Source organism: Myxine glutinosa, chromosome 1 (assembly GCF_964187855.1).
Source record: "Myxine glutinosa chromosome 1, kmMyxGlut1.1, whole genome shotgun sequence".
Lineage (NCBI taxonomy): Eukaryota > Metazoa > Chordata > Myxini > Myxiniformes > Myxinidae > Myxine > Myxine glutinosa.
The window spans coordinates 347845920-347918008 of NC_136261.1; the positions used below are offsets into that span (position 1 = coordinate 347845920).

A 72089-nucleotide genomic window follows, 5' to 3' on the forward strand; every position below is an offset into this window, starting at 1 on the left:
CTCCCGCACGGGACGTCGGGCTCGACCTCGACGGCCACCGATGCCACAGCAATCTGGTTCCCGCGTAGCAGCGGGTCGAAGCTGCGTGTCACAGGGGGGCTGGACTACGGTGGTCTCAATGATGCGGTTGGTTCAGCTGCGGTGGACTCAAAGCTGCGGTTGGTTCAGCTGCGGTGGACTCAAAGCTGCGGTTGGTTCAGCTGCGGTGGACGGCTCACTCATCTCTCTTCTGAGGTGGGGGCGTCGCGTGACGGGTTATATAGCGCCACACCCTGGAACGTTCGCGAAACTGCCCGATCGTTCTCTCTCCGCCCTCTCAAGCCAAACCCCTCATCCTTGGTTGGTTGATCGGGGCTGGTTCACTCCTCCCTCTGATGACGAGGTGGAGACACGCCTTTCTTCTCCGAGCTGACCGCGTGTTCAATGGAGGGCGAATGCAGTTGGCAATCCGAATGGCGATGGTGATGCCAATAACCCCATCCAAAGTTACTGGCATTTTGAAGATGCCATGGGGGCGTCGGAGGGATCCTATCTTATTTCAATTCGGTGCAATGCAGAGTCAACTAGTGGGAAACACAGCCTTAAACTAATACACATAATAAGGAGATAACTATTTAGAAGGGTATATGGTGGCCTACGTGCTTGTTCATGGACTAGGTACGGTGCACTCATTTCAATTAACAGCCAATTAAAGGGGAAATGTACAAAGGAAATTTTAATATATATCTTGCTGCGGTTTTGAGATTGGCACATTGAAGGCATTAAAGGTTAAAGGTTTGCCACCCATAGTTAGTCACACGAGCAACATATAGGCCCATTTGTAGTATAGTTATGTCTTTGTATGTGTAAGAATAGGCCATTTCCGCTCTTAGTACCTGCGTTGTGTAAAGACGTGTGGCGGACACGAAAGCCCACTGGTGTGGTGACATCATTCCGCGCACCAAGTGGGCGGCGGCCACGCCCCAGGGGTAGGCGTGGCCTCAGGATATACACTGGGCGCACAGCCCGGAGCGCGCCAGTGCTACAGCGACCTCTTTTCAATAAAGACACTTTTGTTTAACCGCGTTGTCCGCTCCCTCCTTGGTAGCAAGTCGCGTGCGTAGCACCGCACTTCATTGGTGACTCCGACGTTTTGGTCAGCCGTCACTGACCACCCGAACCCGCCACAGCCATGGCAACCAACGCGGTAGCGATAAAGCTCCCCGAGTTTTGGGAAGCTCAGGCGGAGATCTGGTTCCTGCAGGCCGAAGCCCAGTTCAGACTTCGACGCATCACGGCGGACGAGACACGCTACTGCCACGTGGTTGCCTCCCTCGGGGCCGGCGCGGCCACCCACGTCATGTCGGTCCTGACAAACCCACCGGCCCATGACAGGTACGGGGCGATCAAGCATCTCCTCCTCGCCACGTTCGGCCTCACCGTGGACGCACGGGCCGATCGCCTCTTGGACCTCCCCAAGCTCGGTGACACGCGACCGTCGGTCCGAATGGACCATATGCTGTCGCTCATGGGCGACGAAACCCCGAACGCTCTATTCCGGGCGTTATTTCGACGCCAGCTGCCGGCACGAGTCCGCCTCGCATTGGCCGGTTCCGCGACAACGGAAGCCCGTGCGTTCGTGGCCGAGGCCGACAAGTACTACACGGCTTTGGACACGCGGGTGAGTTTCGGTGCGGCCGTAGCGGCTCCCGAGCCCGAACCTCCTGCGGGTGCCCACCCCTGCTCCGAGGAGCGCCTCGTAGCGGCCGCCACGCCCCGCCCACCACCACCGAGGAAACCGCGGCCTCCGGCTTCGCCGCAAACCTGGTGCCATTTCCATGCTAGGTTCGGCCACGAGGCTCGGCAATGTCGCCCGCCGTGCTCATTCGGCAGGTCGGGAAACGCCCGGGCCGGCCCTCGGTAGTGGCACTGAGCGCCGGCCGATTAAATAGCCTCCTATACATAACGGACATCTTATCCGGGCGCCGTTACCTGTGCGACACGGGAGCGCAGGTGAGTGTCGTTCCCGCCGGTACGTCCGATTAGCAGTCCGCGGGCCGGGGCCCCACGCTACTTGCTGCCAACGGTACGCCCATTCGCACGTACGGAAAACGCTGCCTTTCTCTGCGGTTCGGAAGGCAGGTTTTCCGATGGTCGTTCGTCACTGCCGACGTGCCTATGGCACTGCTCGGCGCGGACTTCCTCTGTGCCAATGGCCTGTTGGTCGACGTCAAGCACAGAAGGCTTGTCCAGGCTGAGACGTTCAGCTCGCCCACGTACGCGCTGCCCACCTCATTGAGCAGCTCACTGAGCGGCTCATCGAGCGGCTCGCCGAGTGGCTTGCTGAGCAGTTCCGTTCTGGCCAGGTTCATCTGCACGCTTCTGGCAGCGAACGAATTCACCCGCCTCCTCGTGGGTTTCCCGGCCCTCACGAGGCCCACCTTCTCAGCGGGGACCGTCAAGCACGGGGTGGAACATCACATCCCCACCGCCGGGCCACCGGTCTACGCCCGGGCATGCCGCCTCGAGCCGACGAAGCTCGCCGTAGCTAAAGCGGAGTTTGCTACGCTGGAGCGGCTCGGGTTCGTGCGGCGCTCCGAGAGCGCGTGGGCGTCGCCGCTCCACATCGTGCCCAAGCCCGGCGGGGGATGGCGACCGTGTGGGGACTACCGCCGTCTCAACGACGCCACCACCCCCGACCGCTACCCCGTCCCCCATATTCAGGACTTTTCCGCCCGCTTGGCGAATATGTCCTTCTTTTTGAAGGTGGATTTCGAAGGTGGATTCGAAGGAAGGAAGGATTCGAAGGTGGAAGGAAGGAAGGGTGAAGCCCGAAGGAAGGTGGAATAAATACATACATACGCGGTTACCACCAGGTCCCTGTCAGGGCGGAGGACATCCCGAAGACGGCTGTCATCACGCCGTTCGAACTTTTCGAATTTCTTCGGATGCCCTTCGGTTTGAAGAATGCGGCTCAGGCGTTGCAGCGCCTCATGGACAGCGTCTTGCGCGACTTGGATTTTGTGTACGTATACCTGGACGACATCCTCGTCGCAAGCGCGTCCCGCGAAGACCACCGACACCATCTCCGCACGCTCTTCGAATGCCTGGGCCAGCATGGCCTCATCGTGAACCCCGCCAAGTGCCGGTTCGGTGTCGCCGAAATCGACTTTTTGGGGCACCGCGTCACCAGGCACGGGGCCGTCCCCCTACCGGCCAAGGTGGAGGCGGTGAAAGGGTTTCCGCACCCCCGCACGATCAGGGGGCTCAAGGAGTTCATGGGCATGGTAAACTTTTACCACCGTTTCCTGCCCCGCATCGCCCAGCTCCTGCGCCACTTGCACGAGGCCCTCCGGGGGAAGCCGGGCAAAGGTGACGTCACCTGGACCGAGCAGATGGACGCGGCGTTTGTGGGCGCGAAGCTCGCCTTGGCTAACGCCACCATGCTCGCGCACCCGGCGCCCGATGCACCGATCGCCCTCACCACCGACGCCTCGGACTACGCGGTGGGCGCGGTGCACGAGCAATGGGTGCATGGAGCTTGGCAACCGCTGGCGTTCTTCAGCCGGCAGCTTCGCCCGCCCGAACGCCGGTACAGTACCTTCGACCGCGAGTTGCTCGGGCTCCACCTGGCGGTCAGGCACTTCCGCCATCTGCTCGAGGGCCGTGCGTTCACGGCCTTCGTCGACCACAAGCCACTGGTGTTCGCGATGGGCAAGGTCGCCGAGCCCTGGTCAGCCCAGCAGCAGCGTCACCTCTCGGCCGTGTCCGAATACATGACAGACATCCGGCACGTCGCGGGGAAGGACAACCCGGTGGCGGATTGCCTTTCCCGGTCCGTTGCCCACGCGGTCCACCTCGGCATCGACTATGCCCGGATGGCCGTGGACCAGGCCGCCGACCCCGATGTCCAGGCCTTGCGGACCGCCATTATGGGCCTCCGCGTCACCGAGGTGCCGTTCAACGGCGCGGGCATGGCCCTCTGGTGCAACGTCTCCCTCGGGCGGCCTCGCCCCATCGTGCCCGCGGGCTGGCAGCGCCGGATTTTCGACTCCATCCACGGCCTGTCCCACCCGGGCACGAGGGCCTCCCAGAGGTTGATCGCCGACAAGTTTGTCTGGCATGGCCTCCGGAAGGCCGTCCGCGGCTGGGCCAGGACGTGCCTCGCGTGCCAGCGCGCGAAGGTGCACCGACACACCCGGGCCCCATTGGCCCCGTTTGCGGTGCCGGAACGTCGGTTTGACCACGTTCACGTGGACCTGGTGGGACCTCTGCCCCACTCACGGGGTTTCACCCACGTCCTGACCATGATGGACCGCACCACCCGGTGGCCGGAGGCCGTGCCTTTGGCGTCAACGACGGCGGCGGACGTCACGCAGGCGTTCATCACCACCTGGGTCGCCCGGTTCGGCGCCCCCTCGGACATCTCGTCCGACCGCGGCCCCCAGTTCACCTCGGAGCTCTGGGGGGCGGTCGCGCAGTGGCTCGGGGTCCAGCTGCAAAGCACCACGGCCTACCACCCCCAGGCTAACGGCCTGTGCAAGCGGTTCCACCGCTCGTTGAAGGCCGCGCTCCGGGCCACCCTCCGTGACGGCGGCTGGGTCGACAGGCTCCCCTGGGTCCTGCTGGGCCTCCGGACGGCGCCCAAGGAGGACCTACGCGCATCCGCGGCGGAGTTGGTCTTTGGACAACCGCTGCGGGTGCCGGGCGAGTTCCTCCGCGACCCCACGGCACCTTGGTCCGCGGCGCAGGAGCGCTCCGCGCTGCAGGAGACCGCCAGGAGGTTCGCCCCGGTACCGATGGCGCACCACGGGCACCCACCCACGCACGTCGCCCCGGAGCTTCGCACCGCGGAGTATGTCTTCGTCCGGCACAACGCCCACCGGACACCACTGCGGCCCCCGTACGACGGGCCTTTCCACGTGCTGGAGACCGGGGTGAAATTCTTCACCTTGGACATCGGCGGTACTCCCGACCGCGTCTCGGTGGATCGACTCAAGCCGGCCCACCTCGACGTGGACCACCCACCGCCGGTGGCTTGGCCCCCGCGTCGGGGCCGCCCCCCGGCGGGCGGACCCCGGCACCACCCAGCACCACCGGCACGCCGCCCCCCGGTCCGGCATCCATCCCGAGTATAGCCGGGGGCATCCCAGCTGGCATCCCTGCACCCCGGACGCCACCGGTCGCCAGAGGGCGCTTCGGCCGGGTCATCCGTTTGCCCCGCAAACTGGCCCTCCAGGTGCGCGGGAATTCTGGGGGGTTGCGTGTGGCGGACACGAAAGCCCACTGGCGTGGTGACATCATTCCGCGCACCAAGTGGGCGGCAGCCACGCCGGAGGGGTAGGCGTGGCCTCAGGATATACACTGGGCGTGCAGCCCGGAGCGTGCCAGTGCTACAGTGACCTCTTTTCAATAAAGACAATTTTGTTTAACCGCATTGTCCGCTCCCTCCTTGGTAGCAAGTCGCGCGCGTAGCACCGCGCTTCAGGAGAGTAGGCCCCATTTATTTTGCGTCCACCCTCCAATTCTACCTCTATGGGCGTAATATGGGATGGGCGCAATTCTACCTCTATGGGCGTAATTGATCCCGCTCCCCATTCGGCTGACCACTAGTCGAGTAACACGAGGTAGGCCTGAAAAGGAGGGGCGCGGGGTAGGGGTGAGTGGCGTGGGGGAGACGGTAAGAGCCACCAGCCAATCAGAGCTCTAGCGGCATGGCATGAGAGGGCATGGTGAGGCGCGTCTGGTGAGTTCCAGAAGGTTCGCGGGGCGTGCCTATATAAGCCGCTGCGAAAAGCCCTCAAGAGGACTTGTTGGGAGAGGACTTGCACGGTGGTGGCGAAAGGATTAGGACTCGCAAGTGGAGAGCGTTGCAAAGGACTTGTTGGGAGAGGACTTTATGCGAGGACTAGTGCGGGAGCACTTGATTGAGAAGGACTTGCAGAGGATAAGCGCGTTGTTTGAGAACTTGCAGAGGATACGTGCGTTGTTTGAGGACTTGCGCAGAGAGAGAGAGAAGAAGAGGTGTTGAACTGTACAAAGTACGCGGGTGCAGCCAGACGCGCCGGTAACGCATATTGCGCTTTCCAGCTGCGTGAGTAAGCGCGGCCATAGCCGCAAGTGAATAACTGCCAGCCGCGTCAAAGTCCGCTCCCTACCAATTCACCCCGTGATAACCCGCTCCGTTCAGACGACACGCAGAGAGCTCCTGCCTTCACCTACTTCCATCTCCAAGGGACGTGCCGGGGACCAGAGAGAGAGCTGCACAGAAGCCATCCCTGGATGTGCCGGTGAACATCAACCTGCCCACCAGCAATCCCAGTGTGAGTGTGTGTGTGAGACGGGCCCGTTTGTCCTGGTTATTATGAAGTAAGACTGTATAAGGCTGCTCTGTGTCCCCTTTTCTTCTACCATTGTATAGTGTAAATAAATTCTTTTCTTCCTTCCAATTCCATCGTCTTGTAGCGGTTACCGCTGGATGCACACAATCGCCTTGCACCGGCCAGAACACGGCCAGACGCGCCTCTCCCGGGCATGCCCGGACTCACTGTTCCCGGGCACGCCCGAACCTCCCGGGCACGCCCGGTCTCGTCTTTCCCGGGCATGCCCGCTCTCGCCTTTCCAGGGCTCGCCCAGAGCGTCCGGGCATGCCCGCTATCGCCTTTTCAGGGCTCGCCCAGAGCGTCCGGGCATGCCCGCTATCGCCTTTCCAGGGCTCGCCCAGAGCGTCCGGGCATGCCCGCTATCGCCTTTCCAGGGCTCGCCCAGAGCGCCCGGGCACGCCCAGCCTCGACTTGCCAGGCCGCAGCCAAACACGCCCGGGCAGGTCCAGACTCGCCTTTCCAAGGCTCGCCCTTGACACCCGGGCATGCCCGGTATAGCTTTTGCCGGGCAAACTTCCCGACATAAATGTGTATATATATTGCTGCCCGATAAAGGGGCATGTCAGAATACCTGAGTTGTTTTGTTTCAATAAAGCAACTCGGACGAATTCCGTCTTTGGTCGCGTCAATTCTTTCGACTCGCGTTGGAGCGCAGTTCCTTCATTGGTGACCTACCGACATGGATACGGCAGTGACGCTTAAACTGCCTACCTTCTGGGAGGCTCACGCGGCTGTTTGGTTCGCTCAGGCGGACTCTCAGTTCGCCCTGCGAGGCATCACCGTGGACGACACCCGCTTCCACCATGTTGTGGCGGCGCTCGGTTCCGCCACCGCGGCCCGCGCCTTGAGCCTCCTCGAGCACCCGCCGGCTGCTGACAAATACGACGCGCTGAAGACACTCCTCCTCGACGCTTTCGCCCTCTCACCGGCAGCACGCGCACGGCGCCTGCTCGCTCTGCCCGAGCTCGGCGACACGCGCCCGTCAGAGCGCATGGACTATATGCTCTCGTTGCTCGGTGAGCACTCTCTGGATTTTCTGTTCTGCGAGCTGTTCCTTCGCCAGCTGCCTCACCCGGTACGCCTTGCCCTGGCTGGCACGTTGATCACGGATTCCCGCGCCCTCGCCAGGGAAGCCGATAAGATCTCCTCGGCGGTTCAGCACATCGGCGCGGTTACCTGGAGCCCGCCGCCGTCCGAGGCGACGCCCACGACGCCCGAGCGCCCTGCGCGGTTGGAGGCCGAACTGCCGGTGCAACTGGCGGCCGCCACGCCGCACTGCCCGCTTCCGACACGACGGCCGGGGCCTCCACCTGACCGGGCGTGGTGTTATTACCACGCCAGGTTCGGACACAAGGCTCGGACGTGCCGGCCCCCGTGCACTTTCGGCAGGTCGGGAAACGGCCGGGCCAGCGTTCATTCCCAGCCATGAGCGCCGGCCACTCGGGCAACTTGCTGTTTATTCGGGACAAAGCGTCTGGGCGGCGTTTCCTGTGTGACACCGGCGCCCAACTGAGCGTCATACCCGCCTCCGAGCAGGACAGGCGGGACGCCGTTTGCGGCCCCTCTTTGGTCGCTGCTAATGGCTCGGCCATACGCACTTTCGGCCCACGCGTCGTCACCCTCTGCTTCGGCAGCCAGCGTTTTCAATGGACTTTTATGACCGCCTGCGTCCCCATGGCTTTGCTGGGCACTGACTTCCTCTGCGCGCACGGGCTGCTGGTCGACGTCAAACGTCGTCGCCTTGTCAACGCCGAGACCTTCAGCTCCCTGGCGTGCACGATGAGCAGCTCCGCGCCGACCGAACTGGCGTGCGCCCTCCCGGCAGCGAACGAGTTCGCTCGCCTGCTCGCGGAATTCCCGGCCCTCACGCGGCCGACGTTTTCGGCCGTCGCGGTGAGGCACGGGATTGAGCACCACATACCCACTACGGGCCCGCCGGTCTACGCCAGGGCCCGCCGCCTCGACCCGGCCAAGCTCGCCATGGCGAAGGCCGAGTTCGACGCGTTGGAGCACCTCGGCATCGTGCGGCGCTCCGATAGCGCGTGGGCCTCGCCACTGCACATCGTGCCAAAGCCGGGGGGTGGATGGCGCCCGTGTGGCGACTACCGCCGTCTCAACGACGCTACCACCCCCGACAGGTACCCGATCCCGCATATTCAGGACTTTTCCGCCCGTTTGGCGGGACGGGTCATCTTTTCGAAAATTGACCTGATACGGGGCTACCACCAGGTACCTGTCCGGGCGGCCGACGTCCCGAAGACGGCCGTCATCACACCGTTCGGCCTGTTCGAATTTTTGCGGATGCCGTTTGGCCTCAAGAACGCGGCCCAGGCGTTCCAGCGCTTGATGGACGGCGTGCTGCGCGACCTGCCGTTTCTTTTCGTCTATCTGGACGATATCCTCGTCGCCAGCACGTCCCGCGCCGAGCACCTCCTCCACCTCCGAACACTGTTTGGTCGCCTCAGCGAGCACGGCTTAATTGTCAACCCGGTCAAATGCCACTTCGGCACGACGACCGTTGACTTTTTGGTCCACCGCATCACCAAGACCGGGGCCGTGCCGCTGCCGACCAAGGTCGAGGCGATCACCACGTTCCCGCATCCCCGTTCCATCAAGGCCCTCCAAGAGTTCCTCGGCATGGTGAATTTTTATCACCGATTCGTGCCCCGCGCTGCTCAGCTCATGCGGCCCCTTTACGAGGCCCTCCGGGGCAAGCCGGCCAAGCATGACATTGTTTGGTCCGCGGCCATGGACGCGGCCTTCGCCAGCACCAAACGGGCCCTCGCCGACGCAACGCTGCTGGCTCACCCGGTGCTCAACGCGCCCATTGCCCTCACTACGGACGCCTCCAACTACGCGGTGGGCGCCGTCCATGAGCAATGGGTGGACGGGGTTTGGCAGCCACTCGCTTTTTTCAGCCGGCAACTCCGGCCGAACGAGTTAAACTACAGCACGTTCGACCGCGAGCTGCTCGGGCTATTCCTGGCCGTTCGCCATTTCCGACACCTCCTGGAGGGCCGCCCGTTCACGGCTTTCGTTGACCACAAGCCGTTGGTCTACGCAATGGTTAAGGTCACGGAGCCGTGGTCGGCCCGCCAGCAGTGCCACCTCTCCGCCGTGTCGGAGTTCACCACGGACATCCGGCACGTCGCCGGCAAAGACAACGCCGTGGCCGACTGTCTTTCTCGGGCCAGCGCGAACGCGGTCCACCTCGGCGTGGACTTCGCGCTCATGGCGGCCGACCAGACCACCGACGCCTCGGTGCAGGCACTCCGTGCGGCGGACACGGGCCTCCGCCTGGCTGACATTCCCTTCGCGGGCACCGTCCTGCTCTGCGACGTCTCCCAGGGCCAGCCTCACCCCATCGTGCCCGTTTACTGGCAGCGCCGCATCTTCGCCTCCATCCACGGCCTTTCTCACCCGGGCCGGAAAGCTTCTCAGAAGCTGGTGTCGGTGCGTTTCGTCTGGCACGGCCTTCGACGAAACATCCGCGACTGGGCCAACGCCTGCACGGCCTGCCAGCGGGTCAAGGTCCACCGCCACACCCAGGCCCCGCTGGCACCTTTCGCCGTGCCTGAACGGCGTTTCGACCACGTCCACGTGGACCTGGTGGGTCCCCTGCCCCCCTCGCGGGGGTTCACCCACCTGCTCACCATGGTGGACAGGACCACCAGGTGGCCGGATGCCGTGCTCCTCGCCTCCACCACCACCGCCGACGTGGTGCAGGCGTTCATCGCCACCTGGGTCGCGCGCTTCGGCGCACCAGCGGACATCTCGTCCGACCGCAGCCCAAAGTTCACGTCTGAGCTTTGGGGCGCGGTCACCCGTTCGTTGGGGGTCACGCTGCACCGCACCACGGCCTACCACCCCCAAGCCAACGGGTTGTGCGAGCGGTTTCACCGCTCCATGAAGGCCGCACTCATGGCCGGCCTTCAGGACGACGGTTGGGCCGACCGGCTGCCGTGGGTCCTTTTGGGCCTTCGCACGGCCCCCAAGGAAGACCTCCAGGCGTCCGCCGCCGAGCTCGTCTACGGCCAGCCGCTCCGCGTCCCGGGCGAATTCGTGCCCGACGCTACCAGTCTCTGGTCCGCCGCTCGCCAGCGCTCGGACCTCCAGGAGGCCGCCCGACGATTTGCCCCCGTGCCGACGTCCCGCCACGGTGGCCCCCAGTCCTATGTCCCCCCGGCGCTTCGCACAGCGGAGTACGTCTTTGTGCGTCATGACGCGCACCGGGGGCCACTCCGGCCGCCGTACGACGGGCCCTTCCGGGTCCTGCGACGGGGCGACAAGTCTTTCATCGTCGACTTCGGCGGCCGGCCGGACCGGATTTCTGTGGACCGCCTCAAACCGGCGCACATGGACGTCGACCGACCACCACGGTTGGCCCTTCCTCCGCGGCGAGGCCGCCCCCCGTCCACAGTTCCCCCCGCTCGACCACCCACCACCATGTCGGACCCCTCCCCACGACCCTCCAGGGGTCGCTTCGGCCGGGTCATCCGGACCCCCCTTAAATTGACCCTGCCGGTGCAGGTCGATTCTGGAGGGGCGTGTGTAGCGGTTACCGCTGGATGCACACAATCGCCTTGCACCGGCCAGAACACGGCCAGACGCGCCTCTCCCGGGCATGCCCGGACTCACTGTTCCCGGGCACGCCCGAACCTCCCGGGCACGCCCGGTCTCGTCTTTCCCGGGCATGCCCGCTCTCGCCTTTCCAGGGCTCGCCCAGAGCGTCCGGGCATGCCCGCTATCGCCTTTCCAGGGCTCGCCCATAGCGTCCGGGCATGCCCGCTATCGCCTTTCCAGGGCTCGCCCAGAGCGTCCGGGCATGCCCGCTATCACCTTTCCAGTGCTCGTCCAGAGCGCCCGGGCACGACCAGCCTCGACTTGCCAGGCCGCAGCCAAACACGCCCGGGCAGGTCCAGACTCGCCTTTCCAAGGCTCGCCCTTGATACCCGGGCATGCCCGGTATAGCTTTTGCCGGGCAAACTTCCCGACATAAATGTGTATATATATTGCTGCCCGATAAACGGGCTTGTCAGAATACCTGAGCTGTTTTGTTTCAATAAAGCAACTCGGACGAATTCCGTCTTTGGTCGCGTCAATTCTTTCGACTCGCGTTGGAGCGCAGTTCCTTCAGTCTTTGTGATTTCGGTATACTAGGGCATGCCCGTACTATATATATATCTAAAATTATATCCCCCCCCCCCCCCTCTATTTACATGAAATGGTTTGGTCCAAAGCGAACGGCTTGCGAGTACGGTGACAATCCCCCCCCCCTCTATTTACATGAAATGGTTTGGTCCAAAGCGAACGGCTTGCGAGTACGGTGACAATCCCCCCCCCCCCCCCCTCTATTTACATGAAATGGTTTGGTCCAAAGCGAACGGCTTGCGGAGTTTGGTAAAGAAATCGCCATAGCGTGCACAAACGCGCAGGAAAGCGAAAGAATCGCAAAGTAGTTTTAATTAGTTTTAAAACATAGTTTAACGCCAACATAGTTTGCCAACGTGAAATAAATGAATACGCTCTCAAATGTGCCGTCCGAGGCAGAGTCTGTTCGCCACGTTCGGCACACGTGATAGCTCGCTGCTCTCTGATTGGTTGAATCGTTTTTTGGACATAGCTCGCTAACTACTTGTCCGATTAATATGAAACCTTGAAAAGGCACATCCTCAGGTCCCCGGCAATATACCTGGCAAGTTTAAAGTATATCGGACCCGTGGTTGTCGAGAAACAGCGGTCACAGACATACAGACATACATACATACATACATACATACATACATACACACAGAGATTACTGGAATTATAGATAGATAGATATCTAGTATATATATATACCAGATGGGCTCATAAACTCTGTGTATATTTTTGCTGTCGAAACAAAAATCATTGGTCTAGTAAAAAGCCAAAGTCAAAAGGACTCGATGCAAGACGATTTGAACGAAGCAAAAAAATGGTCAGACAAATAGCAACTCCCTTTCAGCTGGAATAAATGCAAAGTAAAGTACTGGATGTCGGAAGATCAAACACATTGACTGCTTATCAGATGAGTGGAATAGACTTGCAACAAATACAAGAAGAGAAGGACTTGGAGGTGCTGATCGATTCAGAGCTCAAATTCCACAAACATTTTTCAGCAGCTGCACTGAAAGCAAACCACATACTTGGGATTATCAAAAGGACATTTACAAATTTGACAAAAAGAGATTTTCCCCTCCATTATAGACCACACCTCCATTACGGCAATATTATTTGGAATATGAGATACAAAACAAGTTTTCAGTGACAAAATGACCTCTCGGGATTTTCATTCATTTGTATGCAACAGCAGCAATACCCGGCTGCTGGTTGCCATTATTGTACACCGCTCCTTTCCTATGCCATCTCCAGGCGCTGCATGACGTCATTTTCGGGCACCGAAAGGGGCTCGGCAATGACGCACGCTGAAAGGGAGTGCTCAGTTTTCACTCTGGTTGTTTGTTACTTGCAAAATAGAAGATTTTCAAGTATATTGGTCGGTTGCATTTGTCTGTTTGTCTGTTTGTCACCGGCCTACAGGTCACAATTCTAAACCGATCGTCACGAAACTTCACCAAGTTGTCTAGGTCGTCCAAATTGAGAAGCCTATAGATTTTGAGGTCAAAGGTCATCTGGAGGTCAAATTTCTAAAATCGGCATTTTAAATCCGATTGACTTGAAAATTGAATAACATTTGTATATTGAGTCAATAAATTGGGGAATTAACTAGTTTTGAGGTCAAAGATCAAAGGTCAACTCAAGGTCAAATTTTAAAAGTCATCAATTTTCATCTAAACAATTCTCAACCGATTGACTTGAAAATTGAACAGCATTTGCATATCGGGTCACTAAATTGGGAAATCAACTATTTTTGAGGTCAAAAGGTCAAAGATCAACTCAAGGTCAAACTTCGAAAATCATTACTTTTCATCTGAAAAACCATCAATTTTCATCCGATTAACTTTAAAATTGAACAGCATTTGCATATTGCTTCACTGAATTAGGAAAGCAACTATTTTTGAGGTCAAAGGTCAAAGGTCAACTGAAGGTCAAACTTCCAAAATCATCAATTTTCATCTGAAAAACCATCAATTTTCATCCGATTGACTTGGAAATTGAACAGCATTTGCACATTGTGTCAATAAATAGGAAAACCAACTATTTTTGAGGTCAAAAGGTCAAAGGTCAACTCTAGGTCAAACTTCAAAAATCATCAATTTTCATCCGATTGACTTGAAAATAGAACAGCATTTGTGCATTGCTTCACTGAATTAGGAAACCAACTATTTTTGAGGTCAAAAGGTCAAAGGTCAACTGAAGGTCAAACTTCCAAAATCATCAATTTTCATCTGAAAAACCATCAATTTTCATCCGATTGACTTGGAAATTGAACAGCATTTGCACATTGTGTCAATAAATAGAAAAACCAACTATTTTTGAGGTAAAAAGGTCAACCCAAGGTCAAACTTCTAAAATCAGCATTTTTCATCTGAAAAATCGTCACTTTTCATCCTGTTGACCCGAGCTTTGATCAAGATTGTAAATTTTAATCTTCATGAATGAATGAATGAATGATCGTTTTAAGGCCATTTTCCCCACTAGAGCGGGGGTTAGCCTTGCGGGTCCCATGACAATCAGGGTTCCCTGTTTGAAGCAATGTTTTTATGGCCGGATGCCCTTCCTGACGCCAACCCTTGGTCGCCTCTTACGATGCGCAGGGATATGGTGTACCTATTCTAAACCCGGGTACACACCGGGATCATTCATCCCAGCAAGCTGGTACTCAATTTGCCGACCTCGAAAGGATGACAGGCTGAGTCAACCCCCCTGGTGTTAATTTAGCGATCATGAAGGACAATTTGCTGTTTCAATGGAAAACTTTGTGTGTGGGGGGGAGGGGACGGATTTTGCAAGTATCGTGCTCTGCATGACGTCTTCTTGTTACTTGCAAAATCGAAGATTTTTCAAGTATATTGGTCGGTTGCGTTTGTGGTTCTGTCTGTCTGTCTGTCTGTCTGTTTGTCTGTTTGTTTGTCACCAGCCTACAGGTCACAATTCTAAACCGATCGTCACGAAACTTCACCAAGTTGTATAGGTCGTCCCAGTTGAGAAGCCTATTGTTTTTGGGGCAAAAGGTCAAAAGGTCAACATCGGCCAAAGGTCACCAACTTTGCCAAATTTCTAAAATCCTCAATTTTCATCTGATTGACTTGAAATTTGAAGAGGACTTGCATATCTGGTCACTGAATTCAACCACCAAGTATATTTGAGGTCAACATCGGCCAAAACGTCAACATAGGCCAAATTTATAAAATCCGCAATTTTCTTCCGACTGACTTGAAATTTGAAGAGGACTTGCATATCTGGTCACTGAATTCAACCACCACGTATATTTGAGGTCAACATAGGCCAAAAGGTCAACATAGGCCAAATTTATAAAATCCTCAATTTTCATCCGATTGACTTGAAATTTGAAGAGAACTTGCATATCTGGTCATTGAATTTAACCACCCAGTATTTTTGAGGTCAACATAGGCCAAAAGGTTAACATAGGCCAAATTTCTAAAATCCTCAATTTTCATCCAATTGACTTTAAATTTGAAGAGGACTTGCATATCTGGTCACTTAATTCAACCACCAAGTATATTTGAGGTCAACATAGGCCAAAAGGTCAACATAGGCCACATTTCTAAAATCCTCAATTTTCATCGAATTGACTTGAAAATTGAACAGCATTTGCACATTGAGTCACTAAATAGGGAAACAAACTGAGGTCAAAAGGTCAAAGGTCAACTCAAGGTCAACCTTCCAAAATTATCATTTTTATCTGAAAAATCATCACTTTTCTTCCTGTTGACCCGAGCTTTGATCAAGATTGTCAATTTTAATCTTGATGAAATGGACAATTTGCTGTATCAATGGAATTTTTTTTTCTTGAGGGTAGGTGGCGGATTTTGCAAGTATCGTGCTCCACATGACGTCTTCTTGTTTGTTTGTTTGTTTGTTTTCTTTCTTGTTTGTTTGTTTGTCCGGGCGATATCTCAGCCATAATTTGAGCTAGGAAGCTGAAATTTGGGCACAATAGGGTACATTGTCTAAAACGGTATTTTTATTATTATTAATTAATTAATTGATGAGTTACTTAATTATTATCGATTAATTAAGTACTTATATATTTCCTTTCTCTTCTGGGCAATATCTCAGGCACCTTTTGAGTTAGGAAGCTGATATTTGGACATGCCAATGACCAAGTGATTTTGCTGTGAAGGCTATTTTTGATTTATTAACTCAACTGGACTATGTCCAGCTGAGTTTTTGTCGACACTCAGTGTCCGTCGTCCGTCTGTCTGTCTGTCTGTCTGTCTGTCGTCTGTAAACAATTCGACGTCTACGCTCTAAAAGTCACAAATATTGATTCCATTTGATGAAACTTGTTATGCAGCATCTTTAAGACATAAACTAGTTTGGGATTGCATTTGGGCGTTGAACGCCCAAAAATGGGCGCGGCAGGGCGGCCATATTGAAAAATCAATTTTTGTCATGTATTTTTAGCACATATAAACGATATAGTTTGTGGTTCTATTATGCATATTCTAACCATATTGATAAAGACCAGTTGAGTTCAGGTTCCCTGGAACCTCTAGTTGATTAATCAATGAATCAATTAATTATTTAATTATTCAATTAATGACTAATTTTTTTTTTTGAAGTTACAGATTTGGATGAAATGGTGGTGGTTTATGTGTTCTATTAGCCAATTGATTAATTGTTTACTTTTGTAATGATTTTTTATTTATTTTCATTATTAATCATTTATTTATTTTCTTTGTCATCTGGTCAATATCTCAGGCACCTTTTGAGCTAGGAAGCTGATATTTGGACATGCCAATGACCAAGTGATGTGGCTATAAAGGATATTTTTGATTTATTGATCAATGAATTAATCGATCAATTATTTATTGATTAATTAATGAATTGTTTAATTTTTTTATTAATGACTTATTTAATTAAATTTCTAAATGTTACATCTTCGGATGAAGCACAAGTGGTTTAGCTATGCTGTTAGCCAATTGATTAAGAAAATATTTTATGACAATCTTTTATTGATTTTAATTATGCAATTAATCAATCAAATATTGTGCACCTCCTTATCCAAATACAGTATCCATGAGCCACGCGGTGGTATTGCCGGGAGCCAGAGGCGCCCCGGCAATGCCACGCTGGAGGATATTTAATTATTTGGTATGGGGGCGGTGTACTTTGAATGTATCTGTACTTGTTTCCAGATATAGTTTCCCCTCACCCCTGGAAGTCGGGGTATAGGAATTTCCAACTTTACATACTTTTTTTCTTCCAAGAACCATACTGTCCTTAAAGTCCGCTGGTGAATCTGAAAGCAGAATGGGACAGGCCAGCCTTCATGTCCCCTCCGACTGATGTCACACTCATTCATTCAACGTTCTGCCTGCAAAGCACCAGGACGACAGTTTATAGTCCGGTTGGGAATCAAGCCACACTTGATAGCTCAAAGGTGACTATACTACGCTACCTGAGATATCTGGAGGGGTGTTCCATTAACCAATCAGCTTGATATTGCTCGCCAAGTGGCTTAGGAACTCAAGCAAACGCTCCAATGAAACTGCTGATAAGGAACGGCTGGCTCGGCAAGCGATAGCAAGCTGATTACTTCTGCCACTAAAGGTGGACATAGGGTATGTTTTCATTCCTGTCTGTCTCCATGTTGGTCTGTTTGCTTGTCTGTCTGTGAGCAGGATGTCTCAAAAGGTTGTGGACAGATTCGGACGAAATTTGATGGAGACGTTCAGGTTGCGTGTGTGACAAGGCTGACATGATTCAAATTTGGTGGAGACGTTCAGGTTGCGTGTGTGACAAGGCTGACATGATTCAAATTTGGTGGAGATACAAATCCGATTCCGGATCCAGGATATTTCAAAGTGATTCTTTCCTATTGAGTTTAAGGCTAAAATCGACATATAACATGATATTTCAAAAAGTTATGGACAGAATAGGACAAAACATGGTGGATGAGTTGGTTACATGACAATAACAAGCCGATACGATTTTGGTTCAGGTCCAAATCCAGATCCGCAGCCTCTTAGTGGATACAAAACGGAGACTGTTCAACCTGGTGGAGGTATGTATGCTCTCTACCGGGTGTCGTTCTAGTTGCTAATCGAACAACCCCCGGTATGTAGACTGTTCTTGTTTGTAACCACAAAGGATGCCCCATGAGGTACAATTTGGTAAACCTGATCCAATGAGAGACCAGATCAATGGTGTACAACACACACCTCCACTTTTCAAAGCACTTTAACCAACACCTTGTACCACAAAGGTGACATTAACAACGACACAACCACCGGACGATTCTTGACTTGAAAATAGAGGAGGGGATTTGGGGTGAGAGGTTGAGGGGAGGGGGGGGGGGAGGGAAACACTCAGGACAAGATTACTATTTGAAATGAGTAATTTAAGAATCTGTAACAACTCTCATTTTATTTAAGCGATGAAGGGCTCTTTGTGACGATGTGCCAAGACGTAGGTAACCCGACGAGCCAGTTGGTGGACGTTGGCCGACACCTGCACGCAGGGGCGTGCAGGTCGGGGAGCCCTCGTGGTACCTGTGACTGTTTCTCCCTGCCCACTTTTCCCACCCACCAATGCCCGAAGCAACCCCTCCCTATGTCCACACCCCAAGTTATAATCCTCGGCATCCCTTCCTCTCGCTGGAGACTCCGTTTTCAACTCCAGACCTTGTCTAACCGAGACAGAGATCGACCATCACCGAGACAGAGATCGACCTACCAGTCTTACAAGGTTTGTGTAATTATACACATTTTATGATATAGCTATCCGTTATGTAAAACTGGAATATAAAGGACTTTTGTTTATTTAAAAAAACTAGTTGTAGTTGTCTCACCCTTGTTTTCCAACATGTCAACTAAAGTTTCTCTCGCAGTCGTTTAAGTGCGTTGCTGTGATCATGACGTCACCATAGTCACGCATCGGAGCATTGGGACAACTTATAAATCAGGGTGTCTGCTGTATCGTGAGATATATCGTGTACTTACTAGTTACTACAATGTGTGTTGGCAAAACTCGTTCACAAACTCTCACAATTAGCAAAAGCATTATATAACATACAATATACATATTATGTATGTATGTATGTATGTATGTATGTATGTATGTATGTATGTATGTATGTATGTACGTACGTACGTACGTATATGTGTATATATATATATGTGTGTGTGTGTGTGCATGTATTTTAGAATATATATATATATACATACTTACTTACTTGTCTATACATAATGTGGATCAGACAATTACAAACAAAACACCAAAAATGAAACCAGAGGGACAAAGAGCAAAGTTACTTTGTCAGATTTGCCCAAACAGCTCTGTCAGCTGCGGCGGATTTCAGTTTGTCCGTATGTATTCCAGTCCCGCTGCAGACAATATTAATCAACGTCAGGTTCGGCCGACCAACTCTCCTGTCTGATGGCTTCCAAAGTCGGACGCTATTCCGAATACATACATATATTAATACAGGGTGTCCCATAAGTCTGGACGGCTTTTATTCACAGAACGTGTTCAATGTGTCCACCTTGTACCACCGCACACCCACCCCCCCCCCTCCTGATCCCCATCACTCCCCCTCTGGAACCAGAGGGCAACATAAGTGATTCATGATTTTTTTTCTTTGATATTTATCACGTTTTTTCATTTCATGATGTTCCAAGATTATGTTCTCTTTCTCTATCTCTTTCTCTTTCTCTCTCTCTCTCTCTCTCTCTCTCTCTCTCTCTCTCTCTCCTCTCTCTCTCTCTCTCTCTCTCTCTCTCTCTCTCTCTCAACAGCTGTTCACCACCATCTCTTCTCTTCGCCCATCCAAAACCTTGATCTTTTCTACCCCCGTTAATACACCCTAAATCCACGTCTTTCAATCTCCGATTTCATTCCTGAAATTCCTCATCGTGTCAATTTGTTTTATACCGTGTACCCCTCCCCCAGCCCTCTCCCTTCCACAGATCTCCCGATGTCCCTGCTCTCAAATGTTGTACTTGTGTGCTTCCCTCTCTCGCCCCATCTTGTCTCCCCCTCCCTTTATTATATGTTTTATGTGTCCGTTTATGTTTTTTGTGCTATTGTGTGTTTAATGTGCTAGCTCTTACACGAGCCTCGACCTTGTACACAAAAAAATAAAATTTGAAAACATATATGTGTATATATATATATATATATATACATACATATATATATATATATTTATATATTATCAATGTATACAGCATGTATATACATCTCTTATCTCTTATCTTCCCCTTTGCCCATACATACAATATATATATATATATAATTATATATTTATACATATACATATATGTATATATATGTATATATAAAGCCATAAAGCAATGCATGATTACAGTGGAGATGTCTATGACTAAACTCGATCGTTTTGATGATTATGTTGCTGTAATACGATACTTTTATCAAGTTACATCATCGCTTATGAAACATTAACATCTTCGAGCGGGCTAAACGCTGCAACAAACGACGTCACTGATCCCTTAAACTTTTGGAAACCTCTTCCGGATCGAGGCGTTTGTAACGGGAGTTTAATGAAACTTCCTTCGACTCGCAAAACGCCAAGATCGATGGTATTTATTTATTTATTTACTTGTTCATCTATTCATTTATTTTTCCGCCGCTTAAAGGTTCCAGGTGCAATCGAGTTGCCAAAGCACCCATGGGTGCGGTTGCCGGTCCCTCGAAGGGGTAAGGTATGCGTTCTTTGATAGACCGAGGGAAACGCCCGGGCTGAGTTGCCCAAAACACCGCGCTCTGATTCCCCGGGGGGGTTGAAAAGAGTCGACGTGGAGCAGAGGAGGGAAGTAGAGCCGCCATGAAGAGGCGAAGCCAGACACGACTGTACGTGCGACTACTTCTAATTATCCTTTTGCTCTCCTGTATGTTTTTGTGCGAGTGTCGTTTGACGTGCGTGGTCGGAATTCGCTCTCGGTTTCGCTCAAGTGAGACGCAAACAAAGTTAGCAAAGCGACATGACTTGGGTTTGGATTCCATTTCGATTTTCCGTGATGCTTTAAATGTTTCTGAACAAATTTAAGGGTTTTCCTATAATAATAACAATTATAATTATTATATTAAATAAACCGATTACCGAGCTGTTGGGTTATTAAATATGGTGGCCATGACGGTGTGTGTGTTATGGTTTATATTGAGCTTCACCCTCATGGCACTAATGGTGTTTTCCAGCAACATCTGCTTTGTCTCCTTTTTGAGAATCTTGCGCCATACTTTTATCATCATACTCTGTCACGTGTTAATAAATATTTTAAAGACCCGATGGTGGGTTAGGGGCAGTATATAGGGGCTGGTAGGATGGCCGGCCTAGAGCAGTGGTTCTGAACCCTTTTCAGTCGACATATCCTTGGTCTCACATACCCCCTCTCAATGGTGACTCGTGTTCCCTTTCCGGCATTAGTTGGTGGACGATAAAGATCCCACAATGTCCTTCACCAAGAGTCAGCGAGCTATCTCCAGCTCCCTGAATAAATTCCAAATTTCTGAACAAAATCTAACTACTGCTGGGAAGGCAATCAATAGCAAACTACCCATTATAACAATTACCGCATATATGTATGTATATTATATATATATATATATATATATATATATATATATATATATATATATATATATATATATATATATATATATATATATATATATATATATATATATGCATGTATGTATATAATGCAAGTTCCCCGATTGCATCTGATCGGGGTAATCATCGTAACCACAGCACATACAATGCTGAATGATACCTCATTTAAAAGCTCTTTGGTCCACACAATGCATGAGGAGGTTTAAAATGATTGTTATTCATGCAATCTCGAGTTATATTCATTTTTATGGTGCTCGTGGTGTATATGCTCAGTGTTTGGTTTGCACATACACAGGAAGTAAAAAAAAAACTATTTAGTCAATCTGTCTATATCTATCTATATATCGAAATATGTATAAAAAAAACAAAAAACATGCCTGATGAAGCCGTTCGTCCGTTTAGCCGCGTGACTATATGTCTATTAATTTATGTACTGTTTGAATGTCAGTTGCATTCTGTCTATTAATTATCTACTATGGAAATGTATCTTTTGACCCTTTGGATTGCTGAGGTCCCATAGACTTTAAAAGACCTTTTAAGACCCAAAATACCCTGAGGACCCTTAAATACCCAGAAGACCAAAAAAATTCCAGAGGACCCAAAAGACCACGAGGATCCAGAAGACCCCAAACTATATGTCAATTCCTTTCGCACTGTTTGAATGTTGGTTGCATCCTGTCTATTAATTACGTACTTGGGGAATGTACCTTTCGACGCTTTAGACTGCTGAGGCCCCTTAGACCTGTGAAAGCCTTTTAGGACCACCAAGACTTCTTAAGATCCCAGAAGACCCAGAGGACCTAAAATACCCTGAGGACTCAAAAGACCCCAAAGACCCAGCAGACCCTCAAAGACCCCCATTAGACCCCGAAGACCTTTTAGGCTCAAAATAACCAAAAGACCAGATTAATTTCCTTGGGCCCCTGCCGTTATGCTGTCAAAGGACATTCCTGTCAAACTCCCTAAATAGTCCACACTCTCATGTGAACTAATTCTCTTCTAACAGCCCAGTTCCATATATATATATACACTGAAAATTTTCAACCAGACAAAACAATTGAACCTGGGCGGCATATAGGCCATAGGTTTGGATTAATGTGCGTGCTTCTGTTTGTCTGTCCCACCCTGTTAAAAGCAGCCTAAGCCAAAAAAGCTGACAGTCTTGCGGCTAATGTTCCGCAAGGCTACTTTGTCTTGATTGCTCCCAAAGTTGTTTTTTTTCTTTACTGTTAAGAAATAGGATGATTTTGGAATCTGACACTTCTCTTGTACAGTATATATAATGGGATAATGCTGGAAGTAAAAGTTGCTTCATATTAATGCAATCCTACAGGATAAATGTCATATTAAAAACAAAGTTGTCCTCAAGAGGTTGCATCTTTACGCATATAAAGTGCAGATAGTGCAGCTTTTAGAACCGAGATGAATTGGACGTGGTGGTGCAGGAGTCCCCTGGCCTCCAATTTCCAAACCTCCGTTGCTGACATTGAAACACCTCTTGTAAGGATAACCAATTGCATCTGCAGTGTTACAAGGGATGTGTTGGCCAACACATGGATTGAAGTGGATTATCGCTTGAATGCACTACGTGCCACTAAAGGTGCACATGTTAAGTTAAGGTGCATTGAAGAAGACAAGAAACGTTATCGATTATGTAACATAATGCAAGAAACCGCATCATTGTATCTCTTTTGGTTTGGTTGTAATAAAAATTTAAAACCGGAACAAGACTTTGTGGACAGCCTGTACTTCGTTCCGAAACCTAAAATTATCTTCATATAATCCATGGTAAGTTTACCACGTCGAATTACTTGAATAAATCAATAAGTTGCAAAACTCATTTTACTCTTTTTTTTTCTTTAAGTGCCCGGTGCATACAACAACTCGACATTCCTGATTGAACCTCCCATCTTTGAGCTCCTTGAATCAGCGTGAGAATGAAAGGCTTCCTTTTTGTCCTTTTTGTCTATCTTGGTATTTTTACCACGAGCTTCTGCTAGTTTATTATTAATAGCACCATCACCATGAGCAAAAACTCCACGGACATTATCCGGACTGTTTAAAATTACATCCGAGTACAAAATGATATGCGATGCGTATATCACCAGAGATGGTAACGTTTACTTGTGGGGGAAGAGCATGCACACAGCAACAACCCCCGCGGGCACAGAGGAAGCGTATCTGATTCCCAGAGCACAGCCACGATTCCCCCCCATCAGTCTCTTCAATCCCATTCTTCCCTCCAGTGCTTCAAGACAGCTGTTCACCAAAATCCCAGATCAACTCCCATCCACAATCATTATGTTTTCCACCCACCATTAACCCTCCCCAAATCCACCTCTTTCCAAGTTTCCAGTTTTTCCTTCCACTTCTGTGATTGAGTTTTCGCAGCTGTATCCATTTTGTTTACCCCCATGTGTCCTTCCCTTGCTCTCATTCTCCCCCACATCCCTCATCCCTGCCCCTCTCTTTCTACTGCTCTTCTTATTCTGTTGCGTCCTGATCCGTTCTGTGTTTGAGCTCCTTCACGAGTCTCGACTCTGTATACAAACATCCTTGAAGCCATGTTGTACCTTGGGTTGCCTAGCTTTGCCAGCACTAACTTGAGGTAGCTAATTCGCTATATCTATACAAGTTCAGCCAGTAAGAAGCAGAAGATGAGAGCAGCCTCAGCCAAAAGGACCTGCAGTGGCCATCCAGGGTCAAGGGGCAAGAAAGAGGATGTGAGCTTGAAATCTTGGCTGAAAGTCTAAAATTCCTTTCGGTTTGCCTCAGCAACAATTACAGTAGGTGGTCCATTAGTGAATTCATGCGTTTACAAGAAGCGAGTTAATAAAACTCTATAAAGCACACGACTGTGAAGATATGTAAAAAAAAAATGGTAGTGGTGTCATTGTGTTGTATGTTTTGTTTGCATATTCAGTAGCAGATTGTTTAAGCAATGTTTTGTTCCAGTGTTACTGTGTGCATTGGTGCGTAAATGCAGAGCGATTACGTGAAACAGGTGTTGGGTATCTGGAATGGTTCACCTGCTGGGTAAGGCGAGGCAGATAGATGGCAGGAATGTGCACTATTTGCCAACAGCAACTGTTCCCTCCCAGCACTGCAAGAGCTCTCTTGCCAAAGCTGTTGCCTTACGCTTTATGAGTTTTTGTTCATCGTTTCATTTGACTCCCTTTATACCATAGCTCTGCTGGAATTTCCACTGAAGTGTTATTGACCCGGGATTGACCTGAAGTGTTATTCGAGTCATTCTACCAGTGTGAACGCAGGGCAGGTTCAGAATTGTAACTTTCCGCCATTTGTATCACATTCACACAAACATTCCAAGCAACAACACCAATAAATGCAAGGACTGGTTACCCTTTTTGTCTTCCTACTATTGTGTGTATGTGTGTCGTTGGGTGTGTCTCCATAATTTGGGTTTTAGAAGGAACGGAGTCCTCCCAGGACTCAACACATCCACCCCTGCTTCAGTGAAGGTTGCCATTCATGGGCTAAGTTTTGTTGTTGTCAGAGTTTTGTTCCAAGGGCTCTCTTCAGGATCGTCACTGGGCCCCGTACAGCTCCCATCTGCAGTTCGTTTTTCGTTCCCAGGGATGGTTTTTAAGATCTCTGTAAGGTTCTTTATCATTCCTGTTGCTCCAATTATCACTGGTACAATTTCGGCGCTCTTCAGCTTCCAAGATCTTTTAACTTCATTCTTGAGGTCCTCCTCGTATTTGATCATTTTCTTGATTTCTGGATTATTCAGGCCAAAATCGCTGGGTACTGAGATGTCGATCAGCAATGCTGTCTTTTCCTTTTTGTGCCTGAGTACAATGTCTGGTCGCAATGCTTTGTTTTATATGTTCACGCTGGATGGGATCAGATCATATGTGAGCATTATGTTCTTGTTTTCAGTGATTGCTTTTGGTTCATATTTCGCGTGTGTGCTGTTGGAATTGTGCACTACTTGCTGCGTAGTGATCGGTTGGCGCGGCTCTTCAGGAGTGCGAAGTCTTGATGGCGAGATGAAAATCTCACACAGCATTGGTGGCACTCAGGTTCTTTGGAAGAGAGCCCAAAACGGTTGGGAGGAGGGCAGATGATGATTGGGAAACCATCAACAAGAGCATGCTACGATGCTGCTTTGTGATTGATGGTCCAGGAAATATGACCCGTGATGGCTGCATACGCACCAATGAAAAATGCACAGGTGTGGTAAGACGGAGGCAAGGCAGACTTTCTAATCCTATATTTCCGACATAGTTTGCAACAGAAGTCTTTGAGACTGACTAATCTTCCAGGGCGATTTCAATGCCCGGGTTGATCATGACAGCTGGGGAGGCAACATTGGGCACTTTGGGCCTTCTTCTTCTTCTTTAGTGTATCATCAGATGGCCAGCTCAGTGTCGTGCAGCCATGCCCTCGTCTCTGGTCCTACGTCGAAGAGGCCGGCTTCTGAAGGTGGTCTGTATAGGGGGCAGGTGGTAATTATGTGTTCGGCAGTCTGCTCAGGCTCGTCACACTCGCATGCGGCGCTGTCTGCCAGGCCCCACATCTTCAGCGATGATTTGAAGCGGCCGACCCCCGTACGTAGACGGTTCAGCAAGGTCCATTGCAGGCGTGGTAGGTCTTCTCCTACGACGCCACCTCCTGGGTCCCAGGTGTAGCGGTGGATGCGGGTGGGCCCGGCCGTTTCCCACACCTGCTTCCAAGATGCCACCAGCCATGCGCTTCTAGACACGTCCTCAGGGATAGAACTGAGCATCTCTTGTGCCGCCTTGTTGGAGGGATGGCGGGACTTGAGTCTGCTTGGAGGCGCCACTATCGTTGTGGTGTTGTGCAGGATGTGCCAGTCGTGTTTCTGGGCATTCCTTGCCAGGGCGAGGGTAGCAGCCTCCCGTCGGAGGCCAGCCGGGGCGATTCCCGCTAGTAACTTTGGGCCTGATGAGTAACAATAATATGAGAAGGCTCTTGGACCTCTGTGCCTTGCATGACTTTACAATAAAGATCAGCTTTTGAGCCACTGCAGCATACACACAACCACTTGGGTGCACCCAATGATGCAACACTTAATATTAACTAAGATTATTTAAATATGCCATTGGAATGATGGGTACGATTCAGTGATCACTTGCACATTCTACAAAGCATACCTCTTCACTTATCATTACTTTGTGGTCTGCAACATCCACTACCATGATGGATGTAACAAATAAAAATAAAAAAAGCTCCCACAAACCTAATCAGTCACATTACAATACACCCAGACCACAAATCTAATCAGTAAAAAAAGCATTTGATTGGCCCATGCTGGATGTGAGGTGGAACCGACAACTGGAAGGTGCACTCCAGCAGGGATTTGACTGCACTCCACTCCTAAAGATACCAGGGTTAAGTAGAAACGGTTTAAGTCTGTGTCCCTGACAGCTGCTAAAGTTGCTGTGAAATGCATCACCAGGGAGATCAATCCAGCTGGTGGAGACCAAGTGTGCATTCTACATCTACCAATTGCAGTGATCCACGCTGCAGAACAAATAAGCCTATGTGCTGAGGTCCAATGAACTAACCACCACTGAAAAGGAAGCTTCATGGTCAGAGAAATTGAAAGTTCTCAGGCATATGACCCAAGGCTGTGTTTGGCATCATCAGGGGATTTATTTACAGTAAGTCCTCGATCTTCATCGTAAAGACGAAAGATGGTGAGCCAGTGTAGGACCCACAAGAACCACTGCTGATATTTGTGTGGTGCTTCCATAAGGTCTTGCTTTTGGGTCCACTACCTGGCCAGAACATAAAGCCGGTCTTAAACTCTCATGTTTTCGTTCTTTTGCTTCAATGAAGGCGCAATGCCTTCTTCTTGTTTGCCACAGCAGTTGGCATACTTTAATCAACATTATGATGATCCCATCCATTGTTATACCCCTGTGGGCAGGCTGAGGTTACACCCTCCAGAACAAGATCCAAGTATTTCTCCAGCCAAATAGCTAGATGCAACTCTAACCATCATTGAATTGCAGAGAGCCATACAGATACATAGCCTTGACCATGTAGCAAAGTCCATTGTGATTGCCTATGGCCTTGCACAATATATTCAAGGCTGCAGAGATTACAAGGGACCCTCCCCCCAGTCCCCCACCCAGGATTCAAAAGATGCTCTGGTTGTCCGCAACCTTAAGATTATGATGTAGTACCGATGTAGCTTGAGTGTACATACTATAGTATAAGGAAGACTATCTCACGTCCATCACACTGGCAAGCAGACAGAATCTGCTTCACTGTCTGCGGATCTGGAATTGATTAGAGGCCGGTATGCCAAATGTAACATTCCTTTCAATCCTGGAATATGTCACAGTCTCACCCTTTCCCTCCAGAAGGATCATTAAACAAATCCACCTATCTATTTCCCTCGTCGTTCACTCAAAGAGGGTCAGTCTCTTGAACGTCTCGGCCTCACCATCAGCCATGACCTTTCCTGGACTGACCACATTGCAATGCTGGCCTCCAAAGCCAGCCGGAGTCTTCTTTTTGTTTTACTGGCTCTTCTCCGTTCTTGCTTCCTCTGCTCTCTCAACCCTCTGACCCTCCCTAGTAACTCTGGGATACAGTGTTCTTCCAGTAACCCGCTTCTAGTTAAACTCCTAGTTTCCAGGCCGATTGCACACCTCTTTTCCCATTATGGAACTACGTTCCAGAGGCTGTCAATCCCACTCTTCCCTCCAGGGTTTCAAACAGATTGTGCACTACCATCTAATGTCATCCTCCTTATCTGCAATAATTTATACGCCCTTAGTTATACCGAGTCCAACCGTGAGAGTTACTGTCTCTCTCGTGAGAGTTATACCAATTATATATATATAATTATTTTCATTTATGTACTGTATATATTTTGTAGTCCACTTTGTAGTCCTCTTCCCACCTCTCTCCCTCTTCCCCTCTCTCTCTTCCCTTCTCTCTCTCTTCTTCTCCCCACCCGTCTCTCTTTCTCTCTCCTTTTTTTTTTTTTACCTGATGTGGTCAGACGGTCTCACTGCCAGTACATTGCCTTTTTGACATCTGTCAATTCTTTCCTTCATGAGCCGAGACTTAGTATACACATAAGTATATTGGGAAACAGCAAGGCTCAACAGTGGGCAGGGTATACTGTATTGGCATTATGTAAGTAGGGAAGCTGTTTTGGATGGATGATTCATTAAAGGATACTGTTGTAGCCAGGAGATTCCATTGGGTAGGACATCTTGCTCAGACGGAAGATGATGTCTCCCCAAGAAGCCCATGTTTGGATGGTTCTCACAGCTCCTTCTCATATACACACACACACACACACATATATATATATATACACACACACTCACACACACACACACACACACACACACACACACACACACACACACACACATATACATACACACACACACACATATACATACACACACACACACACACACACATATACATACACACACACACACACACACACACACATATATATATATATATAACCATACACAGACATATTATGTATATATTAAAGAGAGTGGAGGTGAGCTGGGCTGAATGGAATGTTGCTCCTGTTTATGCTGCTCCCAGGCAAGAAGGTGCAACATATGCCAGAGGTGTTTCAAAAGTGAAACAGTGCCGGACATGTTGCCAACATGGTGGGGTGCATACTGAAGATAAGCAAACCTATCGTGGTACATCCCTAATGGCCTTGTCTCGAGGTCGTTGTCATTGGTTATTATCTCAAGCGCATATGTGGGTTTCAGAAGGTGTGACGGAGCCCTCCCAGGTCTCTGTGTGTGTGTGAGAGAGAAAAGGGAAGATATGATTAGGGCTGAGGCTTGGGAGGGATATTTGCCGACATGATAAATGCACAAGGGGATTATTTATTAAATTGCAACAGTTGTTTTCAAGAGGAAGGTTCATGGATTTTTTTCTGCTCTGTCTCTTTCTCTCTCTCTCATCCTCCTTGTGTAGCCTCAACCTCCAGCGGCCTTGTAATGATGTTGATGTAGGTGTGAACATTTCATTTTAAAAAACAATATATCTTGTATCTCAGATGAAAACATGCATACTAATTTGATGTTTGATTGCCTTAACATCTCTCCAATCACTCTTGGACATAAAAACATATTGGTAAAAGTTGAATTTTTATTTAAAGATTTGTACAATCATTGTACAAATCTTCAAATAAATATTCTACTTTTACCAATATGTTTTTATGCTCTGCCTGCGTTAATTGTAGAAAACTATGCTCTTAGAATAGCTGTCACACACACACACACACACACACACACACACACACACACACACACATATATACATATATATATTTACATATATGTATATATATGTATATATATATATGTATATATTTACATTTATATTTATATATATTTACATATATGTATATATTTACATTTTTATTTTTATATATTTACATATATGTATATATTTACATTTATATTTGTATATATTTACATATATGTATATATTTATATTTATATTTATATATATTTACATATATGTATATATTTACATTTTTATTTATATATATTTACATATATGTATATATTTACATTTATATATATATATATATATATATATATATTTACATATATGTATATATATACATATTTATATTTATATATATTTACATATATGTATATATATATATTTGCATTTATATTTATATATATTTACATATATGTATATATATATATATTTACATTTATATTTATATATATTTACATATATGTATGTATATATTTACATTTATATTTATATATATTTACATATATGTATATATATATATATATTTACATTTATATTTACATTTATATTTATATATATTTACATATATGTATATATATATTTACATTTATATTTATATATATTTACATATATGTATATATATATATATATATATATATATATATATATATATATATATATATATATATATATTTACATATATGTATATATATATATATATATATTTACATTTATATTTACATATATGTATATATATATATATATATTTACATTTATATTTACATATATGTATATATATATATATATATTTACATTTATATTTACATATATGTATATATATATATATTTACATTTATATTTATATATATTTACATATATGTATATATATATTTACATTTATATTTATATATATTTACATATATGTATATATATATTTACATTTATATTTATATATATTTACATATATGTATATATATATTTACATTTATATTTATATATATTTACATATATGTATATATATATTTACATTTATATTTATATATATTTACATATATGTATATATATATATATATTTACATTTATATTTATATATATTTACATATATGTATATATATATATATTTACATTTATATTTATATATATTTACATATATGTATATATATATATATATATATATATTTATATTTATATATATTTACATATATGTATATATATATATATATATATATATATTTATATTTATATATATTTACATATATGTATATATATATATATATATATATATATATATATACATATATATATATATATTTACATTTATGTACTGTATATATATGTATATATATATTTCTATTTATTCACACATATGTACTGTATATATATGTATATGTATGTATATATATATATATATATATATATATATATATATATATATATATATATATATATATATATATATATATATTTACATACAGTCACGTGAAAAAGTAAGTACACCCCATGTAAAGTTTTGACTTTTTCAACATATTTCAATATACAGCTATTTGATCTTCATTTCAACAATATTGATAGATAAAGGTGATATAATATAACAAATATCATGAAACATTTACATTTTGTAGTCCATTATATAATTTAAATAAACATAAATGCAAATTTCGCATGTGGAAAAAGTAAGTACACCCCGACATTTATCACTACTTCAAATACCTAAAATGAGAATCAGGTGCACCAGCTGAGGTGCAAATGATTTGAACATCGTTAGAGAGGATCTTGGAGGAACCTGTCTTATTTAAACCTCAGACATTTGGTTTGGTTTGCTCTTTGTTGTTGAAGTGTGCGGCGTTACCATGCCGAGATCAAAATAGCTCTCTGAGGCCTTCAGAAAGAAGGTTATAGATGCCTACGAGTCTGGTAAGGGATTTAAAAAGATCTCCAAACAATTTGAAATCAATCATTCGACTGTCCGGAAGATCATCTCCAAGTGGAGAAGATTCCAAACAACTGCCAACTTGTTCAGGCCAGGCCGCCCCAGCAAGTTCAGCCCGAGAGCAGACCGCAAGATGCTGAAAGAAGTCTCTAAGAACCCCAGAATGTCATCACGGGACCTACAGGTAGCTCTTGCCACTGTTGATGTCAAAGTGTACGAGTCTACCATTAGAAAGAGGCTGCACAAATTTGATCTACATGGGAGGTGTGCTAGGAGGAAACCTTTGCTGTCCAGAAGAACATCAGGGCAAGTCTAAAGTTTGCCAATGAACACCTAGGCAAAGACCAGCACTTCTGGTAAAATGTGCTCTGGACAGATGAGTCAAAGGTAGAGCTATTTGGCCACAGTACCAGAAGACATGTTTGGCGAAAACGAAAGACAGCATTTGACCACAAGAACCTGATAACAACTGTAAAGCATGGTGGTGAAAATATTATGGTTTGGGGCAGCTTTGCTGCATCAGGGCCTGGGCAGCTCACCATCATAGAATCCACTATGAATTCTTCATTGTACCAGATGGTGCTTGAGGATAGTGTGAGGCCATCTGTCGGAAAGTTGAAGCTCAACCGAAGGTGGACCTTGCAACATTACAATGACCCTAAACATACCAGTAAATCCACCAAGGAATGGATGAAAAGAAAGAAATGGAGGGTTCTGGAATGGCCAAGTCAAAGCCAGGATCTAAATCCCATCGAGATGTTGTGGGGGGATTTGAAACGAGCTGTGCATGCAAGAAACCCCTCAAACATCGCACAGCTCAAATAATTCTGCATGGAGGAGTGGGCAAAAATTTCTCCCGGTCGATGTCAGAGACTGGTAGACAGTTATAAGAAACTCCTACTTGAGGTTGTTTCTGCCAAAGGGGGCAATACCACCTATTAGAGCTACGGGTGTACTTACTTTTTCCACATGCGAAATTTGCATATATGTTTATTTAAATTATACAATGGACTACAAAATGTAAATGTTTCATGATATTTGTTTTATTATATCACCTTTATCTCTCAATATTGTTGAAATGAAGATCAAATAGCTGTATGTTGAAATATGTTGAAAAAGTCAAAACATTACATGGGGTGTACTTACTTTTTCACGTGACTGTATATGTATACACGCTGATGCTCTTTATGTCTTCCCTCCTATAGAGTTCTGGGTGAGGCAGATTTGTCTTCCTGCTTCTTTCTTCTTTTTATTATTTTTTTTTTTGGGGGGGGGGGGGGGGGGGTTTGACTCAGCCTGTCATCCTTCCGAGGTCGGCAAATTGAGTACCAGTTCATTGGTAATTCCCTGTTTGTGGCAAGAGGCGACTAACAGGGTTGGTGGCAGGAAGGGCATCCGGCCGTAAAACATTGCTTCAAAAAGGGGACCAAGGTGCCCGAAAAAAGGCCAACCACTGCTCTGTGGGGAAAAGTGGCCTCTAAAGGTGTTTTTTTTTTTCTTCTTCTTTCTTCTTTTGCTCAAATGCTTTCTTTCTAACAAATTGCAATCACACACAATTTCTTAATTTGTGAAGCAATCCTCTTGAAATTTGGCATGGAGGTATCGTATTACAATACACCCAGACCACCATTTTCCTGTTTTGGCCCATGTTTCAACTTTAAAGGGTCAAAGGTGAAGCATTAAAAAAATCGCACATTTTGCCTTAATTGCTACTCCTTTGTATTTGAAATGATAGAGATTAAAGTTGGCACACAGGTTCTTTAATACAGTCCTTGTAGAGTTGTGTAAAAATTAATTATTTCGGATTAGTCTTTTTGGGGATTATTCAGGGGTCAAATGTCAAGTTCGGTCACAAAAGTCAGGTTTTTGGCTTGCCATGATTGTATTACAACCAAACCAGAGAATAATTGGTAAAATGATAAATTGCCACAGCCTTTACATAACTAAAAAGCATGCAGATATTATTACAGTGCCTTCCTTCCAATTTCACAGGGGTCAAAATTGGTCAAATTTTTTTTCGCGGTTTGGCCTACCGAGTCTTTATATTTAAATCAATGCAGGGAAGACTTGCCACACAAATACCATGGCACAGTTCTTTCAGACTATGATGGCAGGTAGACATTGGTCCTGTGCCTACCTTTTGATTGTGTAGCGGTCAATGTGGATGGACTGGAGGGGCGGGTGGTATCGGAGTGGGGACTATTTTGCACAAAGCTATTTTGAACAAACCTTAATGCACAAACTTGCACAAATTCAAAATGCACAAAGCTATTTTGGAAATGTCACACATCCATTAAGCCTGTACATATCCACCTTGGGTGTTGTCTCGTGGCATTAAAGGAATTATTTTATAACCGCCCTTATTGGGTGCTGCCCTTTTGAATGACAGTGTTGCTTTGTTAGCAGCCGGGATTGTAACGCCTAATGTTGCTAACACATTGAATAGACGCCATTATTTTACATAAAGAAACGTGGCAGCGTTTATGTCCTTCCCTACCCACAACCTCTCCCACATTGTAGTCTCCTCCCCTTCCCTTACTCTTATCTCTATCCAACTTCCTTTCCCTTCTCTCTACATCCTCCTACAATCCTTTTACTCTCTTATTACCTGGATTGAATGAATGAATGAATGAATGAATTATTACCTCGATTATTCTCCTTTATTACTTTCTATATCCTCTATTTAAAGTTAGTGGAAAACAGGATACATCTTTTGTCTTTTGCTTTGATTTTGCTTTTGTCAAAGCTATATTTTGCTGTGATTAGTGAAAAAATAAAAAAATGTTGTTTGGTGTTATTCTTGGCAAATTTTGTTTGAATAAAATTTAGTTCATAAAACGGTTAAAGCAAGACTTGATAGACAAAGCAAAGCAACAAATACACCTCTAATTCTATAATATTATAGCTGCTAAATTTAATTCCACAAGTCACGGAATGTATGTCAATTAAAGAGAGAAGCCATTGCAAAAAAGGTTACCAATCTATTTTACTTCCTAATTCATTCATGTGTCAATGCCCCCATGTTTTTGTGAACTCTAATATGAAATAGGCAAGGCCTAGAAACGACGAACAATTGGAGAAAACGAAATAACTGAAAACTAAATCCAGGGATGATTTTTTTTTTATCACACAATTGTGTCAACACTATATATATTGTCCCCTTACCAAGGGGGGGGATTAATCCCCTTGTTATTTCTGGGCTGGGCGGAACCGAGACTTGAAATGCCCCTTCTGGGCAAACGCAAAGTAGGGTTTCAGGACCAAGTCTCGCTCGTACCTAAATCCCTGCGCCACCACGGAAGCGAGGAAGCAAGCCTCGCACGAGCCACGTGTGGTTTGGATACGCCGAGCGGATTGAGTACCACATGGTCCATGCAGTTTAGGTAGTGGAACCCGATTCGAGCGGTTCTATTCGTACCACGCTTAGCCAATGAGGAAATCACAGGAACGATCGAATGGAAAAATGAAGAACACAGGTTTAATTATTCCCACACGTATGTACAATGATCGGGACGCAGAGACACAGGGCAGCACTTAGTCAGTCTTATCTTATCCCCCGGACTCGGGCCCATCACACTCACACAGGGAATTGCAGATGGATTGATGTCCCAGCCAGACGCGTCGACGTGGTCATCCAGAAACGGCCCCGTCCGGCTCTCCACGGTCCCAGCACGTCCTGCGAAGATGGCAGCAGGCGGTGGAAGGAACCTCGTAGCGCGTCTCCCGAACAAAGGTAGCCGATGAGGGATAACGAGAATGCGTGTCTCTCAGCGCGGCTTGCGATTACACAGCCGTTATCACTCGTGCGACTTAATGCACTGTATGTGGATTGGCCTCCAGCTCAACCGAGCGTCACTTTATAATAGCGCGTATTCCGGTTCATGTGCGTCTTTCTTCACCCGCGTATCTCTCACAGTTCTTTGACGCTCTCAACTTCTGCTCATCAACGATTCCTCTTGGTTGGTCAGTGCGCGCGAGTTCTCCGTTCATCAGCGAGTCCTCAAGTCCTCTCGAGTCCTCCCGGGGGCTTTGCGCGAGGGGTTATACAGATACGCCCCCGAACCTTCTCGAACCCTCTTGAACCTTCTTACCACGCCCTGTGACGCAGTGCTGCCGCCACAACCTCTGAGCCCTGATTGGCGGCTCGTGCTTACCGTCAGCTCCTCTGCCGCCCCTCATTCGGCTCCGCCTCGACCCTCCTAGGCCTGCCTCGTGTTAATTCGCCCAAAATGAACCAAAGTCAGCGCAAAGGGGCATGAGGCTAGGGAGGCTGGAAAGTCGGTAGAAGTAGGACCTATTCTCCTGACTCTACTCAATGCAGAACTAACATAGGAAAAGGACTAAGCTCACAAATACTAAGAGATAACTACACTATCGCAAGGCTACATGTTGCTTGTGTGACTAACTATGAGGGGGAAATTTTAACCTTTATTATACTGACTGTACAAAACTCAAAACCGCAACACTATATATATATATATATATATATATATATATATATATATATATATATATATATATATATATATATATATATATATATATATATACACACACACAACTACTTTGAATTTGTCTCTATGGTACTGCGTCATCATGAGCTATTCAAAGAATCAGATGATCACCCCAGTTGTGAACCTTGGTAGTTTCCGGTATCGCCTCCAGCGTGCGTTGAACGCAAACTAATTTTTATCTCCAGTTTGTTATCCTCGTTGGCTTTATTGGTTTCAATTCTACAAAAGATAATCAGTAAATGAAAATTGTTTTTCCTTGTTTTTTGGCGAATACACCCACAATGCAATAAAAATAAATATGGCAGCCTCCATGCAATGACCTAATGACTGATGTATTCGGCACGATTTCCAAACACGGTGGGGTGGAGACTTTCTTCCTCTTCATTTTGATTCTTTGTCTTATGTATATACGTGTTATCTACAGAAGGAACTCTTTGTTCGTTAATATAAAATATTTGAATGGTATCATACATCTGCTATACATGTACACATGCTGTTAGAGGTTGGTGTTCAAACCTCGGATCAATTGTACATGATAGAGTGTGCTGATTCATTAAATATAATGACAAAGATGCAATTAATTGTTTAGGAAATGCAAGATATCCTTTGAAAGTTTCTGGGGAAGGATGTATTTAGGAATATAAAGAGCGATTTTATTCCTCAAAAGGGAGTTTGGATGGTTGCTAAGAAGAGAAGTGAAGTATAAGTTAAATATATATATATATATATATAATATATATATATATATATATATATATATATATATATATATATATGCATTCAAGGGGGGAAAGGGGCAGAGCTTGGATTGTGCCAGTGGCGCATCACTTCCACATCTGGAAGAGAGGCAGAGCCTGGACTGTGCATAAATAAGGAGCTCATTCTGCTCACTCATTCTTCAGTTGATCGAATTCTTTATTTGCTTAGCAAAATCAAAGTACAATCCAATAGTATTATTATACTGATGAAAAACCAGCTCAGGCATTTTTAGTCCACCTGGAACGAAGTTCACGGGAGCCTATGCGATGGTGCGTCGTCCGTCCGTCAGTCTGTCCGTCCGTCCGTATAAACACTTGAAATTTCTTCTCTGAAACCACTGATGGGATTGCGACCAAATTTGGCAAAATTATACTTGTTATGTTGTGACTAAAGTTTGTTCACGGCATTTAAAAAAATCGGGGTCTAAGGGGGTCTACCGGGGGTCAAAGGGGATCCAGGTTTGACTCCCCCCAAAATAGGAATTTGCTTTTTGCTCTGAAACTACACACACTATTTCGATGACATTTGACCACAACCTTCACCACCCGTGATGTACCAAAGTTTGTTCACGGCATTAAAAAACAGGGCCCTGAAGGGGTTGACTGGGGGAGGGGGGGTGGGGGGGGGGAGGTGCCCCCCAAAATAGGTATTTTTTTGTTTGTTTGTTTAAAGTCTTATGATTATATTAGTATAATTCTACATGCTGTCTTGTCTTCTAGCAACCATTGAAATTGGTTTAAAATACCTTTAGTCAGTGCAGTATACTGTTTATTCTACCAGGTGAGCGCTAGGGGTATTGCCGCAATGTTTCATTGTGGGCTCCTCGTGAGTTGTTCTTCACGTGATTGAAGAAGGATGTCTGGCTCAAACTTGCACCTTTTTCCCAATAGTGACTGTTTCCATTGACACGAGCTAGGCATTTTTTTTATAGAACAGCTAAAGTTATCAGGAAGCAGTGTACCTGGTCAACACAAAGGACAGGCACATAACAAACGAGATCTGTGTAAATAAATAGAACAAGGCTAAAGACAAAATTGGCAATGTGTTTGTTGACAAGCGGAGAAGAGAGTTCATGAGCCGCCTTCTTTCTATCACCACTGTAGTGAGCACTTACTAAGGTTTAGGATCCTAAGAGGACAGAAAGCAATGCTTCGGTTCTGATTATTCAATGGCAGAACAATCAGCAACCATTTTGACTTGGTTTGGCAGCTCTAAATACTTACTGTACATGGCATGCAAAGAGCCTTTTTGTATCACAACTCATGCAGAAACGAAATGGTACTGTTCTGATGGGTGGATTACACACCAACGATGAAGTGTAGTGGAACATACAACAAACAACAACAACATGCATTTTAAGGCCATTTTCCCTGCTAGAGCGGGGGTTAGCCTTGCGGTCTCCCTGACAATCTTCTCCATTTTGCCATATTTTCTGCATCTCCCCTTGTTAACCCCCTTGCCCGCATTTCTTCTTCCACCATCTTTAGCCAAGTCTTTCTCGGTCTTCCCCGTCCTCTACTTCCTTCTACATTCATTTCCATCACTCTTCTCAACCAGTCACTTTAATCCTTCCTCAACACATGACCAAACCATCTCAACCTGTTCCTCTTCACAGCATCCATCACAGGCTCTATTCCCATCATCTTTCGCAATTCATCATTTGTCTTCCTCTCTCTCAACGATACTCCGTACATCCGTCGAACCATTCGCATTTCCACCCTTTCCAGCCTTCGTTGCTGCTCTACGTTCATTACCCAAGTCTCGCTCCCATAAATCATAACACTTCTCACACATGCAGCATACACCTTTCCCTTCAGCTTCAACGACACTCCCCTCCTCATCAGCATGTCACTCAGTTCCCGAAACTTCTTCCATGCACATCTCACTCTAGGAACCGTTGCCGAGTCTGATCCACCTTCTCCATTCAGCATGTCTCCGAGATAGCAAAATGTTTTCACACCTTCCAGATTCACGCCGTCTCCAAGATCCAACTCAACATTTCCTCCATCTGCAGCTCCCTCTGTGCACACCTTACATTGGAATGTAGCTGCCACACTGGTTAATGACCCTCTCAGACCACTACATTTTTGATGAGTGGAACATGCAGAATTAAATTTAATTGACAAATGTGATGTTCATCAGGAAGGACATTAAATGGGACCTAGTGGAATTGCGACAAAAGCAATGCTGGACTTGGGAAAATTAACAAAGAAGGGAGTCGGTGATAATTGTTTGTGCTGATGATTTGCTGATGGCGAAGAATAAATGGGGTACAAGACCTGACGTGAGGCAATCGATGACCAAGATTCCATTGGTATTTTTTTTTCAGGGATTGAGAATATCATAAAGAATCAATGGGGCATGATAAATCTGATCTTTGAAAAACCTGTTATTTACAGTACCAAATTCGAAGCATTGTCTGACATTAAGGGCTAATTTGTGACTTGTAGAAGAAAAGTTGATATGTATCCAAGAGAGCCTCTTCACTGGAATGGTGACCGGGAAATCGTGTTCTACACCAGCAATTCCTGTAAGGATCCTGACCAATATATGGTGTCGGCTACATACAGTACATGTTTAAGCAGCCATTGTACAGTTAACCAGGATTATGAATTTTAGCCAGGAAACAAGATATAAAAGTTAAAATTGTACTTTTGGCCTGGGGTGCAGTCTCTGGAAAACACAGAACTTGCCACTGCTAAAAATTGTCAGTTGCTTCACTAATAACCACCGTATAAGTCACTTCAGACGCCTTTTTGGCAATTCCAACCTCACCACCTCCCTTTCTTTGGGAAGGGAATCCATTTTCTTATCTTACTCACCTCCTGGATGGCAACTGACATGATCTACATGACCGGTTATATGAACGGAACCATTCTCACAAACTTCCATGCGAGCAGTGCGTTGCTTTCCTTTCCTTACTGAACTCACTGGGTGGTGTATAGATGGACTGGACTGGCAAGCTGGTCACGTGATTTGTAGGTGAGCAAGCACAAATTGTGAGCCAATGTTCAGGGCACTGTTTGATGGTGTGCCTGTGCTTCGTCGTGAAAGTGGTGTGCTGTTGTGCTGTTATAACGTTTTGTGGCACTGTATATGCTCCATGTGAGTGTTGTATGCTTACCTTGCTCATGCCATCTGCGTTGCACCCAAACGTTTTTGCCACATCTACAAATAGTTTGTATTGTGTCGCAATGACAATCGTTTCACTGGTTAGACCACCTTCAAGTACCAGATGCCGATGTTTAGTGGGTGTGATCCCTAATATACGGGTTCCACCCAAATCAAATTTGTGGCCAGATTGCACCTGTTGACTTGTAATACTAGACTGTCCCGCCGAGCCACATTTCCCTTTTATGTTCATCCAATCTTGATTTCAAACTTATTGGTTTCACCGATCTATGATTTACCACAATCCTTGCCGTCAGTGCAATATATATCACCCAGGATTTATCACCAATTGGAATAATTTCTGATTTTTATTCGGTTATAAAGCTATAAACGTTGCACAGTGGTTTGTGTGCTGAACCAATCTGAGCTCCAACAATATTTTGCCACTTCTTTCCGAGAGGCGTGGCGGGGCAATTAGAACACCCTGTTGTAGGGTGTTGTAAGGTATTTTGTGATCCCAGTGGGTGTTGTAAGGTACTTTGGGATCCCAGTGGGTGTTGTAAGGTATTTTGTGATCCCAGTGGGTGTTGTAAGGTACTTTGGGATCCCAGTGGGTGTTGTAAGGATTTTGAAACGCGATCGACATGGACCTTGCTCCCAAATCCAGAAGTGATGACGACGGTTTGTTGGTTTGATAATATCGTAATACAATAATGATTTAACATTAGATTTTGATATATCAATACCATAGTATTAATTTGTGCTTGGAATGATGAATGATGTTGCTTAGAATGAAAATACAGAGAACGTGCTGTCAATGTCTGACGTTCAACTGAAGGTGGCACAGGAATGTGGAATTCATTGGTTCATCGTTTGCCATTAGTCATTTTTTTAACCAAGTCATTCATGAACAACCTGAAGTCAAAATCTTTTAATACTTACATTATTTGCTAACTGGTATCCCCACCCAGGTCATACTATCCTCTTAAACTAAAGTATCAAACAAACCTGGCTACACCATTGTTAGACATTCGGTCTTGTTTGAAGACAGGTAGCAAACTCCTGTTGTACTTATTGTTCTGTTATATGTTTTGTACTCGTTTTACCTCCTTCGTTACGGCATCACTAGGGGATGAAACAATCCATACATAAGATATTCGTTTATGAGCAACACTACGATTATTACCTCCGCCACCAAAGGTGGATGGAGGTTATGTTTTCACCCGGGTCTGTCTTGTCTGTCTGTTTGTCTGTGAACAGGATATCTCAAAAGGTTGGGGACGGATTCGGACAACATTTGGCAGAGAGATAGTGCATGTGATAAGGAAGAATTGATTCAATTTTGGTGAAGATCCGGATTCGGATCCGGCTAGTATAATTTTTTGAAGTGATTCTTCACCATTGGGAGATGGGGCTAAAACCGATATTATAGCACGATGTCTCAAAAAGTTGTGGATGGATTTGGACAAAATATGTTGGACAGCTTGGGTGTGTGACAAGACTGAATTGATTCGATTTTGGTGAAGATCTGAATATGGATTCGGATACGAGAATTATTTAATTCCGAAGTGATTCTTCACCATTGAGTGAACAGGCTAAACCGATACGTAGCATGAAATCTCAAAAAGTTATGGATGGATTTGGATGTAACTTGGCAGAGAGGTTGGGTATGTGACCAGGAAGAATTGATTAGATTATAGTGAAGATCCAGTTCCGGATCTGGCTAGTAGAATCTTTTAAGTCGGATTCTTCACCATTGAGTGATAGGGCTAAAACCAATCGATACATGGCACGATATCTCAAAAAGTAATGGATGGATTTGGACAAAACTTAGTGGACAGCTTGGGTGTGTGACAAGGATGAATCAATTCGATTTTGGTGAATATCTGAATATGGATTCGGATAAGATTTAAAAAAAATTTAAGTGATTCTTCACCATTGAGAGGGACCCTGTGTACAGATGGGCAAAAAGCGATATACTGTATAACATTGAAGGAGCTGGGGCTCCCACGTCGATCGGAAGAATGGACGCGACAAAAAGCTGGAATTCATCTGAGTTGCTTTAATCGAATCAAACACTCAGGCACTCTGAAAACCCGTTTATCGGTCAGCAATATATATCTATTATCCCAGGGGGTTTGCCCAGGCCCGGCGCCAGGGGGCGTGGCCCAGCGTCCTGGCTGCGGCCTGGCAAGTTGAGGGCGAGCCTGGCATGCCCGGGCGTCCCGACCGAGGCCTGGCAAGTTGAGCGCGGGCCTGCCCGGGCGTCCTGGACGAGCCCGGCATGGTGATCGCTCCGCGTCCTTGATAGGTGCAAGGCGATTGTGAAACCCCAGCGGCAGCCGCTACACACGTCCCCCCAGAATCGACTTGCACCGGCAGGGTCAACTTGAGGGGGGTCCTGATGACCCGGCCGAAGCGACCCCTGGCGGGTCGTGGGAGGGGGTCCGGTGAGGTGGTGGGCGGTCGAGTGGGGGGCACCGTGGACGGGGGGCGGCCTCGCCGCGGCGGAAGGGCCACCCGTGGTGGGTGGTCGACGTCCACGTGCGCCGGCTTGAGGCGGTCCACTGCAATCCGGTCCGACCTGCCGCCGATGTCGATGACGAACGACTTGTCGTCCCGTCGCAGCACCCGGAAGGGCCCGTCGTACGGCGGCTGGAGTGGCCACCGATGTGCGTCGTGACGCACAAAAACATACTCCGCTGTGCGGAGTGCTGGGGGGACGTAGGACTGGGGGTCACCGTGGTGGGATGTTGGCACGGGGGCAAACCGTCGGGCGGCCTCCTGGAGGTCCGAGCGCTGGTGAGCTGCGGACCAGGGACTGGTAGTGTCGGGCACGAATTCGCCCGGGACGCGTAGCACCTGGCCATAGACCAGCTCGGCGGTGGATGCCTGGAGGTCCTCCTTGGGGGCCGTGCGAAGGCCCAAAAGGACCCACGGCAGCCGGTCGGCCCAACCGCCGTCTTGAAGGCCGGCCATGAGCGCGGCCTTCATGGAGCGGTGGAATCGCTCGCACAACCCGTTTGCTTGGGGGTGGTAGGCCGTAGTACGGTGGAGCTTGACCCCCAGGTTGCGGGCGACCGCGCCCCACAGCTCGGAGGTGAACTGTGGTCCGCGGTCTGACGAGATGTCCGCCGGTGCGCCGAAGCGGGCGACCCAGGTGGCGATGAAAGCCTGCGCCACGTCGGCGGTGGTGGTGGAGACGAGGGGAACGGCCTCCGGCCACCTGGTGGTCCTGTCCGGTGAGCAGGTGTGTGAACCCCCGTGACGGGGGGAGGGGGCCCACCAGATCCACGTTGACGTGGTCGAAACGTCGTTCGGGCACGGTGAAAGGTGCCAGCGGGGCCTGGGTGTGTCGGTGGACCTTGGCCCGTTGGCAGGCCGTGCAGGCGCTGGTCCAATCGCGGACGTCCCGACGAAGGCCGTGCCAGACGAAACGCGCCGACACCAGCTTCTGGGAAGCTTTCCGGCCCGGGTGGGAAAGGCCGTGGAGGGAGGCGAAGATGCGGCGTTGCCAGGTGACGGGCACGATGGGGCGAGGCTGGCCTTGGGAGACGTCGCAGAGCAGGACAGTGTCCGCGCAGGGGATGTCGGCCAGGCGGAGGCCCGTGTCCGCCGCCCGGAGGGCTTGCACCGTGGTGTCGGTGGTTTGGTCCGCCGCCATAAGTGCAAAATCCACGCCCAGGTGGACCGCGTTCGCGCTGGCCCGGGAAAGACAGTCGGCCACGGCGTTGTTTTTGCCGGCGACGTGCCGGATGTCCGTGGTAAACTCCGACACGGCGGAGAGGTGGCGCTGTTGGCGGGCCGACCATGGCTCCGTGACCTTGGCCATGGCGTAAACCAACGGCTTGTGGTCGACGAACGCCGTGAAAGGTCGGCCCTCCAGGAGGTGGCGGAAATGGCGGACGGCCAGGTGTAGACCGAGGAGCTCCCGGTCAAACGTGCTGTATTTGAGCTCGTTCGGCCGGAGCTGCCGGCTGAAAAAAGCGAGTGGCTGCCAAACCCCGTTCACCCATTGCTCATGTACGGCGCCCACCGCGTAGTCGGAGGCATCCGTGGTGAGGGCGATGGGAGCGTTGAGCACCGGGTGAGCGACCAGTGTTGCGTCGGCGAGGGCCCGCTTTGAGCGTTGGAAGGCCGCATCCATTGCTGCGGACCAGGCGATGTCGTGCTTGGCCGGCTTGCCCCGGAGGGCTTCGTAGAGGGGCCGCATGAGTTGAGCAGCGCGGGGCACGAAGCGGTGATAAAAAATCACCATTCCCAGGAATTCCTGCAGGGCCTTTATGGTGCGGGGACGCGGGAACGTGGTGATGGCCTCGACCTTGGTTGGCAGCGGCACGGCCCCGTTCTTGGTGATGTGGTGGCCCAAAAAATCAACGGCCGTCGTGCCGAAGTGGCATTTGGCCGGGTTGACGATCAGGCCGTGCTCGCTGAGGCGCCCGAACAGTGTTCGGAGGTGGAGGAGGTGCTCGGCCCGGGACGTGCTGGCGACGAGGATGTCGTCCAGGTAAACGAAAAGGAACGGCAGGTCACGCAGCACGCCGTCCATCAAGCGCTGGAACGCCTGAGCCGCGTTCTTGAGACCAAACGGCATCCGCAAGAATTCGAATAAGCCGAACGGCGTGATGACTGCCGTTTTAGGGACGTCGGCCGCCCTGACAGGTACCTGGTGATATCCCCGTATGAGATCAATTTTCGAAAAAATGACCCGTCCCGCCAGACGGGCGGAGAAGTCTTGGATATGCGGGATCGGGTACCTGTCGGGGGTGGTAGCGTCATTGAGACGGCGGTAGTCGCCACACGGGCGCCATCCACCCCCCGGCTTTGGCACAATGTGCAGTGGCGAGGCCCACGCGCTATCGGAGCGCCGCACGATGCCGAGGTGCTCCAACGCGTCGAATTCGGCCTTCGCTACGGCGAGCTTGGCTGGGTCGAGGCGGCGGGCCCTGGCGTAGACCGGCGGGCCCGTGGTTGGTATGTGGTGCTCGATCCCATGCCGTACTGCGACGGCCGAAAACGTCGGCCGCGTGAGGGCCGGGAACTCCGCGAGCAGGCGAGCAAACTCGTTCGCCGCCAGGACGGTGCATGCCAGCTCGGTCGGCGCGGAGCTGCTCAATGTGCATACCAGGGAGCTGAAGGTTTCAGCGTTGATTAAACGACGCCGTTGGACGTCCACCAGCAGTCCGTGTGCGCAGAGGAAGTCGGCGCCTAGCAGAGCCATGGGCACGTTGGCGGTTACAAACGTCCAAGCAAAGCGTTGGCCGCCGAAGCAGAGGGTGACGTTGCGCGGGCCGAAGGTGCGGATAGTCGATCCGTTGGCCACAACCAAGGAGGGGCCGCAAACCGCGGATTGCCTGTCCTGGTCAGAGGCGGGTATGACGCTCAGTTGGGCGGCGGTGTCGCACAGGAAGCGCCGTCCGGACGCTTTATCCGTGATGAACAGTAAGTTGCCCGTGTGGCCGGCGCTCATGGCTGGTAATGAACGCCGGCCCGGCCGTTTCCCGGCCTGCCGAAGGTGCACGGGGGTCGGCATGTCCGGGCCTTCTGTCCGAACCTGGCATGATAGTAACACCACGCTTGGTCAGGTGGAGGCCCAGATCGTCGTGCTGGAGGTGGTCGGCTCGGTATAGCGGCCGCCAATTGCGTCGGCAGTTCGGCCGTCGACCGTGCCGGGTGCTCGGGCGCCATGGATGTTGCGTCGGACGGCGGTGGGTCCCATGTCGCTGCTGCGATGCGCTGTCCTGCGGCGGAGATCTTGTCGGCTTCTCTGGCAAGGGCCCGGGGATCTGTGATCGTCGTGCTTGCCAGGGCGAGGCGTACCGGTTTAGGCAGCTGACGGAGGAACAGCTCCCGGAACAGGAATGCCGGAGAGTGCTCGCCGAGCAGTGAAAGCATGTAGTCCATTCGCTCGGAAGGGCGCGTGTCGCCGAGCTCAGGCAGTTCGAGCAGGCGCCGTGCGCGTTCCGCCGATGGGAGGGCGAAAGCATCGAGGAGAAGCTTCTTAATCGCGCCGTATTTGTCAGTGGCTGGCGGGCTCTCGAGGAGGCTCAGGGCGCGGGCCGCGGTAGCCGACCCGAGCGCAGCTACCACATGGTGGAAGCGGGTGTCGTCGGCCGTGATGCCTCGCAGGGCGAACAGGGACTCCGCCTGTGTGAACCAAACCGCCGCGTGAGCCTCCCAGAAGGTAGGCAGTTTAAGGGCGACTGCCGTGTCCATGTCGATAGGTCACCAATGAAGGAGCTGGGGCTCCCACGTCGATCGGAAGAATGGACGCGACAAAAAGCTGGAATTCATCTGAGTTGCTTTAATCGAATCAAACACTCAGGCACTCTGAAAACCCGTTTATCGGTCAGCAATATATATCTATTATCCCAGGGGGTTTGCCCAGGCCCGGCGCCAGGGGGCGTGGCCCAGCGTCCTGGCTGCGGCCTGGCAAGTTGAGGGCGAGCCTGCCCGGGCGTCCCGACCGAGGCCTGGCAAGTTGAGCGCGGGCCTGCCCGGGCGTCCTGGACGAGCCCGGCATGGTGATCGCTCCGCGTCCTTGATAGGTGCAAGGCGATTGTGAAACCCCAGCGGCAGCCGCTACAACATGATATTTAAAAAAGTTATGGACGAGTGATGACTAAACTTGGTAGACAAGTTGGTTAGGTGACAAGAAGAAGTCGATTAGATTTTGTTTCAGGTCCGAATCTAGATTCGGCCTATCAGTGGGATACAAAACATAAACTGTTCAGCCTGGTGGAGGTTTGCGCTCTACCGAGTGCTGTTCTAGTTGGAAATGGGATTACATGAATGAAAATCAAATCGTTTATTGGTTATGGGTATGTTTTCTCACATGTACGTCACAGATGTTTACTTTTTATATTGTCGGAATTGTCCATTTTAATATTGTTGGTAGCAAATACCCATAATCACGTGTCTCCTGCTTTAATGTGTGTGGTGAAAATCAAGATGGCGGCAAGTGAGATGAAAAATGTAAGATGGCGAATAATTATGAAATTACTGTGTACAGTTATGAAATGACTGTAATCGATCAAACTTCTTGAAATTTAGTCGATCGGCTGCACATTATCGTGATGATTGCCTGTCAAGGACTTTGTTATTAAAGAGCATGCTGGGGGAAATAAGGTTGCGATGAATGATGCTCTTAAGAATGATGATCTGCCATCAGACTTGTTGAAATTTACATTCAATTGGCTACACATAGAAGATTCTACTTTTATGTGCCCAAAGCTGGAGAATACCTTGAGAAGGAATGCATCATTTTTGTTTTAACCACACAAACTTAGTTACAAGTAAAAATAAGAAAGAGCAATCGGAGATTGCAGCCCCTTGCCAGAACTTGTGTTTGTGTGTTGGCGTGTTTGTATTTGTGTGATGGACAGACGATGCATTGTCGATGACATTTTGGTTTTATTGCATAGAATCACGTTCCAATCATATATATTTTATATAAATAGTGTCGTGTCCCCGGGGTTAAGACCCCAAGAGGACAAATGGCCGAAACAAGCTTAACTCCGAGGTGTAGACCCAACTTGGCAGTATTATCCTTTCGCGCGCGTGGGAAGGTTCGAGGCCTTATATGATCGGAAACATACGCAGCGGTTATCCGATCCCCACAGACACAGAAACAAATATACAGGCACAACACAGAAATGCAATAAATAATGGGTTTAATGAAGGTAAATGCAAGAGTAATAAAAACGAAATAAATGGTGAGGTGAAACCAAATTCTAACTGAGGGACCCTCCACATGGACACAGAGACACGACAAGGGAAGAAAAACAAAAGACAAGAAAGAAAACAAGTACACATACATTCAAAGTACACTGCCCCATGCCAAATAATTAAATATGCTGCAGCGTGGCATTGCCGGGGCGCCTCCGGTGCCCGGCAATACCGCAGTGCAGCTCATTGAGGCTGCATTGGGAGGGAGAGGTGTACACTAATTGATTGATTAATTGTATAATTAAAATCAATAAAAGATTATCACAAAATATTTTCATAATCAATTGGCTAATCGCATAACTAAACCACTAGTGCTTCATCCGAAGATGTATCTTTTAGAAATTTAATTAAATAAGTCATTTATAAAAAATTAAATAATTAATTCATTACTCAATAAATAATTAATCGATTAATCAATAAATAATTAATAGATGAAATGATTAATCAATAAATCAAAAATATCCTTGATAGCCACATCACTTGGTCACTCATGTCCAAATATTAGCTTCCCAGCTCAAAAGGTGCCTGAGATATTGGCCAAATGAGAAAGAAAATAAATAAATGATTAATAATGAAAATAAATAAATAATAATCATAAAAAAATTAAATGATTAATCAATTTGGTCAGAGAACACATAAACTACCACTATTTCATCAGAATCTGTAACTTTAAAAAAAAAATTTTTTTTGTCATTAATCGAATAATTAAATAATTAATCGATTAATTGATTAATTAATAAATCAAAAATATCCTTTGCAGCCAAATCACCTGGTCATTGGCATGTCCAAATATCAGCTTCCTAACTCAAAAGGTGCCTGAGTTAATGGTCAGAAGAGAAAGGAAATTTGATTAATTATTGTACACCGCTCCTTTCCTATGCCATCTCCAGGCATTGCAAATCGTCATTGCCGGGCACCAAAGGGGGCTCGGCAGTGACGCACGCTGAAAGAGAGTACTCAGTTTTCACTCTGGTTTCTTGTTTGTTTTCTTGCTTGTTTGTTTTCTTTCTTGGTTGTCCGGACGATATCTCAGCCATCCTTTGAGCTAGGAAGCTGAAATTTCGGCACAGTAGTGAGCAAGTCCTTTGTCAAATACGGTATTTTTTGTTTTTTGAATAATCAATTAATTGAGGAGTTATTTAATTATTAGCGTTTAATTAAGTACTTATTTAATTAATTAAATTTCATTTCTCTTCTGACCATTATTAACTCAGGCACCTTTTGAGTTAGGAAGCTGATATTTGGACATGCCAATGACCAGGTGATTTGGCTGCAAAGGATATTTTTGATTTATTAATTAATCAATTAATCGATTAATTATTTAATTATTCGATTAATGACAAAAAAATTTTTTTTTTTAAAGTTACAGATTCTGATGAAATAGTGGTAGTTTATGTGTTCTCTGACCAAATTGATTAATAATTTAATTTTTTTATGATTATTATTTATTTATTTTCATTATTAATCATTTATTTATTTTCTTTCTCATTTGGCCAATATCTCAGGCACCTTTTGAGCTGGGAAGCTAATATTTGGACATGAGTGACCAAGTGATGTGGCTATCAAGGATATTTTTGATTTATTGATTAATCATTTCATCTATTAAGTATTTATTGATTAATCGATTAATTATTTATTGAGTAATCAATTAATTATTTAATTTTTTATAAATGACTTATTTAATTAAATTTCTAAAAGATACATCTTCGGATGAAGCACTAGTGGTTTAGTTATGCGATTAGCCAATTGATTATGAAAATATTTTGTGATAATCTTTTATTGATTTTAATTATACAATTAATCAATCAATTAGTGTACACCTTTCACTCCCAATGCAGCCTCAATGAGCTGCACTGCGGTATTGCCGGGCGCCGGAGGCGCCCCGGCAATGCCGCGCTGCAGCATATTCAATTATTTGGCATGGGGCGGTGTACTTTGAATGTATTTGTACTTGTATAAGTACTTAATTAATCGCTAATAATTAAATAACTCCTCAATTTATTGATTAATCAAAAAAAAAAAATACCGTTTTTGACAAAGGACTTGCTCACTATTGTGCCGAAATTTCAGCTTCCTAGCTCAAAGGATGGCTGAGATATCGCCCGGACAAACAAACAAGAAAGATGAAAACAAACAAACAACCAGAGTGAAAACTGAGTACTCTCTTTCAGCGCACGTCACTGCCGAGCCCCCTTCGGTGCCCGGCAATGACGATTTGCAATGCCTGGAGATGGCATAGGAAAGGAGCGGTGTACAAAAATGGGTTTGTGTGGTGCATTGGCCGGAATTCAGCCTGGTGTCCCCAAACGGCCCTTGAGAGCCTGGTGTTTGTCGAACGGGGGTCACCGCGCAGGAAGCGCACAAGATGGTGCGCAGTCACGCCCTAAGCAGCCACCGACCTGCTGCCAAAATCCCTCCTCCTCCGATCATCATGATCCACTGGGCTCCTACCACTCGCCTCGCTAGCGCGTACCGCTCAAAGCGCAGCCGCCTCCGCCAAAGGCATAGGGAGAGCGATTATAAAACACGACCGTCCACTATCAAAGCCAGTACCAGAAGAAGCAAGATGGGCGTGACAGCTTCTCTTTTCCTTCAGCTCTCGAATCTTCCACGCTGATGTCATACTCTCTCCAATCACCGAGCTCTACTCAATCATCCCTTCGCACCTCTACCAATCACGAAGGCCGGGGCGTGGCCTCCACGTTATGAGTCGTCAGTAAGTGGAGTCCAATCTCTTTCGGGAATGTTCCGATGACGTCATCGGTCGTGAGGCGGGATTTCGGCAAATGGATTTGCCAATCGGCAAATGGCTGGGTGTTGGTTAGCCATGGCGGCGTGGTGAGCGAATGAGTCCATTTGTGATATTTGTTGTTTGGCAGGCTTTTTCATTGTAATAAAGACTGAGGGAAGATCACAGTGGCAATTACACACTGGGGGTTATCCTTAAGCCCTACCTAATTAGCATAGCTCCACCCCTCATATGGAGACACATAAACACTTAACCGGACATTCGACTCTACTTAGATACATTGAGATGGTTTCTTCATCTTCGCGTCACTCGGAGCATGCTAATTTATACGATTCTATCTCGACTAAGGTATTTCATCTACCCCCACAAACGTAATAATTGTTATGTTCCGTACTTTATCGACGAATTCACATTCTGATAGTATGTGCTTTATAGAAGCACTCACGTTCTTAAGAGCAACACACGGTGTAAACCACAAACCTTTTCCTTCATTAGGAAACTTACTGTTGTTAAGGACGTTATAACGGAGACAAACACCAGGCATGAAGAACTCATGCAACGTGTTAAATAAGGTGGTGTAAAAGATGCCGCATCAACGGTGGTAAACTTCTGGATTTTCTTTTTTCTACCTTTACAATCTTTATTTTATTTCTATTGAATTATATACTTGAACACTGTAGAACATAAATCACCTTTTTAGCACTTTAAAACCCTTCCGTTTATCAGTATTTGGACAAAATATTCCGGCATTTTACATCATCTCGACCAATCAAATTTGCCGATTGTAGTCCCCACCCATGTCTTTGTTTCTCAAGACAACGCACGGCAATGTGTTCTATTAACTCTCTATTTACTTAATGAAACATGTCCCTTCTCCCATACACTGCACTTGAGTGGTCATATGTCAGTTGCATGTTGAAACAATTTCAAGGAAAGAAACGCACTGTGTGGTTTGACTTTATGATGTCGGCACTATTTAAGTTAAGGAAATATAATGATTGATGAAAACGATTCAGAAAAACAGTTTGTACTTGTACAAGTCCATGTTCTCATACGTACAAATACCACATTAGAGAAAATGCACAATCACATTTAACCAAGAGAGATTTTACAACAAAGACAGAAAGTCAAACACAATGGTTACTCAGGTTTCTTGATCTATTGCTGGTCTATGTTACTTCACCTTCCTTTGAGGATATTCTTCTTAACACTTGGGTAAATATGGATTTTTATTAATTCGTTCTACTCTACCTTTTGCACACTGCGTTTTGAACAATATTTGTGAGTGACAACGGGATCGACATGTTAATGATGATAATTTAGCTGGATCATTTGTTTACTTGCCTTGATCATGTGACCACTTTTGGTAGCATAAATGATTCTGACGAGCTTATCATTTAATATTCTTTTTATATTTGTGTTCATCTGCTTGCACTTTTTCTCTTGGTAGTCAACCTTCATAATATAACCCTATGACATGATCTTTGGCATAGGGGAGTGCTCAATTGTATGGCGGTAGTGTCACACATTTGATAAGCCGGAAGGCTTTTTGTTGTCAGGCTTTCCTTATATTTCCTTATACTCCTTTGTATCTCCAGGTGCTCAAGGTTGTTCTTGTGTATGGCTCAGAAGGATGGGCAATTGGCTTGGTTATGGGTAAGATTCTCAGCCTAGCACCACAACTCACACCACCATGATTTGTGTTAACAAAGGAAATTGATAATTCACTCCATTCCAACCCACTGTCATCCGTCAGGATAAAAAGGCAGATGTTTAGAGCTTTGCTCAGTTTAATTTCCAACTTGTGGGGTTTTCTTTTGTTACTAGCAATGCCAGATAAGAAAACATTGCTAAAATTGAAAGCTGAAAGAATTTGTTACTAATTTTCATTTTCATTTCTCACAGAGAAACTGATATGAGCAAGAGGAAAAGCAACATTCCAGTAGCTGGAGAGCAGCTTGGTCAGGCAACCACTGCACCAGCTTCTGCCACAGAAACAACAGGAACCAATAAAAAACAAGCATCCCAGGTTGCAACGGCACATAGGCTGACTGCAGCGCACCCAGTTGATGCGTCTACAGGACAACAACCTACTCACCCTGCCAAATTAATGGAGCGGGAGGCAAAAAGGGTCGACACCACATCTCAAAAGAAGAGCTCGAGTAAAGGCAGTGAAGATACTCATGTAAAACCATCTGGCAAAACCAATAAACAAGCATCTCCTCGAGCAAAGAAGACACCAAAAATTGCCGGAGATGAAGAGAAGGCCACAGGTAACACTCGTGCAGTAGCATCTGAGCGCCCTAGCTCTAATTCAGTTACTTGCACTGAACCTGAAACAGCTAAAGTTGTCAGTAAGCCTGCAAAAGCAGCAGGGTCATCTGGAATTGATAATTCAGATTTGATGGGGATCTCAACCAAAGCAAAACCTACTCCAGTGGTTCTGCCTGAAAAGAACAAAGACCCGATTGGACTGGACTTTGATAAAGACCCTGGTGCGAATATTGATTGGTCAGCCGGTAAGGAGAAGGTGGTTGAAGGCAAAGTTAAGAAAGAAGATTTTGTTCCACTTGTGAAAGGTGATGAACCCGTAGATGGTAAAAAGAAAGGCAAACCTGCAGAAAAAGATGCATCTGAGAAAGGAGGCAAAAATGTAGTGGAAAAAGTTGCTCAGGAACCCACGGTAGCAGCAAAATCAACCGTACCTGACAATAAGTGTGCACCAACAAGCAAATCAGCAGTGGGCTCATCTGGAATTGATAATTCAGATTTGATAGGGATCTCAACAAAACAAAAACCTACTCCAGTGATTCTGCCTGAAAAGAGCAAAGACCCTATTGGACTGGACTTTGATAAAGACCCTGGTGCGGATATTGATTGGTCAGTGAACAAGCAGAAGGTGAAGGAGGGCAAAGTTAAGAAAGAACATTTTATTCCACTTGTGAAAGGTGATGAACCCGTAGATGGTAAAAAGAAAGGCAAACCTGCAGAAAAAGATGCATCTGAGAAAGGAGGCAAAAATGTGGTGGAAAAAGTTGCTCAGGAACCCACGGTAGCAGCAAAATCAACCGTACCTGACAATAAGTGTGCACCAACAAGCAAATCAGCAGTGGGCTCATCTGGAATTGATAATTCAGATTTGATAGGGATCTCAACAAAACAAAAACCGACTCCAGTGGTTCTGCCTGAAAAGAGCAAAGACCCTATTGGACTGGACTTTGATAAAGACCCTGGTGCGGATATTGATTGGTCAGTGAACAAGCAGAAGGTGAAGGAGGGCAAAGTTAAGAAAGAACATTTTATTCCACTTGTGAAAGGTGATGAACCCGTAGATGGTAAAAAGAAAGGCAAACCTGCAGAAAAAGATGCATCTGAGAAAGGAGGCAAAAATGTAGTGGAAAAAGTTGCTCAGGAACCCACGGTAGCAGCAAAATCAACCGTACCTGACAATAAGTGTGCACCAACAAGCAAATCAGCAGTGGGCTCATCTGGAATTGATAATTCAGATTTGATAGGGATCTCAACAAAACAAAAACCTACTCCAGTGGTTCTGCCTGAAAAGAGCAAAGACCCTATTGGACTGGACTTTGATAAAGACCCTGGTGCGGATATTGATTGGTCAGTGAACAAGCAGAAGGTGAAGGAGGGCAAAGTTAAGAAAGAACATTTTATTCCACTTGTGAAAGGTGATGAACCCGTAGATGGTAAAAAGAAAGGCAAACCTGCAGAAAAAGATGCATCTGAGAAAGGAGGCAAAAATGTGGTGGAAAAAGATGCTCAGGAACCCACGGTAGCAGCAAAATCAACCGTACCTGACAATAAGTGTGCACCAACAAGCAAATCAGCAGTGGGCTCATCTGGAATTGATAATTCAGATTTGATAGGGATCTCAACAAAACAAAAACCGACTCCAGTGGTTCTGCCTGAAAAGAGCAAAGACCCTATTGGACTGGACTTTGATAAAGACCGTGGTGCGAATATTGATTGGTCAGCCGGTAAGGAGAAGGTGGTTGAAGGCAAAGTTAAGAAAGAAGATTTTGTTCCACTTGTGAAAGGTGATGAACCCGTAGATGGTAAAAAGAAAGGCAAACCTGCAGAAAAGGATGCATCTGAGAAAGGAGGCAAAAATGTCGTGGAAAAAGTTGCTCAGGAACCCACGGTAGCAGCAAAATCAACCGTACCTGACAATAAGTGCGCACCAACAAGCAAATCAGCAGTGGGCTCATCTGGAATTGATAATTCAGATTTGATAGGGATCTCAACAAAACAAAAACCTACTCCAGTGGTTCTGCCTGAAAAGAGCAAAGACCCTATTGGACTGGACTTTGATAAAGACCCTGGTGCGGATATTGATTGGTCAGGGAACAAGCAGAAGGTGAAGGAGGGCAAAGTTAAGAAAGAACATTTTATTCCACTTGTGAAAGGTGATGAACCCGTAGATGGTAAAAAGAAAGGCAAACCTGCAGAAAAAGATGCATCTGAGAAAGGAGGCAAAAATGTAGTGGAAAAAGTTGCTCAGGAACCCACGGTAGCAGCAAAATCAACCGTACTTGACAATAAGTGTGCACTAACATGCAAATCAGCAGTGGGCTCATCCGGAATTGATAATTCAGATTTGATGGGGATCTTAACAAAACCAAAACCTACTCCAGTGGTTCTGCCTGAAAAGAATAAAGACCCTATTGGACTGGACTTTGATAAAGACCCTGGTGCGAATATTGATTGGTCAGCCGGTAAGGAGAAGGTGGTTGAAGGCAAAGTTAAGAAAGCAGATTTTGTTCCACTTGTGAAAGGTGATGACCCTGTAGATGGTAAAAAGAAAGGCAAACTTGCAGGAAAGGATGCATCTGAGAAAGGAGGCAAAAATGTAGTGGAAAAAGATGCTCAGGAACCCACGGTAGCAGCAAAATCAACCGTACCTGACAATAAGTGTGCACCAACAAGCAAATCAGCAGTGGGCTCATCTGGAATTGATAATTCAGATTTGATGGGGATCTTAACAAAACCAAAACCTACTCCAGTGGTTCTGCCTGAAAAGAATAAAGACCCTATTGGACTGGACTTTGATAAAGACCCTGGTGCGGATATTGATTGGTCAGTGAACAAGCAGAAGGTGAAGGAGGGCAAAGTTAAGAAAGAATATTTTACTCCACTTGTGGAAGGTGATGAATCTGTAGATGGTAAAAAGAAAGGCAAACCTGCAGAAAAAGATGCATCTGAGAAAGGACACAAAAATGCAGTGGAAAAGGTAGTTCAGGAACCCGTGGTAGCAGCAAAATCAACCATAGCTGACAATAGGTGTGCACCAAAAAGCAAATCAGCAGTGGGCTCATCCGGAATTGATAATTCAGATTTGATGGGGACCTCAACAAAACCAAAACCTACTCCAGTGGTTCTTCTGGAAAAGAACAAAGACCCTATTGGACTGGACTTTGATAAAGACCCTGGTGCGGATATTGATTGGTCAGTGAACAAGAGGAAGGTGGAGGAGGACAAAGTTAAGAAAGAACATTTTACTCCACTTGTGAAAGATGATGAATCCATAGATGGTAAAAAGAAAGGCAAACCTGCAGAAAAAGATGCATCTGAGAAAGGACGCAAAAATGCAGTGGAAAAGGTAGTTCAGGAACCTGTGGTGGCAGCAAAATCAACCGTACCTGACAATAAGTGTGCACCAACAAGCAAATCAGCAGTGGGCTCATCCGGAATTGATAATTCCGATTTGATGGGGGTCTCAACAAAACCAAAACCTCCTCCAGTGGTTCTTCTGGAAAAGAACAAAGACCCTATTGGACTGGACTTTGATAAAGACCCTGGTGCGGATATTGATTGGTCAGTCAACAAGCAGAAGGTGAAGGAGGGCAAAGTTAAGCAAGAACATTTTACTCCATTGATCAAAGGAGACACAGCTGCCAGTAGTGAAGGCAAGGGCACTACGCTGTCTCAAAAGGATGTGAAAGGTGTAGCAGCAAATACTGTTGAGGACGTTTTGGTCGCACCAAAAACCGCATCTTGTGTGAAAATGTCAGCACCATGTGAAAAAGCCACACCCAAAGAAATTTCCGTTTCCCACAAATATTCAGAAAACCTTGTTCTCTCGCCTGAATCTAAGGTAGAAGGAAATACCTCACTCTTCAAGAACACCACCGTTGTGGAGGAGCAAAGTAAAACTGCAGCAGCATCCAGCTTGCAGGCAGCAGTGGCCGGTCCGGGAAACAATACCAGTGGCATTTTGGACTCGGAACTAATAGGGATTGACATGAAAGGTGGCAAATCGACACAAGCTCCAGTAAGCAAAAAAAATGATGAAAATATCGATGATATTGGGCTTGACTTTGATGATCCAAACGAAAATGCTCCAGACTGGTCTGAGGGAAGAGCCTTGGTCAAAGAGGACACAATAGATAAAGAAGAGGCATTCTTATTAGGGCATGACCGTTGATCCTGTCCGAGCCATACCAAAAACGTTTAAAACTGTACATGCTGCTTCCTCGCTTGATGCTCAGCATTGAGAGGATAGAGCACGGACATACCCTATGGATTGGCATCCCGTGGATCTTAGGGAGGAGGGGGTGGGGAGACTTGTTTTTTTTGTTTTTTTGTTTTCCTGAAATTGACCTTGTTCCTTGAAACATCTGCTTCAGCATCGGACTCTACTGCAGCTAAGAAGGAATGACTCGATTCATTGAACTGTATTAATGTCTCTAGGATGTTTGCTTGAGTACATAGTTTTTTGGTCAAGTTGTTCATTTATTATTAATTTTTTGTTTCTTTATTTGAGGTTGCTGCTTTGTCTCACATTTACTGGATCGTTTTTGGATGGTGTGGTGTGTGGTGAAAAGTTTTTCTGTTTTTCTATTGACAGACTTGTAACATCCTGTATACACTGTTTATAAACTTTTGATGCATGTTGAAACAAATGGATTGTGAATTTTAGCTTTACCTCGGATCGGTTATGCACTACCTTCGCCAAACCTGGAGATTTGCTGAATTTTGGACAGAATCGAAAGTGTTGTTATTGTGGAAGGTTGGTTATTGTGAACAAATGATTTATATTAATACGACGCGACAAAGTGATTTGCCTTTGTTCTTGTTGTAATGTGTCAGTTGTTACTCTGGTAGTTTTCTTCAACAATGTTCACCTTCAAATTTCAGTTATCTGCAAAGGAGTGTGTTGCGTGTAGTTTTTCTCTCCTGGTTTGTAACTTCTGAAATCTATGATGCTCCAGGAAGTTGGCTACATAGTAGTTGGCTTCAAACTGAAATGAACAAGACTGAAAAATATTAATTCGTAAATATACAGTTGGGTGCAAAAGTATGAGTCCAGTCGGAAATTTATTAATCCAGACATTATAACAAAATAAATAATTGTAACATGAAACCAAAAACACTTTCAAAGGGATTTCCATGAACTCCTAAGGATATATAACAACACTTATTTTAATAGGAAAAGTCAAATCTGTCTTTATGTATAATCAATAATAAATGTTGACCCCCTTTTGCCTTGACACCTGCCTCAACTCCATTTGGGACTGATTTAATTAGTTTATGGATGATGTGTGAGTCAATCTTTCCCCAACAGTGTTGTAATGTACTCCAGAGCATAGTCAGACTGCTCACATTAATTTTATCTTTCTCAACAAATGTGTTCATGCTTCATTGATTCTGTTAAGACAAAGTGCCAGTTAATAATAACTATAGTATAGCGCTTTACAACTGTGAGCAGTTAAAACGTGGGGTGGCTTAACCTATCAATGCTAAACTTCAAGTATGTCATCGACGAGACATGGGGATAAAAGTTTGTTACCTAAAATGTCAGTTGTCACATGGTGGCAGCCATATTGATTTCAAGGATAACATTTTTAAAAACTTTATCTGAAACCGCTTAACCAATCGATGTGATACCTTCCATATATCTATATAAATAAAACACAGTTTGTGTGTGTGTGTGTGTGTGTGTTACCTATAGACTCCTAAATTGAGAGGCTCACGGACTTGATTTTTGGCATAGACATGGCCATTGGGCCTGGGAAGGACATGGCCTACCTAAAAATGACCTCCGATGACGAGATCCATATTTTTTATTCATATTTAACTTTGTGCATTTGAGAAGAATCCCCCCTGCCCCCTCTCCTCCCTACCGCTCCTCCCCTCCCCTTCCCCCTCCTCCCTCCCCTTCCCCCCTCACTCCCCCTCCTCTTTCCCCCTCCCCCTCCTCTTCAACCCCTCTCCCTCCCCCACCACCCCTCCCCTCCCCTGCCCCTCCCCCTCCCTCCACTTCCCCCCTTCCCCTCCCTCCTCCCCCCTCCCCTCCCCTTCCCCCCTTCCCCTCCCTTCTCCCCCTCCCTCCTCCCCCTTCCCCTCCCGTCCTCTTCCCCCCCTCCCCTTCCTTCCCCTCCCCTTCCACCCCTCCCCCACCCGGCAACGCCGGGTACTTCTGCTAGTCATTCTATAATAAATTAAAGAATATGGATACATATCTTCAATATTATTACAAATTCGTGTTTAAAATCGTGATTTGAGAAAGCTTGGCATTGCTTTAAGTGGAGTACTTTTGCACCACACTGTATTTAGTTGCATGATTTAAGGGATAATGGTAAATTTATGCTTTGTTTTGCCAATTGTTTTGACATGAGTAATAGATTTTGCATATTGAACAACTTTTAAAGTAGCAACATATGACTTCTAATGCAGAAGCTCTTGCATAAGATGATTCGCATGAGAAAATGGCTCATCCATTTATTACATACACACATGGGTGTTGTGTTGAGAAAAGGGAGAATGATAGGAGATATAGAGGGGGTCTATGGGTATGGGAGGAGTAAGGAGAGTGTACAGAGTATGTTGGAGGATAGATTCAGCCACATGTGCATATGTTTTATAATATATATATAATGTATATATATATATATATATATATATATATATATATATATATATATATATATATATATATATATATATATATAATATAATATATATATATATACTAAAGTGTGTCCTGTTTATCCCTACTATAATAAAATCAGGAAAGTGGGGAAATGGACGATTGCATGATAAACATTGGCTGAGGGCACGGATGAGTTTAACAAACTGTGCAATCATGTATTTGCAGTTCTTTCTTGTCTTGTTTGCCAGAATATTTGCTAAGTCTCGTTTTTTTATTATTCCTTTTCAGAAAAGTTTGTACTTAAGACATTTGGGCCAGTTTTTCATGGAATAAAGAGAACGTACTTTTATTCCCTTCTTGTGCCTGTTCGTGATTGTGGCTCACATGACGGATGTAAAAGAGCATTTTAAATATTTATGTTTTCACTTAACCGGCAGAAATCTGAGCTTAGTCTAGTAGGAAGACTAGGTCCCCCTGCACCCCCCGGAGATATACTTCTAATCAGTGTTTCTAGATTGGAGAAAAAATGTGTAGAAAATGACTAGCTATGGCCCCAAGCTGAAAACATGTCCCACATACCATTTTTATGCAAATTACTGCTGCCATTATCAAAAAAAGACTAGGTCCCCCTGCACCCCCCGGAGATATACTTCTAATCAGTGTTTCTAGATTGGAAAAAATGTGTAGAAAATGACTAGCTATGGCCCCAAGCTGAAAAAATGTCCCACATACCATTTTTATGCAAATTACTGCTGCCATTATCAAAAAAACGATTTTTGACATATCTCAGCCAATATTGCAGATAATTGAAAAATGAAGGTGTCTAGACCCATGTTTTGAAGGGCATAGATCATGATAGAACTATTCATAACATGATTACATGTGTCTATGGTATACTAGTATGCTAATTAGTGCTTTATTTACAAAATAATCACAGTTTTACGAAATAATAGACTCATATTAAGGTCCGTCTACACAGACGTTAACACAAAGTTTTATTTTTCTAAATACCCTGTGAAATTCACCGAATGCCCTGTGAAACCTGGGATTCTTCTCCAGCTTTTTCAAGGGCCCGACTTTTCCCTTCCCTTTGAAGGCACTGGTGCAGTCTTCTCCGCTGAACACATAGTACCCCAGGAGAGTGGCACAGTAGTCCTCTCCCAGGGATTCTGCCAGCTCAGAGACGTTGACAAGTTGGCGATGCTTCCCTGACCCTGTATCCAGGTACACCGTCAGCTTGATGTTGTGGGCATGGTGGAGCAGGATCAGGAGGATGTCTGTGTCCGGTGTTCTGACTACAGCGTTCTTGTATCCGATGGTAGCAGCATGATGGAGGTACAGAACCACCCTGGTATCAGTCTCTTCCTGGTTGCTGTAGATCGTGGGGAGTTCACGTACCTCGACCTGAAACACAAAAAGGCACCGCATTTCAATCACCAGTCACTGCCAGTTTCAGTATATCTCCGGGGGGTGCAGGGGGACCTAGTCTTTTTTTGATAATGGCAGCAGTAATTTGCATACAAATGGTATGTGGGACATTTTTTCAGCTTGGGGCCATAGCTAGTCATTTTCTACACATTTTTTCCAATCTAGAAACACTGATTAGAAGTATATCTCCGGGGGGTGCAGGGGGACCTAGTCTTTTTTTGATAATGGCAGCAGTAATTTGCATAAAAATGGTATGTGGGACATTTTTTCAGCTTGGGGCCATAGCTAGTCATTTTCTACACATTTTTTCCAATCTAGAAACACTGATTAGAAGTATATCTCCGGGGGGTGCAGGGGGACCTAGCCTTCCTACTAGACTAATTAGCCAAGCCAAGTTAGACTCGTGGAGTGGGGCCTTTCTTCTTCTCAAACCCAGACGTACGTCGATATGACGTCACGTGTAACACTACGCGTGCAAGCGTCATCACGCTGAGTGGAGATCCTTCCGACAAGATTGAATACTTGTCTTCGCTTGAGTTAGACTTGTTCCTCATTCTTTCTCCCAACTTAAATTGGCAAATCCATCGGTTGCAAATTCTTTGTATTAATCCTGAACAAATTTTTTTGCATGTTTATTAGTACCGGTATGTCGCGTCGCCTCGGACACGCCCACTGAGACTGTCAGCGAATCACCGCGCCGCGTTTCTCGCTTCTCTGCGTCAACATCTGAGCCTGTCTCGCGCAGCCCTTTGCGTCATCCGTTTGTTCGGCACCTGTTCTTAAACTCTGCCAATCGCTGTGCCCATCTCTTCCATCCTCCACGTCATATCATCCGAAGATGTCCGTTCAACTCGGCATCGAGCCGTCCGTACCCGATTCTCTGGATGTGGATAATGAAGATTCTATTGGTCTTGACTTCGATCCTGATCCAAATAGCAACATCGACTGGTCAACTGGAAAGACCTTGGTGGATGAGAGACGAGTCGAGCAGGATCGTTTTGTTCCACTGGTAGATGGTGACGAACGTGGTAATGGAGATGGTGGGAAGAAAACTGGGCAAGTTGACAAAGCCACTCCTATTAAGACCACATCATCTCCACCTGTCCAGGCATCGGTGACGGAGACACGTGAGAAAACCCATGGGATTTCTGATCTGGATTTGACGGGGATGGACTCGAAGAACAGTCAACATGCGGATCAAAAAGGTCAGATTACAGGTGGCCCGGACAGGCTGGATGACATCGACCTGGACTTTGATCCCGATCCAAATGCCAATATCGATTGGTCTTCTGGAAAGACCCTGGTCGATGAGAGTAAAGCTAAGCAGAAGCATTTTATTCCCCTGGTGGAGGGAGGTGGAAATGAAGATGGGAAGACCAACACGAAGAAGACCTCATCAAGTCCACCTGTCCAGCCTTCGGTGACGGGGACAGGTGAGAAAACCCATGGGATTTCTGATCTGGATTTGATGCGGATGGACTCAAAGAACAGTCAACCTGCAGATCAAAAAGGTCAGAAAGGTGCGGGTGGTTCGGAGAGGCTGGATGACATCGACCTGGACTTTGATCCCGATCCTAATGCCAATATCGATTGGTCTTCTGGAAAGACCATGGTCCATGAGAGTAAAGCTAAGCAGAAGCATTTTATTCCTCTGGTGGAGGGAGGTGGAAATGAAGATGGGAAGAAGGCTGCACAAGTTGACAAGACCAACACGAAGAAGACCTCATCAAGTCCACCTGTCCAGCCTTCGGTGACGGGGACAGGTGAGAAAACCCATGGGATTTCTGATCTGGATTTGATGAGGATGGACTCAAAGAACAGTCAACCTGCAGATCAAAAAGGTCAGAAAGGTGCGGGTGGTTCGGAGAGGCTGGATGACATCGACCTGGACTTTGATCCCGATCCTAATGCCAATATCGATTGGTCTTCTGGAAAGACCATGGTCCATGAGAGTAAAGCTAAGCAGAAGCATTTTATTCCTCTGGTGGAGGGAGGTGGAAATGAAGATGGGAAGAAGGCTGCACAAGTTGACAAGACCAACACGAAGAAGACCTCATCAACTCCACCTGTCCAGCCTTCGGTGACGGGGACAGGTGAGAAAACCCATGGGATTTCTGATCTGGATTTGACGGGGATGGACTCAAAGAACAGTCAACCTGCAGATCAAAAAGGTCAGAAAGATGCGGGTGGTTCGGAGAGGCTGGATGACATCGACCTGGACTTTGACGAACCAGAGGAAAATTTGATCGATTGGTCTGAAGGGCGTGACTTGGCAAAGGAAACCAAGCCCAAGGAAGAGTTCTACATCCCACTTGTAAAAGGAGATGAAGGTCCAAGTGGAGATGTGAAGGCCTGCAAAGCAGGCAAAGTCACGAAGAAGACCAAAAAGGAGTAAAGAAGACGTGGCTAGAAAGGGAAAGCCACCACCACCTTTTGCTTGCATTGACTACCTGCGGTTGCTTTGTGATGTTTACAATTTGTTCCTTCCATGGACTCACGTTCTTTTCTTCTTTACAATTGCTCAATTATTTATTTGATCTCTTTAATTATTTCTGTTCGCCCTTAATTATTGATTCATGTTGCACTATTCATCGTCTCCATTTACTACTCTTGCTTTCTTTTTTCTTGTTTTCTTTTTTTGCTCCTTTATTTTTGTTTGTCCGTCCATCCCTGTGTGATTTGTCCTTTTCCTTGTGTAGAAATCTGTTTCAGCTGTATGTGTGTTTCTGTTTGCTTTGTCTTTGCCTGTTTCTGTCTTCTTTTTTTTTAGGGACATCTATTCTCGACCGTAACCAGACTCGGTGGTGTAATGGTTCGGCCATCCGCTCTCAGTCTGGGGGGTCAGTGGTTTGAACCTCGTCCAAGTTATACCAAAGACCTTATTTTAAAAAATGGTGCGTGCTGCTTCCTTGCTTGATGCTCAAGGATAGAGCATGGACAAACGACACTGGGAATGCAATGGCAAACCTCTTAGTATCACCCTAGCCAATAAAGTGATTCGGCAGCACCAACGCTCTGTAAAGAGTGTGGTACATGACATCAAATCCCTGTGGTATGCAGCAGTAATGGCCAGGTAGATTGAGAAATTACATTTGGTGGGAAAGGAAATTAATGGAGAATTATAAGAAGCAGATCGGAGGAGGGAAAGGAGGTTGGGAGGAGGTAAGGGGGCAGGGAAGGGACATTTGTAGGACATGCAAGAGGCAGGAAGGGGTTAAATATTCCACCATTTTAGGTTCTGGATAAGGAAATGGCTCCTTTGAGTTTGTGCTTACATCAACTTGATCAGCTCTGCCTTATGCGTCCTAATTATCCTCCTAGCCTGAATCGACCTTCCCTTTGTGTGCTTGGGAGACCATTCATTATGAGAAATGTGCACACACAGACTGACACACAAACACACACAGACTGACACACACACACACACACACACACACACACACACACACACACACACACACACACACACACATAGACTGACACACACACGCACAGATAGACTGACACACACACAGATAGACTGACACACACACACACACACACACACACACACACACACACACACACAGACGGACACATACACAGACTGACACATACATACACACACACACACACACACAGACTGACACATACATACACACACACACTGACACATACACACACACACACAGACTGACATACACACACACAGACTGACACATATACACACACACACACACACACACACACACACACACAGACTGAAACAAACACACACAGACTGACACAAACACACAGACTGACTGACACACACACACACACACACACACACACACACAATGACACACATACACACAGACTGACACACACACATACACACACACAGAGACTGACACACACACACAGACTGACACACACACACAGAGACTGACACACACACACACACACACACTGACACACACGCACACACAGACTGACAAACACACACACAGACTGACACACACGCACACAAACTGACTGACACACACACACACTGACTGACTGACTGACACACACACACACACACACACACAAACTGACTGACACACACACACACACACAAACTGACTGACACACACACACAAACAAACTGACTGACACACACACAAACAAACTGACACACACACACACACACACACACACACACACACACACACACACACACAATGCTGCTCAAATGAGACAGGCTCATTCACAAGGTCACTCTTCAACATCCTAAGAGGCTATCTCATATCCGGGCATTTAAAATCCGACAACATGAAGTCCATAGCTCATTCCATGGGATTTGTTAAGAATCTAATTTTCTCCATGCCACTCTTCGTCCGTCTGTGCAACTCTAACCCGAGCGAAGGTTCCTCATTTCCTTGAGTTATGGAACGTGAATCCCTGCATTCTGTGTAACACTCCAGTCTCCAGGTAAACCGGTAAGAGGGTTTTGTGTGCCCAGGGGGTGGTTCTTTGTAATGGAGCCATTCCCACATTATATCGCAATCAGGTTAAAATCCCTCGGGATGATTCTCATGGCTTTCGGGTCGGACAATCCAACCAACCCTGAGCTCAGGGTTCGTGTTTCTCCATAATCATTTGTAAACAGGAAGAACTGCTGCTTGCTGAGGACACGAGTTGTTTATTTCGAAAACGCTGAGTTATTATCTCGAGCCATGGGGAATAATCCTTTTTAACCTGATTAACTTGCAACCGTCGCCATTTTTGACTTTGTTTTTCTCCTTCATTTTTTTCCTCAATACTGTACTTCCTGATGCACTTTCACCTTCCCTGATTATTATTATTATTATTATTTTCTCTTGTATTGTTGCAACTCAAAATAGCAAAAACAAGAGCATTTAACAATATCTAGATGCATAGCTTTGCCGAGGAATATCTAGATTGCGGTAGATCTGAGAGCGAGTAGTTCTGCGGGGATTTGCGGCCAGGAATATCGTGTGCACTCATGTCGCTATAACGGGTTATATTCGAGTGGTTTGCATGGAATTTGCGGTTTCTCTCGCGTGTCGTACGTATTATATAAACCGCTTTATGCTGACGTTTACTCCTCGTATTGTGAATGATCTGATTATTACAACGAGCTCACGCGATTCCACTACAATCTGTGAAACTACTGAAAGCGTAAAATAAACGCATACAATGCATCATATTTACCGTGTCGTTGCGCTCTTGTTTCATCTTGGCTGCGTGATGGATCACTTGGAACGGTTACAAAAAGTCACAATGCTGGACTGCCATGATGCTCTCGGGCCTAGGCCTCTCAACTGTCTGGCCTGTGTTCCAATCTCGACCCTCGGATGGACGTTTAGTTGGTGGACGTTAAAGATCCCACGGTGTCCTTCGCGAAGGGTAGGCGAGTTATCACCGGCACCCTGTACAAATTACAAGATCCTGCCCTAACATACAGGGGGCACTGCATCAGCCGCACAGCCACGACCTCCACCCATGATTTTGTACTTCCACATTCGTTACATTACCATTTCAATTGCTGTATAAAGTTCGAGGCTCAGACGCTCGGGGGAAAAATTGATGACAAAGGACGAGAGATCAACGCACCAGCAATAGGGCAGAGCTGTGAAGGGGAAAACTAGGAATGGAAAAGTCCTTCAAATTCCACATGATCTGTTTGATTTTGCGACTGCCTACTGTCCTTGTAATTAACGGAAACGTACATTAACGGTACAGGTACGTACAGTCACGTGAAAAAGTAAGTACACCCCATGTAAAGTTTTGACTTTTTCAACATATTTCAACATACAGCTATTTGATCTTCATTTCAACAATATTGATAGATAAAGGTGATATAATATAACAAATATCATGAAACATTTACATTTTGTAGTCCATTGTATAATTTAAATAAACAAAAATGCAAATTTCGCATGTGGAAAAAGTAAGTACACCCTTGGCTCTAATAGGTGGTACTGCCCCCTTTGGCAGAAACAACCTCAAGTAGGCGTTTCTTATAACTGTCTACCAGTCTCTGACATCGACTGGGAGAAATTTTTGCCCACTCCTCCATGCAGAATTCTTTCAGCTGTGCGATGTTTGAGGGGTTTCTTGCATGCACAGCTCGTTTCAAATCCCCCCACAACATCTCGATGGGATTTAGATCCGGGCTTTGACTTGGCCATTCCAGAACCCTCCATTTCTTTCTTTTCAGCCATTCCTTGGTGGATTTACTGGTATGTTTAGCGTCATTGTCATGTTGCAAGGTCCACCTTCGGTTGAGCTTCAACTTTCCGACAGATGGCCTCACATTATCCTCAAGCACCATCTGGTACAATGAAGAACTCATAGTCGATTCTATGATGGTGATCTGCCCAGGCCCTGATGCAGCAAAGCTGCCCAGGCCCTGATGCAGCAAAGCTGCCCCAAACCATAATATTTCCACCACCATGCTTTACAGTTGGTATCACGTTCTTGTGGTCAAATGCTGTCTTTGGGCTTCGCCAAACCTGTCTTCTGGTACTGTGGCCAAATAGCTCTACCTTTGACTCATCTGTCCAGAGCACATTGTTCCAGAAGTGCTGGTCTTTGCCTGGGTGTTCATTGGCAAACTTTAGTCCTGCCCTGATGTTCTTTCTGGACAGCAAAGGTTTCCTCCTGACACACTTTCCATGTAGATCAACTTTGTGCAGCCTCTTTCTAATGGTAGACTCGTGCACTTTGACATCAACAGTGGCAAGAGCTACCTGTAGGTCCCGTGATGACATTCTGGGGTTCTTAGAGACTTCTTTCAGCATCTTGCGGTCTGCTCTCGGGCTGAACTTGCTGGGGCGTCCTGGCCTGAACAAGTTGGCAGTTGTTTGGAATCTTCTCCACTTGAAGATGATCTTCGGACAGTCGAATGATTGATTTCAAATTGTTTGGAGATCTTTTTAAATCCCTTCCCAGACTCGTTGGCATCTATAACCTGCTTTTTGAAGACCTCAGAGAGCTCTTTTGATCTAGGCATGGTGACGCCGCACACTTCAACAACAAAGAGCAAACCAAACGAAATGTCTGAGGTTTAAATAAGACAGCTTCCTCCAAGATCCTCTCTGACGATGTTCTAATCATTTGCACCTGAGCTGGTGCACCTGATTCTAATTTTAGGTATTTGAAGTAGTGATAAATGTCGGGGTGTACTTACTTTTTCCACATGCAAAATTTGCATTTATGTTTATTTAAATCATACAATGGACTACAAAATGTAAATGTTTCATGATATTTGTTATGTTATATCACCTTTATCGATCAATATTTTTGAAATGAAGATCAAATAGCTGTATGTTGAAATATGTTGAAAAAGTCAAAGCTTTACATGGAGTGTACTTACTTTTTCATGTGACTGTACTTTTCCACGTGACTGTATTTGTATGTATATATGTATGTATATGTATGTTTATATGTTCGTAGCCTGGCGTTGGCTTAGCGGCTAGGGTGCCAGCTTAGGATAAAAAAACAACCTAGGATCCTGGGTTCGAATCCCGGTCAATCACTGAATTAACGCCAGGGGGTTTAACTAAGCCTGCTCATCCTTCCGAGGTCGGCTAATTGAGCACCAGCTCACTGGTAGATTCCCTGCTTGTCGGCTTGTCGTAAAAGGCGACAAAAAGGACTGGCGGCAGGAAGTGCATCCGGCCGTAAAACATTGCTTCAAAAATGGGACCGAAAAACAACAACAACCACAGTGCCCGAAAAAGGTTGTCGGCTTGTCGTAAAAGGCGACAAAAAGGACTGGCGGCAGGAAGTGCATCCGGCCGTAAAACATTGCTCCGAAAAACAACAACAACCACAGTGCCCGAAAAAGGCCAACCCCCGCTTGCAGGGAAAAATGGCCTCTAAAGGTGGTTTTTTTAATTTTATTTTATATGTATGTATATATATCCACAACAATATGTTTATATGTGTATGTATGTATGTGTGTATATATGCTTATATGCATATATACGTATGCATGTATGTATATATGTTTATATTGAAGGAGCTGCGCTCCAACGCGAGTCGAAAGAATTGACGCGACCAAAGACGGAATTCGTCCGAGTTGCTTTATTGAAACAAAACAGCTCAGGTATTCTGAAAAGCCCGTTTATCGGGCAGCAATATATATACACATTTATGCCGGGGCGTTTGCCCAGGAAAACCGAGACCGGGCATGCCCGGGTGTCAAGGGCGAGTCCTGGAAAGGCGAGTCTGGACATGCCCGGGCGTCCTGGACGCGGCCTGGCAAGTCTTGGCTGGGCATGCCCGAGCGCTCTGGGCGAGCCCTGGAAAGGCGAGAGCGGGCATGCCCAGGAAAGACGAGACCGGGCGTGCCAAGGAGGTTCGGGCGTGCCAGGGAACAGCGAGTCCGGGCATGCCCAGGAGAGGCGCGTCTGGGCCCGTCCGGATGAGCCCGGCATGGCGATCGCGCCCTGGCCGCGTCCTGGCAGGTGTAACGTGATTGTGTACATTTAGCGGGGACCGCTACACACGCCCCTCCAGAATCGACCTGCACCGGCAGGGTCAATTTAAGGGGGGTCCGGATGACCCGGCCGAAGCGACCCCTCGAGGGTCGTGGGGGGGGGGGGGTCCGATCCGGTGGTGGGTGGTCGAGCGGGGGGAACTGGAGACGGGGGGCGGCCTCGCCGCGGAAGAAGGGCCAACCGTGGTGGTCGGTCGACGTCCATGTGCGCCGGTTTGAGGCGGTCCACAGAGATCCGGTCCGACCGGCCGCCGACGTCGACGACGAAGGACTTGTCACCCTGTCGCAGGACCCAGAAGGGCCCGTCGTACGGCGGCCAGAGTGGCCCCCGGTGCGCGTCATGACGCACAAAGACGTACTCCGCTATGCGAAGCGCCGGGGGGACGTAGGACTGGGGGCCACCATGGCGGGACGTTGGCACGGGGGCAAATCGGCGGGCGGCCTCCTGGAGGTCCGAGCGCTGGTGTCCGGCGGACCAGGGACTGGTAGCGTCAGGCACGAACTCGCCCGGGACGCGGAGCGGCTGGCCGTAGACGAGCTCGGCGGCGGACGCCCGGAGGTCCTCCTTGGGGGCCGTGCGGAGGCCCAAAAGGACCCACGGCAGCCTGTCGGTCCAACCGTCGTCCTGAAGGCCGGCCTTGAGTGCGGCCTTCATGGAGCGGTTAAACCACTCGCACAACCCGTTGGCTTGGGGGTGGTAGGCCGTGGTGCGGTGCAGCGTGACCCCCAACGAGCGGGCGACTGCGCCCCAAAGTTCGGACGTGTACTGTGGGCCGCGGTCGGACGAGATGTCCGCCGGTGCGCCAAAGCGCGTGACCCAGGTGGCGATGAACGCCTGCGCCACGTCGGCGGTGGTGGTGGAGGTGAGGGGCACGGCCTCCGGCCACCTGGTGGTCCTGTCCACCATGGTGAGCAGGTGGGTGAACCCCCGCGATGGGGGCAGGGGACCCACCAGGTCGACGTGGACGTGGTCGAAACGCCGTGCAGGCACGGTGAAAGGTGCTAGCGGGGCCTGGGTGTGGCGGTGGACCTTGGCCCGCTGGCAGGCCGTGCAGGCGTTGGCCCAGTCGCGGACGTTCCGTCGCAGGCCGTTCCAGACGAAACGCGCCGACACCAGCTTCTGAGAAGCTTTCCGGCCCGGGTGAGAAAGGCCGTGGATGGAGGCGAAGATGCGGCGCTGCCAGGAAATGGGCACGATGGGGCGAGGCTGGCCCTGGGAGACGTCGCAGAGCAGGACGGTGCCCGCGAAGGGGATGTCGGCCAGGCGGAGGCCCGTGTCCGCCGCCCGGAGGGCCTGCACCGAGGTGTCGGTGGTCTGGTCGGCCGCCATGAGCGCGAAGTCCACGCCGAGGTGGACCGCGTTCGCGCTGGCCCGAGAAAGACAGTCGGCCACGGCGTTGTCTTTGCCGGCGACGTGCCGGATGTCCGTGGTGAATTCCGACACGGCGGAGAGGTGGCGCTGCTGGCGGGCCGACCACGGCTCCGTGACTTTGGCCATTGCGTAGACCAACGGCTTGTGGTCGACGAAAGCCGTGAACGGACGGCCCTCCAGGAGGTGTCGGAAATGGCGAACGGCCAGGAATAGACCGAGCAGCTCGCGGTCGAACGTGCTGTATTTTAACTCGTTCGGCCGGAGCTGCCGGCTGAAAAAGGCAAGTGGCTGCCAAACCCCGTCCATCCATTGTTCATGGACGGTGCCCACCACGTAGTTGGAGGCATCTGTAGTGAGGGCGATGGGCGCATTGAGCACCGGGTGAGCCAGCAGCGTTGCGTCGGCGAGGGCCCGTTTTGCGCTCGCGAAGGCCGCGTCCATGGCCGCGGACAAAACGATGTCATGCTTGGCCGGCATGCCCCGGAGGGCCTCGTAAAGGGGCCGCATGAGCTGAGCAGCGCGGGGCACGAATCGGTGATAAAAATTCACCATGCCGAGGAACTCTTGTAGGGCCTTGATGGAACGGGGACGCGGGAACGTGGTGATTGCCTCGACCTTGGTCGGCAGCGGCACGGCCCCGGTCTTGGTGATGCGGTGGCCCAAAAAGTCAACGGTCGTCGTGCCGAAGTGGCATTTGGCCGGGTTCACAATTAAGCCGTGCTCGCTGAGGCGACCGAACAGTGTTCGGAGGTGGAGGAGGTGCTCGGCGCGGGACGTGCTGGCGATGAGGATGTCGTCCAGATAGACGAAAAGAAATGGCATGTCGCGCAGCACGCCGTCCATTAAGCGCTGGAACGCCTGGGCCGCGTTCTTGAGGCCAAACGGCATCCTCAAAAATTCGAACAGACCGAACGGCGTGATGACGGCCGTCTTCGGGACGTCGGCCGCCCGGACAGGTACCTGGTGATATCCCCGTATCAGGTCAATTTTGGAAAATATGACCCGTCCCGCCAAACGGGCGGAAAAGTCCTGGATGTGCGGGATCGGGTACCTGTCGGGGGTGGTAGCATCGTTGAGGCGGCGGTAGTCGCCACACGGGCGCCATCCGCCCCCCGACTTTGGCACGATGTGCAGTGGTGAGGCCCACGCGTTTTTGTGAAATTTTCCCGTTTTTGAAGAAGATTTTTCGTTTTTGTGAAATTTTCCCATTTTTGAAGAAGATTTTTCGTTTTTGTGAAATTTTCCCATTTTTGAAGAAGATTTTTCGTTTTTGTGAAATTTTTCCATTTTTGAAGAAGATTTTTCGTTTTTGTGAAATTTTCCCATTTTTGAAGAAGATTTTTCGTCTTTGTGAAATTTTCCCATTTTTGAAGAAGATTTTTCGTTTTTGTGAAATTTTCCCATTTTTGAAGAAGATTTTTCGTTTTTGTGAAATTTTCCCATTTTTGAAGAAGATTTTTCGTTTTTGTGAAATTTTCCCATTTTTGAAGAAGATTTTTCGTTTTTGTGAAATTTTCCCGTTTTTGAAGAAGATTTTTCGTTTTTGTGAAATTTTTCCATTTTTGAAGAAGATTTTTCGTTTTTGTGAAATTTTCCCATTTTTGAAGAAGATTTTTCGTTTTTGTGAAATTTTCCCATTTTTGAAGAAGATTTTTCGTTTTTGTGAAATTTTCCCATTTTTGAAGAAGATTTTTCGTTTTTGTGAAATTTTCCAATTTTTGAAGAAGATTTTTCGTTTTTGTGAAATTTTCCCGTTTTTGAAGCTGTG

The 72089-nt window shown here is 46.9% G+C and overlaps 1 protein-coding gene across 9 annotated transcripts; it reads left to right on the forward strand.

Annotated features, from left to right (window-relative positions):
* Window positions 1–18081: 18081 nt before the first annotated feature.
* On the forward strand, window positions 18082–57666 carry LOC137413066 (uncharacterized). 9 transcript variants are annotated; one of them, XM_068098474.2, is made up of 4 exons: window positions 18093–18221; window positions 22970–23036; window positions 51757–51814; window positions 52064–57666. In XM_068098474.2, the coding sequence occupies exons 3-4, from the start codon at window positions 51792–51794 to the stop codon at window positions 56598–56600; spliced, it is 4560 nt and encodes a 1519-aa protein (XP_067954575.2). In that variant the 5' UTR covers window positions 18093–18221; window positions 22970–23036; window positions 51757–51791; the 3' UTR covers window positions 56601–57666. The 9 variants fall into 9 exon arrangements, with proteins under 9 accessions (XP_067954584.2, XP_067954572.2, XP_067954575.2 ...); XM_078769884.1 differs by lacking the exon at window positions 18093–18221 and adding an exon at window positions 20211–20345; XM_068098471.2 differs by lacking the exon at window positions 22970–23036 and having other exon boundaries at window positions 18089–18221.
* The last annotated feature ends 14423 nt before the right edge of the window (window positions 57667–72089 follow it).

Bases quoted from the DNA above. Each gene is read 5' to 3' on its own strand.
- LOC137413066 (XM_068098456.2), top strand. From the start codon at position 20,320: ATGAAGAGGCGAAGCCAGACACGACTGTACGTGCGACTACTTCTAATT. The intron at 20,384-51,756 runs GTATGTTTTTGT...TTGTATCTCCAG, and splicing joins AATTATCCTTTTGCTCTCCT to GTGCTCAAGGTTGTTCTTGT. The intron at 51,815-52,063 runs GTAAGATTCTCA...CATTTCTCACAG, and splicing joins GGCAATTGGCTTGGTTATGG to AGAAACTGATATGAGCAAGA.